The sequence below is a fragment of the Chelonia mydas genome, chromosome 12, assembly GCF_015237465.2.
Source record: "Chelonia mydas isolate rCheMyd1 chromosome 12, rCheMyd1.pri.v2, whole genome shotgun sequence".
In the NCBI taxonomy this organism is placed as follows: Eukaryota; Metazoa; Chordata; order Testudines; family Cheloniidae; genus Chelonia; species Chelonia mydas.
The window spans coordinates 19,498,540-19,570,628 of NC_051252.2; positions in this window are offsets into that span (position 1 = coordinate 19,498,540).

Genomic DNA, 72,089 nt, shown 5'->3' on the forward strand with positions numbered 1-72,089 from the left:
TGATAGCTACACAGATGAGGTTATCTAACAAAGTCCACAGTCTAGTTCCTAGTGGACAGGTGGATTTCCTAGTGGACACAAAAGCTTACACCCAGAATTGGCCCTCATGTTGGCAGTCACTGTAGAGAGGCTATGGATTTGAATAGGCATAGAGGCTGACCTTGTCCCCTCCTAATCAGGGTTTAGGGGAGGTAGGTGGGGGAGTGGATAGAAATAGTGGTTTTCAGTTCTGGGCTGTCAAACCAGGAGCTTTCACAAACACAGAGTTTGCAAACAGTGTCACCCATGTATTATACTAACCACTAAGGTAAAGAAGAATAATTGGGGTGGAGGCAAAGTGGAAAGAGAGAGATCAGTCTTTAGGGTAGTACCTTCTTCTGGTCTCCCAGTGCCCTTGATGTTGGTGCGATGGAGTATTCAAACCCCTCACTGGACAACAAAGTGTTAAGAACCTGCTTTGGGCTCAGCCAGCTTTATTCTGCCACACCTGCAAGGCATGTATAGGCTAGAGGAGGAAGAGCTTGAAGGGAGAACAAAACAGCTCACTTGCGGGCAGACCAGGGTGACCAGATGTCCTGATTTTATAGGGACAGTCCTGATTTTTCGGTCTCTTTCTTATATAGGTTCCTATTACCCCCCACCCCATCCCGATTTTTTACATTTGCTGTATGGTCACCCTACCAGGGAAGAGAACGGATCTTTAACCCTCACCTCTTGAGGAAAGGGCTGACTGAAGGCAGGAGCTTCCCAGACAACCACTGCCTCAAGGCCCACCCTGAAGGAAGGGAAGACCAGATCCTGATGCATTCTGAAAGCGATTCATTCCCCTCTCTCCCTTATTAATTCGGTTTATTTACATTCATTCATTCTTGCTTTTTTTTCAGCCACAGACTACTACAGAAGGGGAGAGACTTTGCAGTGACCTGGCCAGAAGGCCAAGTTACAGGAAGAGGCAGCCCCTGCAGAGACTAAGCAACCACCGGCAGTGGACCCTCAACAAAGAGAGTTGCTACACCACACCCAGCCACAAGGAGGCACCAGCAGTGAGTTGTCCCTTTCACAGTTGGCCATAGAGTGTATTTAGATTGCAAACGTTTCTGGGGAGGGGCCATGTCTCTATTGTTTAGTACAGTTCTATCGGTAACAACCAACACCATTTGTGCAGTGTTTTTGAAAGAAGATATTAAGGGTTGGTTCTCATTTCGTGCTTGTCTAAACCAGAAACAACCAATTTAGCTCAGTGGAGTCATGCAGGTATAAAAATAGTGTCTATAACAAAGAAATGGCCCACGCATCCTAGGTCTCTGATACCACTGGCAAAATAAGGGTTTAATGCCTCATACCCTCTGCTTTCCAGTATCTTTGTTTATAAAGGTTTTGGTGACAAGGAGTGGCCTTCCTTTTACTGACACAAAGATTGTTCTGTTGAGTGTGACTTCAGAGGTGAAAGCTCTTTCCCAGACTAGAGAAGCTTGATTCTCATGGTGTGGATACAGCCAGCGTGTGATTCATTATAGGAGCTAAGTCAATAGCATGTCTCTGAAAGGCTAGTTGCAGTCTTGCTTCATTTGAGCACAGCTTTCAAAAGCAAGAGAAAACGTCTTTTCCAAAAGCAAGTGTAGCAGGCTGATAAATAACTCTGCCGCGGGGAGGGGGAGGAAGGAAAAGAAAAGGGCCATTTCATTTAAATAAGAACTAAACATTTAGAAACTAATCTGAACTTTTTTTTCTGAACACTCTGAAATTTTTGAGTCTGTAAAACTCAGGAGCCTGGTCTGAACCAGAATAATAGCTCCAAGTGCCTCCAGACTCTGGGCATGTTCAAATCTGGAGGCTGACCCAAACTTTGCAGCTTGGCCCATTTTCTATAATGGGTTGAACCAAAGCCACAGATCTCAAATCCCCAAACAATGGAAAATTTGGATCCAGATCTGGATTCAGAGCAGAACTTTGTGGCTTGGGCCCATCTCTAATGACAACAGATTTTCTCATTAGATGTCAGGGCCTTTTCGCTTTTACTCAGACAAACTTTACTAATGGAGAGGACTCACTTCGTTGAGGTATTTTGGCATTCGTACTTCCGCTTCTGGCTGGAACCTAGAAGTGCCTGCTGCAGTTAAATCAACCTTTTTCAAACTTCAGAAAACTTTTTTGGTCTGAATTCAGGATGAAAGTTTGACAGAGGGCTCAGATTTTATCCAACGTTGTCTCTAGTGAGTGCAGAGACATTATTATTGGAGTAGCTTTTTACATTTTATTTTTTTTTTTTTAGGTTAGGTATAGCCAGGGTCCAAAGCTACATGAAGTTATATGTAAAGTAATCTTAGATTAAAACAGATTATGTCAGAAATATGAAAATGAAAGGTACTGTAGGCAAGGAAAATGCAAAGAGCTCCTTCTGGCTGTATATGATTTCTTTCCAATTCCAGAATCATTTGAAATGCACATGATAATTTATTATATACAAAGAAAAACACATCTCATTGACATGTATATTTCTGCAAGCTGTTTACTTAATCAGTGTTTTTCTTCAGGTCTACTTTCTGTTGAATAAAGATAAACAGAAAATTTGCTAAACTGTCAAGAAGTAGAGTAGTTGGGAGAGTTGGGAACAGTGTGTACTTGTCGTTAGTTTGGGATTCATTCAATAGTTGCTTCTCAGATGACTCAGAAGACCTGGAGCACAGGAACCCATATCTCTATTTCCATATCCCCTTTTTGAGAAGGTCAGTGTCATTAGCATCCATGCTCCTGTGGGAGGATTAATGAAGGGCTGTTCTCACAGCCAATCTCATTTGGCACACAAATAAGCAGTACAGTGAATATGTCAGGACTGTGAGTTTTAGGTCCTCATTCTCCACTGCCATGTACCCTTCACTAGCCCTTTATACCTATGCAAAGGGAGTGCAAACCCTATCAAATAAGAATGGTGGCATTTTGCATGCATTTGGCACTAGTGTGTCTGATTACTGAAGAGGCAAGACTGCAGGGCTTGAGTGTCTGGGTTTGTTTTCCATGGTTTTTATGGCTATTTAAAAAATATCACAGAGAAGAATAAAAATCTGAGCCCTTTAAAATATCTGTATGGTTCCTACTGTATGTGACAGGTAGACAAGACATTACATTGTGGAGCCATATTCTAACTTTAGATACGTGCTTGACGTCTGTAGGTGTTATGCATGTTTACTGGAAGGCAGAAATTTGTCCATTTTATTTATTGATCATTAATACCCTAGCAGAGTACAAGGTACGTAGTCATCAGTTTCCAGAGGAAAGAAACATACCCTGGAAACCCTTGCAGAGCCCTAGAATTGCTGGTGTTCCATCCTTGTGAAACCTTACTCTTCTCTAGTATATCCTCATCAGTGCAAGGAAGCATGATATGGTCAGAAATGTACAATAAAAGGTGTCCAGTCCCCTAGAGCTGTGCAGATTTGAAGATGATGTTACCAGGTAAATAAGGAAAGCTGGTGGGTGATGAATATGCTACAAAAGCTTACACAAATATTGCCAAGGATGACAGTCACCGATGGGAATCATAGGCGCCGACTCCGTGGGTGCTCTGGGGCTGGAGCACCCAAGGGAAAAATTAGCGGGTGCTTGGTACCCACCTAACAGCTGTTGGGTGGTGCTTAGGACTTTCCCGGAGGGAGGGGGAGGAGCGGGGATGTGTCGCGTTCAGGGGAGGAGGCAGAAAAGGGGCAGGGATTTTGGGAAAGGGATGGAATGGGGGCAGTGCGAGGGCCGTGCAGGAGCAGGAAGAGGCAGGCCAGGGGCGGGACGGGGTTGAGCACCCACCGGGCAGAGGGGAAGTCAGTGCCTATGATGGGAATGGAATGTATCCATAGAACTGGCCCAACAGTGAACAAGGAGCACAAGTTAATCCCATCTACCCCCTTTGAGCACTACTGTGGCTGTAAAGAGAAGTAGGGCTAAGCTACAATGCCCCATCATACCAAGGTACCACAAGAGCATACGTATGTTCTGCGTACAAAAGACATTCGCTCTCGGGACTGTGGTTACTGGCAGTGACAAAAAGTGATGTGTAATTATATCGCACTGTTGAGGTTGCTATAGGACTGATTAATTACCAGAGAGCTAGGCCACAGACCACATTCCAAGATGCACACATTCCATTGTGGAGGACACGGCTTTGTAATCAATATCACCACTCATTGGCTGTCTCCTGCACAGGAATCTGCCTTCATGATTGATATTTCCATGATCAATGTGCTTCACGTTCTTCTAGCAGTATATGGTAGAGCTGCCAGGGGCTGCTTTAACATATGCTCTTGTATACTCTTCCTAAGGCATGCTTACTTGGGGGAAACAGAGCACTGGCACCCCTTGTTCTTGCAGCCATGCCCTCTTTCTTGGTGTATGGGTCTGACAATACAGTTAGTTGCAAACAGCAGGGCATTGTAGTGATGAAATGGATTTGCCATAGGTTGTACCCGTTTTGCTTTTCCCTAGCACATGTTGTGCCTTTTTGCTCTTGGGTGCCATATGTGATAGGCTGACAGAGAACTATGACTTTAATTCAATCTCTCAGAGCTACGTTGTGACATTTAGCCATAGCTCTGCAGTAGAGATGTTGTGGAGACACATCAATCTAGGAGGTGCCTCAGAGGTCACTGCCTCCCAGAGCTCCCAGTTATGTTGAGAGCGCAGTCTGCAGTACACTGCAAGGAGTGCAGTAAACCCCCTGTTCCCCCACATACAGCAATCCAGCTCTGCTGATTGATTGGTGCATGGCGTGAGTGGAGCAGAGCCCTAGTTCCCTCTACTCTTTGCCTATCTTGACCCACTGTCAGGGGCAAGCAGCACCATTTCTGGCAATTCTGGTTATTCCTTAGCCCTCCTGTGCAGCTGCATGAAAGAGAAAGCAGAATCTGGCCCTAATTAGTATGGAGTGTTCTGGAAGCCCTAGGGTCTCATTCTGATCTCACATCAGTTACACTGACATAGTTCTAGGGGCTTCAATGAAAGACTCTAATTTACAGGGCTGTGAGAGTGGAATCGGGCCCTTTTCTCTTAGCAAATAATTCAAATATGGGTATTTTTCAATAAATAGTGTTACAATCCTGCCTTCTCCCTTGCATGAAGTCAAGCAGAACAGAAGCTAGAAACCTGAAGGAAGGGAGAGAAGCAGAAAGAATGGTGGTAATTGTGTATCACCGTAAAAGTACACCTAGTATCACTTGCTTTACACATAAATGTGATCTGATTGTGCGAGAAATGGAGGATTCAAGAGTTTATATATTAACAAGATGTGGGGAGGAGTTCTTCAAATGGGATTTTAAATGTGCAAAATTAAGATCGAAAGGGGTGCGTTCTGACATCAGTGCATAGTTATCCTCCATTAACATTAATAATTGTTACGCCAGTGAATCAAGGATAAATTTTACCCTCAAGAATATAGTAGGATATCCCAAGAACATTACAAATACTATTCAACTAATTAATCCATTAAGTGAAAACTAATTAATATTTAGCCAAATAAAGCACTAATGATAAGGGAAATGCAGCAAAATGCACCTTTCAACAACTAAGTCAAATGGAACATGCCTGTATTTGAATATGTTGCATTGTATTTTCTTGTTCTTATTATAACAACATTAGCTTTTCAACTTCCACTTTAAAAAACAACAGGGAAATTATAAAATTCAAGTACCAGCTACTTGTATAGGAAATTCACTGTTGTTTTTTTTTTATGGCAGCAAATATCTTAGTTACATAGCACATTTTGCTAATTAGAACATATAAATAACTTGGGATTTGTAAATCTGCCAACTTTGCACACCAACAATGAATTCTTTTGCACTTGCATTGAAATATCAGCCAGGATGAGAACATATGATTCATCTGTTTCATCTACAATCACTAAATGATTCCATGAATAATAATAACACTAATAATAAAAAAGATGACCAATGCACAGAATTTGTTATACCTGTATTTGTTACGTGGAGATACTCAAAAATAGCCAAGTGCGGTAGAAATGCCTGTTTTTTCAGTGCTGTTGCTTTTCCTTAGTAGGAAATCCATTGCTAATTATTGTATCCATTTGGGATGTATGCAGAATGATTCTGAAACATTCAGAACCAAAGCTAAGTCCCCAGATGCATAAGCAGGTAGCATTCTTATGCTGCTGACATACTAAACACATACCCTGAATATTATCCAAACTGACTGCTTTCTTGAGGTTGTAATTCTTAACTTAAATAATGAGAAATATAGTTCTCAACCTGAACTTCCTTCTGAGCTTGTCTATTTTCACCATTTCGCCCTACATTTAAGTCCCTCATCTTTTAGACTCTCACAACTTTTTTAACACTTAATTTGGAGCTAAGAGGATCCACCTGCCCTGGCTTCCAGAGTGAATCAGAAAAATAGCTATGCACAGCTGTAGAACCTGGCACCCTCTCACAGTCCTCTTTCCACTTCTCATGAGTCTTCTCCTTAGTCTATGTGTGCCGTGCCTCGTGTGGCACGTGACCAGGATTCATCGATGAATGTTTACTTGCCCGGCCCAGGTACTGACGGGGAGTGTGACGTGAATGTTGATCCATGCCCCCCTTCTCATGAATAAAAATCAGCTACACACACTGCATGGGTGGTAAGGTCACAAGAACTGATGCAGATTAATGCAGTCTCCCATGCATCATTGTTCATGATTCTCCTAATAGTCTCTCCTATACTTGGGGCCAAGCAGCCAATGGAAATTACTATAGCTCTAGGGCTGCAGTTAATTTCCTGCATGGCTAAGAGAGATTAGCTGTGAACCTCTCCTGTGTTTTGTTGAGCTAACAAAAACTATCCCTGGGAGTGTAAATACGCAGAAAGGAGCACCTTTCCCATCCACGTCTCCCCACAATTCATGGTTTGCTATTGGCAATGCTCTTCCATCATTGGACTCCTCATCTAGTACAGTAGCACTCTTTCTTTTCCACTGACTCTACTCAGTGTTTTTGATTGTAGGAGTGGAGTCTTCAGCCAATGAGTCCTTTTCTTTCTGTCTTTGGCTGACCGCTGTGATGGAGCTGTCAGATAGAGCACAATAACTTTGCCCAATTCCTTAAAACTCTTGCATTGCCTGGTTGACTGAAGGGAATAGTTGAGAGAGGAGATATGACTAAAAACTGACACAATACATGTAAAAATTGATGGTATAGAAAAGGTTAAATGCCCGTTCCTGTTTGCTCTCTCAGAATTTATCAAATGAAATTGAAAAGCAACACTGTGTAAAAAAAGTATTTCATTCTATTTTAAAAATGAATAATTAACCAATGGAACTCTCTGCCACAATATATCATTGAGGTAAATTGCTTAGTAGAATTCAAAAAAGAATTTGACATAGAGAAGAATAGTATATTCTCCAGGTACACAAGCTAAAATACAAATGTATAAGGGATGTCAGTGTCAAAAACTACAAATCTGACCACCTTCATGACAAAATGTAAAGCCCAGATTTTTACTGTCTTTCTGTGATAAATAGGAAACACACAAAAGAGAGAACAAAACACCTAAACAAATACTTGTTATAAGATGAGAGGAAGCCATCTGTTTTACCTCTTTTATTTTGTTAGCTTTGGCATAAATAACTAAATAGATAAGCTAAACTCACCATTAACAGCCTATGATTAGGAAGAAACTTCCTCCCTATTCATTTTGCTGAATATAATACCCCTTTCTAAGAGCTTGGCTAGACTTGCGAGTTAGAGCCATTAAAGGAGCCCCGGGCGCACTAGCTCACTACCCCTCCACACTTGCAAGGCACGTAGAGTGCTCTGACTCCGCGGCTACAGCGCTGCTGGTACTCCACCTTGGCGAGTGGAATAACTTTTGCTGCGCCCCCGCTGGAGTGCCGCAGCACCAGTGTGGATGCCCTGGTCTGTTAGTGCACTCTGATCATCCTCCAGAAGTGTCCCACAATGCCTGTTCTAGCCACTCTGGTCATCACTTTGAACTCTACTGCCCTGCCCTCAGGTGACCAACCGTCAGACCCGCCCTTTAAATTCTCTGGGAATTTTGAAAATCCCCTTCCTGTTTGCTCAGCCAGGCATGGAGTGCTCTCAGCGAATCTTTCCTGGCGACCATCCTCCACACGCCAGGTGAGCCCCAGTATGAAGCAATGGTGAGGTGCTGGACGTCATCAGTGTTTGGGGGGAGGAAGCTGTCCAGTCCCAGCTGCACTCCAGCCATAGGAATTACGATATGTTTGGGCAGATATCAAGGGACATGATGGAAAGGGGCCAGGACCGGGATGTACTGCAGTGCAGGGTTAAAGTGAAGGAGCTGCGGAGTGCCTACTGCAAAGCCCGCAAGGCAAACATCTGCTCCGGTGCTGCTCCTGTGACTTGCCATTTCTATAAAGAGCCGGACGCGATACTTGGGGGCGACCCCACCTCCACTCTGAAGACCGCCATGGACACTTCAGAGCCCAGCTCAACAAGGCGGGAGGAGGAGGAGCAGCAGCAAAGCGGGAGCGAGGGTGCTGAGGCGGAAGAAGACACCCCGGAATCCCTAGATCCATGCAGCCAGGAGCTGTTCTCAAGCCAGGAGGAAGGTAGCCAGTCGCGGTGGCCGGTGCTTGGGGAAGGACAAACACCAGAGGAGGTGCCCGGTAAGCGGCTTTTATTTTGGGAAGGAAGTTATTCGGTGCGGGCTCTTGGGGCGAGGAGGGTTAGGGCTGCATGCATGCCTAGATGCGGAATAGGGCATTGATGTGCTCTCTCACATCATGATAATAGGCCTCAGTGATCTCTTCAAAGGTCTCAGCCAGAACTTGAGCAATGCGCTTGCGCAGGTTCCTCGGGAGAGCCACTGTGGTCCTTGTCCCACTAAGGCTAACATGTCAGCGCCACTGTGCCGTGAGGGGCGGGGGAACCATTGCTGCACAAAGGCAAGCTGCATATCCAGGGCGGAATCCGCATTGCAGTAGAAGACCCTCCTTTGCTTCCCAGGTCCCCTCAGCAGCGAGATGTCTTCCAGGACAAACTCCTGTGGAAAATGTGGGAACAGTGTTCAGTATAGGGGCCCCTTGCCGCTGTTGTCTCTCCCCAAGGCACAGAAACCCAGAGGACAGTACAGCCGTGAAACAATCAGTCACGCTTGACCCTGTGCTTACTCACCATTTTGGGGCTCCCGTGGGTTATGTGCGCTTGCTTTGGGATGGGAAAATTATGCTATTGTGTAGACTGTACTTGCCCTTAAGTACAGGGGAATCATTGCTCTGTCTGGTGTGAACAATGCTGCCTCTGTTAAGTGTTGCATTTTGCCTTTACAGATGCAACCTTGGGATCTCAGCGGTCCATGTTATCACCAGCTGAAAGACTCCAAAGAATTGGAAAGAGGCCACATAGAAGCAAGGAAGACATGTTGCATGAAGTAATGCAGCATGCAAGTAATGAAAATCGAAGAAGTGGCGGCACAGTGAAAGGAAGATCTGCCAGCAGAATGAGGAGCACCGGCACAAAAGCACGGTGCTCCAGCAGCAAAGCACAGATTGGCTGATAAGCATAATGGAGTGCCAAGCGGACTCGATCCAGGTGCTCGTAGCCATGCAGGCGAAGCACTATCGTGCCCAACCCCCCCTACAGCCCTTGTTCCAAAACTCTTTCCCTTGTGCCCCCATGTCACCTCCAACCCACTTTCCCCAACATCCAGGTTCTTACCGCCACCAGCTGCCTCCAACACCTGTAGCTTCACCACCCAGCCCTGAAAACTACGACCCTTACCCACTGCTCTCAACCCCCATCACCATGCAGTGTAGCCATCCTGAAGTGCAGCACTCATGGCACAGCACTCCAGACAGGAAGGCTGAGTATGAGAACAGGACATACGCAAATCTGTGATTGTACCATTCCCCACCCCACCCCACCCCCTTGCCCAAGCAGTTGTTTCTTTTCAATAAATGGGGGTTTTTTTGGCTTTGAAAACGTTCTTTATTATTGTATAAGGTAAAAGATACCTCCGTCCAGGAAAGAAACAGGCACTGCAAGTCAGCGTAGCAAATACAGATTCCTACTAACATTGGAACCTCTGCACTTCACTCTCGTGCAGGGCATGAGACATTACTGGTGGCTTTCAGCCTCAAATTGCTCCGTCAAGGCATTCCTAATCCTTGCAGCTCCGCGCTGGGCCCCTCTAGTAGCCCTGCTCTCTGGCTGTTCAAATTCAGCCTCCAGGTGTTGAACCTCCGAGTTCCATGCCTGAGTGAATCGTTCACCCTTCCCTTCACAAATGTCATGGAGGGTACAGCACTCGGATATAACCACGGGGATGCTGTCATTGGCCAGGTCCAGCTTCCCATACAGAGAGCACCAGCAGCCCTTTAAACAGCCAAAAGCACACTGCACAGCCATTCTGCACCAGCTCAGCCTGTTGTTGAACCGCTCCTTACTGCTGTCAAGGCTCCCTGTGTAGAGTTTCCTGAGCCACGGCATTAAAGGGTAAGCGGGGTCTCAAGGATCACAATGGGCATTTCAACTTCCCCTATGGTGATCTTCTGGTCTGGGAAAAAAGTCCCAGCTTGCAGCTTCGTGAACAGGCCAGTGTTCCAAAAGATGCGTGCGTCATGCACCTTTCCGGGCCAGCCTGCGTTAATGTCAATGAAACACCCACGGTGATCCACAAGTGCCTGGAGAACCATAGAGAAATACCCCTTCCGATTAACGTACTCGGAGGTTAAGTGGGCAGGTGCCAGAATTGCAATATGTGTACCATCTATCACCCCTCCGCACTTAGGAAAACCCATTTGTGCAAAGCCATCCACAATGTCATGCATGTTACCTGGAGTCACAGTTCTTCTGAGCAGGATGTGATTAATGGCCCTGCAAACTTGCATCAACACGATTCTAACAGTCGACTTCCCCACTCCAAACTGGATAGCGACCGATCGGTCGCTGTCTGGAGTTGCCAGCTTCCAGATTGCAATAGCCACCCGCTTCTCCACCGTCAGGACAGCTCTCAATCTCGTGTCCTTGCACCGCAGGGTGGGGGCGAGCTGCTCACACAGTCCCATGAAAGTGGCTTTTCTCATCCGAAAGTTCTGCAGCCACTGCTAGTCATCCCAGACTTGGATGACGATGTGATCCCACCGCTCAGTGCTTGTTTCCCGAGCCCAAAAGCAGTGTTCCACGGTGGTGAGCATGTCCGTAAATGTCACAAGCAAACTTGTGTCATATGTGTTAATCGAGTTGATATCATCATCATCGGAGCCCTCATTGTCACTTTGGATCATAAGAAATAACTGGACTGTTAAACGTGACGTGCTGGCAAGACTCGTCCGCATACTCCTCAGCAGTTTGGGCTCCATTCCCGCAGACTGAAAGGGAAGACAGAGCGTGCGCCATTGAAAGATGGCGCCAAATGTGGATGGAAGCACAGGGATTGCTGGGATGCAAACCGATGCATCACGGGGCTTTGGGACAGGACCCAGAACGCCCCCCTTCGCACAAGCCACAATGCCAGAATGGGAAGAGGTGCTCTGTGGGATAGCTGCCCATAATGCACCGCTCCCAATGCCGCTGCAAGTGCTGCAAATGTGGCCACACCAGCGCGCTTGTTCCTGTCAGTGTGGACAGACTGCAGCGCTTTACCTACTGCGCTCTCCGAAGGCGGGTTTAACTCAAAGCGCTCTACATCTGCAAGTGTGGCCATGCCCTAGGCTTCCTTTCAAGCATCGGATATAGGCTACTGTCAGAGACAGGATCCTGGATAGATGGACCACTGATCTGGCATGGTAATACCTATATTCCTATATCATTAAAATATTTTAAGATGTCTTGGTAGTAAAGAGCCAGATCCTTGAGCCTGATATCATCTCTGCACTGATGCAGCCATGCAAAGGGGCAGTGAAGTTGGGGTAACAGGTTTCCCAGACTGGAGGCATGTCTGGAGCATTGCTGCAATGTGGTGATCTAAGGCTGGCACAGCCCAGAGCAACACTGAGGCTGCTTTAAGCTGTGCTGGGGACCAGATCAGCTCCTGGCAAAACCTAGCCTGGGGCCTATACAGGTGGTAGAGAGCCACAGCTAAGGATTGAGCCCACTGTTTGATGGAAGTGCTATGCTAATTTAGGACTCTATTCCTTTTAAAAGCAGACACAAATTGATTCTTAAAAAAACTCAATTTCCTGTACTGTGCCTGAGCACATTGACATGCCAGGTCAGCATAGATGATTGAAGGATTTGCACAAAGATCCCTGAATTTAGGACTGGGTGTCAAACTCCATACAAGAAGTGATCTCATTAACAGCAGCTGGAGTTATGTGGCTTCTCATTTAATTATGTGTTAGTAGCCATCCCCTGTTGCATTTTGTTAACCACTCCAAATGGTGGCTTACAGCAAAACTGTCACAAGAGATCATTCTACATGAGACACAGCAACCCTCTCTAGTAATTAACAGAATTTTAGCAGACCCTAAAGTTGTCAAAGTCTTCACAAAGTTAATCTGAAAGTAAGGATCTCATCAGACAGCCAGTGTCTCATGCCACAGACTTATGTTCTCCCTGAAAGCATTGATGATTCAAGTGTATTCACTGACTTCCATGATTATTTGAAGGAACTGGCTGTCAGTAACATCCAGCACTGCATTTGCTGTAAGCCAAACTCAAGGTGGAAGGAAAGGCTTAGTGACTTATTTTTAGAGTTATGTGGTTATTCAGAATATGCATTGGGAACAAAATATCATAAGCAATTGCTGGACTCTCAAGATCTACAGAATCACTCTGATCCTGGGACAGGTAAAATTCCAACTAAGCTCCTGCACAATGGGATTGCACTCTGAAGACTCTTTGCATGTCTCAAGACACCCCAACATCCTGTTCGGTGCAGAAAATCTCAAAATTATAACAGAAAAGTCAGCAGCACCAATATTTTGCTTTCTAAAGGTCTAAATCCAGACACAGACTGCCTTGTCTCATTTACTTGTTTCTCATTGTGGGGATTGACTCTAATGGGTGTAATCTTACCTGAGAATCGGGGTGAATTGTGAATTATCTCCAACTGTTAAATAGGGGTCATCTATCATCCAATATGTTGGATTGGAAACACCAATCTGAGGTAAAATCCGAATGAAGAAAAGACAGGTTGTAGTTTTCATCAGTTAGCAGGTCAAGGTAAACGCTATGAGGGAGTCTAGGGATTACCTTGACTTGCTGACACATGTTAATACTGCAACTGCTTGTCTTCACCAGGATTTTATCATGTGTTTGCTGACACAAGGTAAGAACACGCCGTTTTTCCTAGTGAAGACAAGGCCCAAAGGTGTTAGGCACCCAAATCCCATTGAAAACTGCTTACAAATCACTTTTGAAAATCCCAGCCTGGATGTTTGTTTGACTTACCTTTAAGGGCTTATCTTCACTACCATGCTAAATCAGTGCCACTGCCAGCGATGCTGGTTTAGTGTGTCTGGTTAAGACGTATTACGTCAACATAGCATCTCCTGCCGACGTAGCGCGGTGTAGACACTGCTTTAAGTTTATGTCACTTACGTTGCTCAGGGGGATGGTTTTTCACACCCCTGAGCAATGTAACTTACATTGACTTAAGTGGTAGTGTAGACAAGGCCTTATAAAACATGATGCCTTCACACTTCTTTTTCTCCCCATACAATTCACTCAGCCTTTTATCAAGTAGATTATCAAGAAGTGACTAGTTAGTTACTGAACCAATCATTTTATGTGTGACAGATTACCATGGAGTTTTGGGGCAAGTGTTTTTACATCAGTGCACCGCATTTTAGCGCTTCATGGCTTACTGAAAAAGGAGCTGCTCCTACACGTTAACTGGAGCTATGCCACCTGATCATATCAAAATCACTAGTGTTGGGTTTTTTAAAGCCACTTGTAGCTACCAAAAGTCAGTCATGTGTGAAATCAGCAATTCTTAGCGCCAGATTCTGAACCAAGGAAGCCAAAAGCCCACAGACAAAGATGCAAGTGGAATTGCATGGTGTACATTTTACTGCAATTGTTCATGCAATTGCTACTGTTGCACATGGGTATATAGATGTCCTATTTGCATGTGAACCAGTGACTATTACATGTGCAGTTTTGGTAAAACATGCACACAATTGCTCATACATTTTGCAAATGGGGTTCTTTGGACTAAAAATATGACCCTTGTTGTCGACTCTAAAATCTATATCCTCCAGGTAGAACTGCTGAGGTGCTTCTGATCCCCAGAAGCTTGACTGGATTTGTATATTCTGGCCAATTTTTCATCAAGGAAAATTAATAAGTAGAAAATTTATTAGAAATTCAGTATTTTTTTAAATACCCAATGGACTTATTTTGTGTTTTTTCACTTACAGCACAATCTTTTCTAAGTGCTGTTATCTATTGTCTGGGGTTTGATCATTTAGCTTAAGTGCTCCCAAATGATAGCAAAGAAAATACATAATGATCTCTCTCTAAACATTGGTTTAGAGTTCTGCAACTCTTTCTCTCTCTGCTTCCTCAAAAGTAGCGCACACATTAAAGGCATCTTCAGCTGTACTGGGGAAGAGACATATATTTTTTACAACTATACATATTTTTCATATAATATATTCTTAACCACAAGACTGCTTGCATAGGTTACAACAAGCAATGTGTATTTTCTGTGAATAGTCTTGTGTAATATGGGCCAGACTGTCCTCTCATTTATACCATGTTGAGCCAGTAAGCATAATTCCATAGATTTCAGTACAGTTGATCATGATTTACACCTTCTAAGTCTCATGGACCAGATTTTCTCCTGCACCAAGAACCATTCAGTTCATGGGGAAAATGGGAAGGTTCTGTTAAGGAGCTGATCCTGATTTGCTGAGTCTCTGTCTGATTTTTGTCTAGGGATTGCTTTAACCTATGGCTGCCTGAATCCTCCAATGCAGAACAGTAGCACTATAATGGAGATTAATTGAGAATGGATAAATGGAAGGGGCTACCACATATAAAGGAAATGGAGTGTATGGCAAAGCATTCGATAGAGAGCTCCTTGTCTTGGAAAGAACTTGCACCTGTACCAACTCAGTTACTTCCAGTTCTTCTTTAATGCTACAACCAGGTTGACTACTTAGACCTACTCTTTGACCCAGCTTGTAAAGCGGTTGCCAACCCACCATCATTGGGGGTGCTTTAGAGATTTTCCATTTGACCAGGACATTGTTGGCCCATGACATAGAGGTCTCTATATGTTTGCATAGAGAAAACCAAGTTTTTAGCAACTATGATATTCTTGAACAATAATACTATCAGCCTTTGGAGACTTCCCCTTCCCCCTCCACCTCCCATGATTCTTGCACAGATGCTGTCCTCTGTGACATACTGTCATTCTGTTTGGAGAAAATGTAATGCATGATCAGTTTAACCAAGCAGCTCATCTGCACAGCACTTCACAAGGGTTCATTTGGAACACGTCTCCAGCACTGCTGATTGCTAACTTGGTAATTAACTATAGGACACACTTGGAGAAACAGAATTCTGAACACTATTTCATTTCTAAACTAAACTGAGCAACACTTCAGGACTACGTATATTTGTTTTCAATCATTTTTGACATGCTAACAGACAATGAGAATGTCTGGTATGTTAATGACGCTCTGGAGCAATGCCTAAATAAAACAGCTAGTGAAGCTGATGCTTAATTGAAAGCTTAACGGTATTGGTTGGTTAGTGTAGTAAGTAGGTCACTATATTTTTAGCTTTAACCTTAAGTAAAACAAAGTAAAGTGAAATAAAAAAGTAAAGTATATATAGATAATACAAATACTATCTTCACAGTGTTCTAATTACAGTGAATCATATTTTCATTATGAAGTCTTTTTCCCCTAGGGGCTGTTAAATTCAATATATAGGTATTCTCAAAGTATTGCATCAATATTTAATTCAGCTTCTGTTATGGGCCAGATTCTACTTTCAGATGTGCAAGGGCAGCCCACTGAGACATCAGTGGGAACCAAAAGCACACAAACTTCACTATGGAAACATCCATAATTATGTGCCATGATTAGTAGTGACTCTGTGGGGAAGCCCTAATTACACTTATGCATTCCAGTTCATCCTGGCTTAGAATTTTACTGGGCCAAATGCAGCACCACTTACACACAATGCTACGTTTCTAAAGTCAGTGGGGCTGTGCTGAAATTGGACCATAAACTATAAACCTTCATAAAAACGTATGCATAAAAATACCACTGGAAAAAATTTTGAGATTGTGACATAATCTGACCAAGTTCATGAGGTGCCCCGTTAAGTGAAAACGTACCATATGTTCTCAAATACCTAGACACAATGGGGTGCCATCTTAATGACTTTTTAGTGAGCTCCATTCTTCCCTGGCACTGGAGGACATATGGTGTATTTGTTGCTTAAAAGTGTATACCATGCTTTGCTGCTTTTGGTAACAACCTGTACTGTCTGTCAGTATAACTTCTAGGTGTGAATATTAAGACTTTTTAAATCAGCATCAGTTAATTATCAAAGAAAAAAGAAATGGACTAAATTAACTGTAGAAGTCCCATTGCCAGTAATGATTGATCCAGTCAATTGATGAGATCTAGACCACATCTTGGACACAAGTAAAATCAGTGGGTTTGCAAGATATGACTGAGGGCAGAATTTGGCCCCTTAGCAGTAATTTTCACTCTGTGAAAGTACACAATGGCGGACATGCCTCCACAACCCTTGGTAAATTGTTGCACATTTGCTTTCTGTAGAGATCGTTTGAAAAAATAATAAATGTCTACATACTCCTGGAGGTACCCTGGTATCTTCTTTTCTAGATATAGCAAATTCCAGTAATCAAGCCTAGAGGTTACAAATGTGTGGATCACCATGGTCAAGTCTGTATCTGATAGAATAGGGAGCAGATGTTACTTAGTTTTTTGCTATTATTGCTAATTTGGTCATCCAGTTGTGCTGAGGAGTCCAAAGATTGAGCATCAAATTAGAAATCTGAGGACAGATGTCATAAACAGTTATAGAGATGGCAGGCTATTCACAGTATTTGCCACGTTCTACCAACAACACATCAATCTTACCTGGAGACAGCTGCTCCTCATCCTGGTGATATTTTGGCTATGTACTGAGAGAGTTGGGAGATGCTTCAGCTTACATTTGACATAAAGGAGATGGAGAGCTGAATGTTGTCTACTGGCCTTTCTGCCTGTGTTGTATCACCAGCTCCCCCAATGGCTTAATTATAGGTTTTGAATAATGAGCAAAGGATTGAACCTTCTGGGATGCTACAAGTGAGCGTTTTGATAGTGGAGGGACAGTTTCTCATTATGTTCCTCAAGGTTGAGTCTGACAAGTAGGACCCTGAGCCATTTGAGTTTTTCTGTTCACCACTGAAAGTTATTGGAGGTGGAACAGGAATATCTGGCAATCAGTAGTGTCAAATGCCACAGTGTGGCCCATTGGGGGAGCACAAATGTCCTTCCCTTTGGACAGGAGGAAGTCATCCAGGAGAACAAGAAGTGCTAGGTCTGTACATGCCCCAACTTGAAGGCTGACTCAGAGGGATCCAGGATATAGGGAAATGATAGGTGGTTTGGGGAGCTTTTTTTCCTAGCTTAATGGTTGGTTTGTTTAGAGAAGGAAGACTAGATACTGGGTGGTAGTTTTATGAGGGCTCTAGCATGGAGCAATGGTTTGTTTTGTATTGATAAGATTACTGAATATTTTAGCAGGAATGGGAGATTCTTTCATCATCAATCTCTTTTAGGACTCCCATGTGTTCTTTTTTTACCATCCAGGAAGGGAAGGGGTCAGACCCATATATAGTAGTTCTTCTCATCATCAGTTTGTCCATGACTACATTCAGTGTGTATACGCTGAATTCTTGGAAGGAGGGTAGTATATTCATGGCTCTCTTCTTGGCTTGTTGCTCTTGGTGGCCTAAAAGATTAGGACCTCCTTTGAATTAACCTTCATCAACAGTTTGTTACATTTTGTCACTGTTTTGGGGCATCTAGTTTTCTAGGAGAACTTATTTGTAAATGGCAACAAACTATCTATTAGATTATTATCAACCTTACGTGCATTATCAACACACTTATTATTTTCCCAGGAAACAAAACAGGATGGCAGTCTACAAGAGTGAGTTTTGCCCAGGGCAAATTATTTTTCAACTATACAAAATATCCATGAATCCTAGTCCATCTATAGCTGAGGACTTCCATTTCTATTATTAAACATCTTCGACTAGGTTCATAGATTCCACAGCCAGAGGGACAATTCTGATAATCCAGTCTGACCTCCTGTATAACTCAGGTGACAGGACTTCCCCAAAATAATGCCCACAGCAGATCTGTTAGTAAAATATCCAGCCTTGATTTTAAAAATTGTCAGCTGTGGAGATACCGCCATGACCCTTGGTAAATTGTTCCAGAGGGTAATTTCTCTCTCAGTTAAAAAGTTGGGAGATTGCATGATGGAATCAGACGGAACACATTCTCACCTGGGGTAAGTCAATGTTGTTCCATTGACTTCAATGGAGCTGGTCCAGTGTACCCCAACTGAGAATCTAGCCATATTTATTTTATCTTTTATGCTTAATATAAGCAAAACTAATGAATATTTTTCTTTTGTATATCAAAAGCCTTTCTGGAATTTGAAAATAATAAACACTCAAACTAATAATCCTTTGGTGTTCTTATTTATTATCAGTGAAAATTTCTCACAGTGTGAATTACTTGCTCCCTGTTCTGACAAGAATAAACTATTCTTGAACAATTTCTCTGATCATGCTGGCTCCATGCTATTTTGTTGACAACTCTTTTATTCTTAATCAGTTACATTTATGGTATCCATTGCAAGGAAAAGATGTCTGTTAATTTTTTTTCTATACCCCACATATGGTATTTTACTGTACACACAAGGCCAGGAAAGACGGTTTCATGGTTAAAGTATCATGAGAACTGGATTTTATTTCTGGCTCTGCTACAGCCATCTTCAGATGCCTTGGGCAGGTTGCTTAATCACTATAGGACTCAGTTAACCTATCCGTAAACTGGGTAATAATACTAATCTACTCTACTTCAAAGGTCTTGTGTTTTGTGGCTTAGTTCATTAATGTTTACAAAGTACACAGACCCTCAGGCTGAACGCTCTGTAGACATCAAAGTATTATTATATCATTGTTATCATTAGAATGCTTTTCAAGATTCCAAAGTGATAATTATTAGTCATTTTTTGCAATCTATTGGGCTAAATTCAGGGGGTGATAAAAACAGTATTATTATGATGGAGGTTGGCTAAAACATCATTGAAGCTGGTGGGCATGGTAGCCACCTTTCATTTGGGACAAATACAAGAAATAGCTAAGTTCATTTTTTGAGTAACATAGTGAAACAATAGGAGCCATCAATCAAAATATTGTCCACATGCAAGGCCAGTCAGAAAATGAGTATGTGATGAGAGGTGTTTTGCTGAGTAATTGTTGATGGAGAGGTCTGTGCGTCTGGTAGAAGAGCAGCCAAAAACCTAAGCAGACAGAAAGAGAAGGGCTGAAAAATATGACTTTGAGAGAAAGCAAAGCAAAGGAGCTGTTTTGGTAGAACGCTGCCTAGAAAGAGGCTTGGAACTGTGAACAAAGTAACTGCTTTCCTACTGTGTTCAGGGAAACAGAACTCTGGGTACAGTCTTTGTAAGTGGACCAGATTGCATCCCAGCCTGACTCCACCAGTTTCTGCTCCTAACAGAAACAACCTGCAAGATCCTGAATATCGGCTAACCGCTTGGCCAAAAGGGGTAACAGTATTATATTGCAAGTTACATATTGCCACATGCATGTAAGGGGGCCTGTGCTGGTGTGATGGACAAACCAAAAGGCTGGAAGAAGGTATAGAAAGTGTGAGTTAAAGTGCAGGGGCAACGATAAATTAAACATTTCTATACTGCCATTTTAGTTGCTATTCCATCTCCTCTGGGACTTTGGCATGCAAGACTCCCACCCAGTCACTTAGACTTACATGCACTTACCTGCATGTAACTTATATCACCTCAGAATTTGGGCCTGTTGTTCTGTCTAATGCGAAGCCACTGAACATGTAAACCAAGGGAGTGCACAATTGACTATCAATAGATGATGCACAGGCAGCATTCAGAGCCTGAGAGCAGATGGTCTGAAGTTATTTCCCCCTGAATAGTATAAAACCATGTTTTTTAATGAATAGTGTGCAGTGAATTCACCTGTCCTCCCACACCAATAATTCAAAACAAATTGAAGATACACCCACACAGTTCAAATATTAAATTAGTTTCTTCTGGTTTCTACCTTTTTAATCCTGCTTTGAATAAATAGCAGCCGATCTCTTTCCTTGCCTAATTTGACAGTTTCCCCATACAGCTGAAGCAAGATGCTGAAGTGTTTACTACCTGTCAGTTGCTTGACATTAAAATGTCCACTTGTGACAGAACTTCCTCCAAATCAATTTATAGAGTTTTGCATGAAATGCTACAAACATCAGAGATGTGTGTCTTCAGTTGCTTACACTTCTGATTCATACACTCTGACTAGCAGCTTGTTCTTCCATCTGCTTTATGTTAGGTTTCTCCCCTTGATATTCCCCCTCATAGCTGGCAGTGCAAGTCAAAAACTGTTTAACTCTATAACATTGTTGTGGTGGTTGTTATATCACCAGTCTAATTAGTCAAGGACACCTAATGCACAGCAGAGTTTCACTGCATTTTTGGATCTCTTGTGTTATCTGCAGTGAAGTGCAGTTTGCTAAACAGAAGTTTGAGTTCATTTGGGTCTGTCAGTTTCAGTATACTAAAGTCTTTCATTTTCTCTGTAATGAGTGTCTGAAAAAGAACAGCTATAAATTGTAGTGATGTGCAGCACATTGTTCAGAAGGATCCAAAGCACTTTCAAATGTAATTTTTCAGGAAAGTTTGGAACTCCAGCACAAACATTCTCACCTAACTCTCCTGGCTGACCTTGCCCCAACTGAAACTGAACTGAGTGGTTTGGCTATGCAGGATGAAAATATGTTTAAAATAGCCAGTGCTGTCTAAGTTTAAAAGCTTTGTATAAGCATAATTTATCTTAAATATCAATATTGAGTTATGACTAATTGGTTTTATGTTGTTTTAAAGGTGGCATGGGTTTACATTCCTCATATGATTTACTGCAAATGATGATAGATTTATGCAGATGTAATAGTACATGGGTCAGTATAGGCAAGTCTGGATTTATGACACAATTAAGGAAGGTCATGGCAAACCTTTATTTAATCATAAAATGATTTATTATTTGATTAGCACATGGACTTTAAATAGGCATTACTTTACATTACAATTATTAAGTATCTGTATTATTCTTTTAGTATCGTTCCAAGAGAGCAAAGCAATGGCTCAAGATAAGAACCAGCCACCTTTCACCATCTTCCTCAAATATTTTGTTTTAATCTTGCCTTTTAAGGCTTGATCCTGCAAGATGGTGAGAGCTTTGGGCCCAATCCAGCATGACCCTTAATCGTGTGCTTAACTTGAGGCATGTGGGTCATCCCATTAAATCATGTTTTGCTTAGAGAGGGGACCTCTGGCTGGATTGAACCATTGTGTTATATATATTTTAAAAAAGCCTGGGGCACACAGTTCAGATACAGATCTGTGTCTGATCATCCCCATGCATTTGTGGGGTTTAGATGTTTCATTTCAGGTCATGCCACACTTAAGTCAAGAATAGATTGAAAAACTCAGAATGGTGTGGATGTCTGAAAACATGGAGAAAGCCATCACATCATGGATATTTTATTCTAAAAAATCCCCGCATATATCTGGTCCTTGTTGGGAGGGGGGCGGGGCGGCGGGGGGGGAGAGAAGGAAAAGGGGCTTGTAACCATCCACCCTAAGTAGCTGGGAAGTGACTTTATTCAGGGAGAAGTCTACAAAAGCTTTCATGTTACTTTTAGTTTGATGGGTTAAGCTGTGACTCCAGGTTCTTTCTGGGTTCATAGGTTTACACAATAAATAAATAAAAATTAAAAAAATTAAAATCAGTTGGTCTCCAAACCAGAAACAGTCTCCCATAGTACTTGATGGAAAAATAACCAAGAACACAATCTCAAGGCCATTTAAAAAAAAATCACGTGCTAAAAGTTAAATCCATATTTTAAAAAAGAAACTAATGCTGGTGTTCTTAGTAAGGTGTTATGGGCCCCTTTCTGCCCATAGAACATGCGATTTGCTTGGCGTGGGACACACTGCAGAGGGTCTTTGTTGAGGGATCTAGAGCCACTGGATTTTGCTTCTGAAAAATGTCAACTTTTCCCCTTTTCAATTATTTCCTACCGCTTATAAACCACACTTGATAGATCTCCTCTTTCTCTTGGGCATCCAATATTTTTATGAGGCCAATGACTCCTTTTACAAATGGCTCTAATAGCAAGAATTGTATATATGATTTCTCTCTTTTGCAAGTAGAAATAGATGACTCCAAAAGGTCTGAGAGTTAGAAGGTTTGAGAAATATCACATTACCATTTTAAATCCATATTGATCGTTGCTTATCGAGCCATTTTAGCTAGCTATTTGCTGATTTATTTAAAATAATGATGGATTGTTTGAAGGTGTGTCAAACTTCTAATTTAAATTTAATAATACTGTTTTTATGAGCTGGGCCATTTTGTCAGATGGTACCATTCAAGCTACCCAATAAGCAGAATTCAGTCATTTTATTTATTTTAGGCCACTGGAGCAGGAACATAAAACTCAGAGAGCTAAATGCTTAATGCTTCTACCAAAACACTATAGAGCACAATTCCACAATAGCTTCTGTAGCTGCTGTTTATATCCGCCCCTGACCAGCAAGGCACATAAGCATGGGATTAACTTTAAGGAGAGGAGCAGTCCTACTGAAGTCAAGGAAGATGTCCCATTCTGTCAGGTGGTATCACGCAAATCTGCCAATAAGTAGAATTCTGTCTCTGGACAACTCACATGGCTGGCTAAAGTTAAACGTGTTAAACTGCTTTGCTGGATAAGGGCTGCTTTGCTGGATAAGGGCTGTAGCATCTTTTAACAAGTCAAGGTAGGGACATAGAACCACAGTGCAGGAAGCTTAAACTTATGGGCATTCCTTTTCAAAGCATTAATAACATTTTCTGTAACTTCAGTTGCTTTGTATGGATCTGGACTTTGTGGAACATTTCCCTGACTGATGTGTGAATTTGTTTTGGAATTTACACAGGTCAGAAAATGTAAACACCTCACTTGTGTAAATTTGGGGGGAATGAAAAGCACATATATGCTTCTCGTATTGTATCTAACAGAAAAACTAGGGCCTTGGGATTCAGTAATATATTGGTAGGCTTTTTAAAAAGGTGTTTACCTGTGAGAGAAAATTGTCTAAACTATTGACATTTTTTTCAACACTTTCTAAAACTAAACCAGACATTAACAGTCTGATGCCCTGTTTGCCTTGACAAAAAGTAATTATTCCATATTAAAGATAATTTGATTGTTATAGGAGCACTAATTGAGTTTAAGTGTGTAAGAGATAAATCTAATTGTCATGTAAGTGACTAAAGTTAAAGAGCGAGGAATGTTTGCAGAGGATTAAAAAGATTGTCCGGGCAAGTTAATTCAAGATCAATTACTTTCTAAATATACTACTTCCTATGTAGTAAGAAAAAATTATGCTTACAAATGGTAATAAGAATATAATTATGGTATGCATTATTAAAAATGACAAATAAGTATTTTGCATTTTATATTTAGATTAGGTTCTTAACTTGGTGCCTTTTTAAAAGTAGATTATGACAGTGACTTTAGGACTGAGAACAGGGGAAACTTTATTTTTGTTCTTTTCAGTCCCACAATCTCCTTTGTTTGAAAGCAAACATTAATTTAAACTGAATTTTCTTGCAGTTTCTTTTAGAAGGTAGTACAGTAAATATTCACATGTTTATACCACGTTATAATGATTCAGGGGGCAATTTTTTATAGTTAATGGAGCTAAACCAGGGATAATTCTGACCCATATTTTCAAATACAACCCCTGATGAATCTGTCATGATTAGTATTTCTGTATGACTTTGTGATACCTTAGCTGGATTTAACTATTCTGAGTAAGTTTGTATCTTCTGCAAACTTTGCCACCTCACTGTTCACCCCTTTTTCCAGATCATTTATGAATATGTTGAATAGCCCTGGTCCCAGTACAGATCCCTGGGGGCCACCACTATTTACTTCTCTCCATTTTGAAAACTGACTATTCCTACCCTTTGTTTCCTGTCTTTTTAATCAGTTACTAATCCATTAGAGGATCTTCCCTCTTATCCCATGACTGCTTACTTTGCGTAAGAGCCTTTAATGAGGGACCTTGTCAAAGGCTTTCTGAAAGTCCAAGTACGCCATATCCACTGGATCACCCTTGTCCACACGCTTGTTGACCCCCTCAAAGAATTCTAATAGATTGGTGAGGCAGGATTCCCTTTACAAAAGCCATGTTGAGTTTTCCCCCAACAAATCATGATAATTCTGTTTTTTACTATAGTTTCAAGCAATTTTGCCTGGTACTGAAATTAGGTTTGCCAGCCTGCAATTGCCAGGATTACCTCTGGGGCCTCTTCCGCCCCCCCACCCCCACCCCAACTTGGCATTACATTAGCTATCCTCCAGTAATTGCGTACAGACTACTCAGCTGCTGTGCAATTTCATATTTGAGTTCCTTCAGAATTCTTGGGTGAATATGATCTTGTCCTGTTGATTTATTACTGTTTGATTTATTTACTTTGTTCTAAAACCTGCTTTATTGATACCTCAATCTGGGACAGTTCCTCAGATTTGTCACCTAAAAAGAATGGCTCCAGTGTGGGAATTGTTGTAGGAAGATAGCCTGAGACATAAGCCCTTGTATCAGAGGCCTGGTATGAGGCTTGCAGCCTGAACTAAAGTAATGGTCAAAACGTAGTGTGGTCCGATGTTTGTTTGGCTGCGTGCGTGTTTTCCCGTCTGCTGTCCCAGCTCTGCGCAGACAGCTGGTACAGCAGACCTTGAGCGAACCACCCAATAAATCCACAGACTTGGCTCATAGCAAAGGCACTTGGTCAGGTTTATTGCAGACGAAGCCCAGTGCTAATGCCCCAGCTCATTGGTTACAGGTACACTAACACATGTATGCCCGTGACAATGAACCAGGTCAGCGAATGGCGGGACTTTCCATTCTCCCCTCGGCCAGACAAAGACACTCCCTCTGAGATACATATTTGTACACCAATACAAACAAGTTACACGTCACCCTTGACGTATCAGGGTGCCACCCATTGCCTTGTACCTGTTGGTTTGATCAAAACATCTCTATTCATCATGCTGTCATCATGTTCCTGTTCTCTCTGGGTTGTTTATTGGGTTGTTCTGGTACCACGCTTCTGAAATGGGTTTACGTGAGTGTTTTGTGCCTAGCACCTCTTAGGACTTTGTGTTTTTGCAATATTAGCCCTATACTTGCCAAATTCTGTGAGCAGGGCCTGCCTCTTGCTCACAACTTAACTTTGCTTTATATTAGCAAGTTTTGACCATTACTTTAGTTCAGGCCTCAGGCTTCATACCGGGCCTCTGATACAAGGGCTTATGTCTCAGGCTCTCTTCCTACTACATCCCCCTATTTTTTGTCTTTTTATGGGGAGGATGTTTACCCATCGTCCCTGAAAAGCATAGTGCATGGACTGAAAATGACCCAGTGGGCTAAACACTATTATGTGGCCACTTTACTTTACCATCCACACATTCCCTTAGTCTGCACATTCCCTCGTACGACTGATGGACAGATTTTTTTATTTTCCAATTGGTTTTAGTCCCTTATGGTGGGCCTGGAAATGGTAGGCCTGGGACCATGACTGATGTGGGGTCTAGAGTTGTGCTTTGTTAACCTTTGATAACCATGAAGAGGCCTTTATACTTTGTTGGTTTTTGATGAGAAGGGCTTTTGTTTGGATTACAAATATATTGTGCTTACCTTAGAAAATAATGTAGATGTGTATATATACTGACATATATGATGGATTATATGATCATTTCCTTGAATAGTTAAATACCAAATAAGTTTTTTGAGTACCTTGTGATGAATAATGTGGATAATTGACACACACATGCATATTATCTACACACATATATCAATTATTCACAAGCAGTGAGGGGAAAGAGGTTGTAGATTATTACAACAGTCTCTTCCACCTTGTATTTAGCTGTGAAACTCTGACTACATTTCCCAGACTTGAAGAAGAGCTCTGTGTAAGCTTGAAAGCTTGTCTCTCTCACCAACAAAAGTTGGTCCAATAAAAGATATTCTCACCCGCCTTGTTTCTCTAATATCCTGGGACCAACATGGCTACCACAACACTACATACCATAAATTCTGTCCAGCAGTGAGGAAGGCCTATTCAGTGACCAAAAAATGTATTTTTGGTTGTAAATTGTTAGTGAATTGTGATAATTGCATCATTATAATTAAATGTTTTTTGACTCATTACAGATCATAGAGACAAGGTGGGTAAGGTAATATCCTTTATTGGACCAATTTCTGGTGGTGAAAGAGACAAGATCATAAGAACAGCCATACAGAGGTCAGACCAAAGATCCATCTAGCCCAGTATCCTGTCCTCTGATAGCAGCCAGTGCCAGATGCCCCAGGGGGAATGAGAAGAACAGGTAATCATCAAGTGATCCATCCCCTGTCACCCATTCCCAGCTTCTGACAAAGCTTTAGAACTACAAGAGCTCTTCTTCAGGTCCTATTACAGATCACTTCATTACATTCGTCCAAGGCAATCCCAGATCAGGACTAGTTGAGGTAATTGTTAATGCTGTCCTTCTGCTAGTTGAACATAAAGCCAATCCTACTCAATCCAGCCTCATGGTATCTTCTGACTTGATTTAACATTACTATGAGGCTTGCTGGGGAAATGGTGTTTTGCTGTCTCTGGTTATGTGATGCACCAACAACAGATAAATGATGTAGTTGTTCTCCCTCCCTTACCCAACTCGTGATTTTGGAAGATCATCTTTGTATTGCATTGTATATAACGTCAACAATCAAGAGGCAGAAGTGAGGGAGTTAAAAATTTCAATTCAGCATGAGATCAGGAGCTGTAAACCATTTCTGCAACAGTGCAGTGTAAATCTTAAACCCTCACCCTTCCCCTTTCCTATACTGAGAATTTTCAGGGAAGATTTCTCCCTTATGAAACACACTGAAAAAAATTAACTAGATACATGTCAGAAGAGCATATGACAGTCTATTCTTTATAAAGCGACTTACTGCTGTATAAAAGAACTCTTTGCAACTACAAAGCTCACCATCTATGTTATGAATCTGAACCTCAATGAATTGAACTCATGTCTGTATCTTTATTGCTTGCGTTCCTATGCTGCTGATCGGAGAACTTTTGGTAGCAGTGTCCATTAGGCCCACACATGCCCCACCACGATGTTAGCCAGTGCGTGCAGGCTAATTCACCTGAATGCCTTCTCAACCACCCCTGTCTAGAAACAGAGCTATTAGCAGCCCATTATATCATTGCCTTTGCTTACATTATGGCTGTCAAGTGATTTTAAAAAATTAATCCCAATTAATTGTGAGATTAAAAAAATTAATCGCGATTAATTGCAGCAACTCAGGCCCTGGCCTGGCGAGGACAGGGAGTTGAGACAGAAGATCACCTTCATGGAGGTGGCCCTCTGACCCTCCCTGGACCCATGTCGAGAGTCAGCTGGTGGATGTGGCTATTTCCCACAGCCCTCAACATCCAAGAACTGTGGGCTGAAAAAAATCAGCCACTGATCCCTCTCATAAGTCATCAAAAAAGAGAGCAGGAAGTCCCCAGAGTGAGCCCAGAGCCAGCCATAAAAAATCTCTGGCATGCTCAGTATCCTCTACTGTCTGTACCAAAACAATCTCAGCGCACGGCTCACAAAGATCTGCAACAGCAGGTGCTGTTGACACGCCTAAGAACCCAATGGACACAGGCCCCAAGTCAATGGCACTGAAGGACAAGGACAGCAGCCAGAACTTCACTAAGAAGATGTTTCCAGTACGTGCTACTCCATCAGGACCATCATCAATGCCCCATTCAGCACCAGAGCTGTCGGTGTGGGCAAGATCCCCAACCCCCTTGGTACTGCCAGTGGCACTGAGTCTGTTGGTACCACTGGAATTCTGGTACTTGAGAGACCTCTGTGTATCCGAGGTACTGCAGTCTCATCTTCTCAGTATCGGGACGTCCACACTGAGTCTTCTTCTGGCATGGAAGTCTTCCCCGCTGTCCTGCCACGCTCCTCCACTCTCTAGTGCCGACTCAGACAGTGAACCAGAGGAGGATATGTCACAATACTCCTTCTAGGCTCCCTATGGTGCCCAATACCAACAGGGCCCCCAAACATACCCTCAGATATATCACCATAAACATACCACCTTGGTATGGCCAACCATGGGCACCACTACCCCAGTGGCCAGGATGCTTGGGCTGCATATCACCCCCATGCCTCTTGGGCTTCTTACCCCACCCAAGAGCCTTCAAGATGCTCACCCCTTGGCCACAGTATCCAGAGCTTTGGATCCTCTAGAACAGATTGTGGAGGAACAGGAAGGCAGTAGTGAGGAAGAGGTGACCCCAAGGAGGAAGATATCCTCTTCCTCCCCAGATGAGGCCTCATACCTCTGCCACCGTCCCTGGCTGATGGCTTCTGCCATTTCCCAGGACCTAGCAAAGAGAAGGCAGACACTTTCTAAAAATACCATTAGAAGGAGTCAAGGACACCTATCACAAGGTCCTTGACATACTTCACTCCTTCCCATCCTCTAAAATAGACCTCCCTATCAATGAGGCTCTCCTGGACCTCTCAAAAACTATATGGCAGACCCCAGCATCAACCATATGGCAGACCTCAGCATCAGTGGTGCCTACCTGCAAGCAGGCTGACAAAAACTGTTATGTCCCAGCAAGGAATATAAAATTCTTCTTCTCCCATGCTCCACCCAACTCTATCATAGTGGACACTGTCAGCTCTCGTGGCTGTCAACATCAAATGAGATCCACTCCTTACAATACGGACTGGAAGCATTTGGACTTCTTTGGGGGGAAAGCCTACTCCTTGGCCATGTTATAGTTTCAAATAGCTAATTACCAGACCCTAATAACAAAATGCAACTATGTTATCTATTTGAAACTTAACAGTTTTATTGATAAGCTGCCTGAGACACACTATGACCAATTCAAAGCCATCATTCAGGAGGAATAGTTAGTGGTTAAGACATCGCTACAGTCTGCTCTCAACACAGTGGCCAGGACCATCTCCACAGTGGTGGTTATGCGATATGCATTATGGCTACACCTGTCTGATTTCCCTAAGGAGGTGCAGTCAACCATTTAAGACCTTCTCTTTGAAGGCACCAAGCTCTTTGTGGAGAAGATTCATGCCTCTCTTCACATCATAAAAGATTCTAGGGCCACTTTCTGTTCACTGGGCATCTACATGCCAGGACAGAAGAGAAAATTTACTCCACAGGCCCAGCACAAACCACATACCTCCCAATACCTGACTCAGTGCCAATTTTGACATGTTGGTTGAGGTTCCCCCAGCTGGTACAGCTGAGCACTGCTTCCCACCCATTTGGCTACCATGTTGCAATGTTCCTCAGCACCTGGGAATGCATGACATCAAACCGATGGGTTCTGGAAATTGTTCACACTGGGTATTCCATTCATTTTACCTCTCTATGCTCTCTACAACACCCTTCCCCATCCCTCTTCAGGGTCCCTTCTCACAAGAGTGTACTATGACAAGAGATAGATCATCTGCTCCAGTTAAGAGCCATAGAACCAGTACCTCAATATCTACGAGATTGTTTTTCAGCCCTCGACCTTCACAACACCTACTTCCATGTCTCAATCATACCGTCTAACAGATTTACCCTAGGATAAGACCATTACCAGTACAGAGTACTCCCCTTCAGGCTATCATCTGCTCCGAGAGTATTCTCCAAGGTTCTCTCAGTAGTGGCTTTGCACTTACGCTCCCAAGAGATCATGATTTACCCCTACCTGGATGATTGCCTCCTCAGAGCCCAGTCCCTCCAAGAAGCTCTTGAAGTCACCAGATCTGCAATAGACTTGTTCATGGAAATGAACCCTCACTCCAGTGCAGCACCCAGAATTAATAGGTGCTGACCTCAACTCGTTACAGGCCATAGCTCTCCTACCTCAACACAGTTTCCTCTCCTGGGCCACACTCATAGAGATATTTCAAAACAGACCACAAATATCATCCAGACACTGCCTTCAACTCTTGGGGTATATGGCAGCAGGCACGGCAGTAATACCACATGCCAGGCTTCACATGTGATGCCTCCAGATGTGGTTCAACTCAGTTTACAGACCAAACAGACAGACTAGACAAACCTCTTTCACTACCCACCAGGATCAAAAACTCCTTAGATTTGTGGAAAGACCCAGAAAACATTTGCAAGGGGATCCCCTTTTCAGAAGCCTCACCATCCTTTCTTCTTACCACCAACACATCACTCATAGGGTCGGGCGGACACCCAAACAACCTCACAACAAAAGGCAGGTGGTCATCCACAGAGGTATCCCTTCGCATCAGCTTCCTCGAACCCAGAGTGGTCAGGAGTGCCTGCGCCCATTTCCTTCCGCTGATCAAGGGAACATACACGAGAGTCCTAACAGACAACATGTCGATTTATGTAGCGCATATATGTTATGTGGGAATCACCTTCCCTCTGTGTGGAAGCAAAGAGACTATGGAACTGGTGCTTCTCCCACAATGTCACACTATCAGCGGCTTACCCTCTGGGCACACAAAACTCAATAGTGGACAATCTCAGTCGCAAATTTCCACACAACCATGAGTGGGAAATAAACCCAACAGTACTTCACAACCTATTCAGGCAGTGGGAGATGCTGACCATAGACCTGTTCACCATGTTACCTGAACAAGAAACGCCCATGCTGCTGCTCCAGAGCAGGAATAGGACAACAATCCCTGGGCGATGCTCTCCTTCTCCCCTAGGGCAGGTACCTTCTCTATGCCTTCCCTCCATTTCCTCTGTTGTCAAAAATCCTGTTAAAAATAAAAAGAGAGGGAGCACATGTCATGCTGATTACTCCTACTTGACTGAGACGGACCTGGTACCCTTACCTGTCACAAATCGGCGATGTGCCCACCAATCTCTCTCCAATCCACTCTGTACCTCCTCTTGCAGAACAAAGGATGCACCTTACATCCCAGCCTGGAGATTCTTCACCTCAAGGTGTGGCTCCTTCATGGTTCCAACACATAGAGAGCTCCTGCTCAAAGGAGTTACAAGAGGTATTACAACATGCTAGAAAGTCGTCAACATACCTTACTTATCGGAAAAAATGGTCCAGTTTCCAGATTTGGTGTACTTCCCAACAAATCTGCCCAGCATCCATGACTCTTCCAAAAGTCCTAGACTATGTACTGACTCTAAAAAGATCAGGACTCTCTCTCAGAGTCCACCTAGCAGCTAGAGCAGCCTTTCACCATCAAGTAGGTGTTTACTCAGTGCTGTCACATCCAGCCACTAAAAGATTCCTCAGGAGTATAGTAAACCTTTTCCCACCACCCCAACCTCCTACTCCTACATGGGACCTAAACGTGGTACTGAAAGGACTGACTAGGCCTTTGAACCCATGGCCACCTATTTGCTTACATGCCTCTCAGTGAGAACAGCCTTCTTGATAGCAATCACCTTGGATAGGAGAATAAGAGTAATAGTGGCTCTGATGGCACATCCCCTCTACACAGTATTCTTTTGGGACAAGGTTATGCTCAGGCCACATCTCTACGGTAACCCTTCCACATGTACCAATTGATTCACCTTCCAACCTTCTAACCCAAGCCTCACCGCGACAACAGGGAAGCTATATTACACATAGTAGATATCTGGGGAGCCCTAGCCTTTCACCTGGACAGGAAGAAGGCTTTCAGGAAGTCTCCTAAGCTTTTCCTCTCTATTGCAGAAAGGTCCAACGGCTCAGCAATATCAGCCCAGAGAACCTCCAAATGGGTCTCAAACTACATTAAACAATGTTATCAGGTTCGCAACATGACACCTTCAGATACTATTCATACACACTCCACAAGGTCAATCTCCTCATCCATCACCCCATCTCGGAAATCTGTAGAGTGGTGACATGGGTGTCAGTCCACACTTTCGCAGAACACTATGTGATCACTGAGAACTCCCCTCTGATGCCACCTTCAGCTCCACAGTGCTGTTATCAGTAACCAATCTGACTCCAAAGCCCCAGCCTCCCATTGGGGATACTGCATCGGAGTCACCTACGTAGGGACACTACTCAAAGAAGAAGTTCCTCACCTTGTGCAGTAACAATGGTTCTTTGAGCTGTGTCCCCCTATGGGTGCTGATAACGGGGTACCCACTGCACCTTTACTTAGGATTCACAGTTGTGACCCCTCTCCTGGAACTAGGTGCCTAAGGTGTTCTTTTGTGAGAACCACTGAAGGATCAGCAGCCCTGGGACACAAGCAAACCTACAGTGGAGCACCCAGAGGGGGATACATCTTGAAGAACCATTATTACTGCACAAAATGAGTCTTTTTAAGGACAGGTTAGACAAACACCTATCCGGTATACTTGATCCTGTCCCAGTGCAGGGGCCTGGACTAGATGACGTCTTGAGGTCCCTTCCAGCCCTTCATTTCTGTGATTTTATGTGCAATGAAAAATGCTTTCAAAGTTGGAGATTCAGAGGATTTATAGCATCTATAAACAATTAGAATAAATCAAATAGATTCTCCTTTTGGTTTGTTTTAGGTTACTTTATAATTAACTCATGTGCTTTCCTGAAATCAGTTTTATGTTATCCTAATGGCTACATAATGAGATCACCAACTAAATGACTGCATAACCACAGGGAATGTTAATGAACTTTTAGGAAGTGTTACATTACCTCAGGCTGAAAAATGTTCATGCAGTAAATATAATAAATTACTGAAATATTAATTAATGAAGGCTTTACATAAATATTGAACGAGCATACATAATAAATGAAACACATCAATATCCTGAAATACCATTAATAAATATTTATTTTTATGCTGTTAATGCTGTAAATGTCGGGAATCAAACATTGATTTATTTATTTATTTTTATTTTTTTATTCTTTCAAGCCCCTGAGCAGTCTTTCAGGTCCCAATCCAGCAGTCCATCTCTATTCAGCAAAGCACTTAACCACATGTTTATGCATTACTGGAGCAGTCGTCATAGCTATAACTATTTACACCAGCTCAGGATCTCCCCATGGGACTTAAGCACATGCTTAAATGCTTTGCTAAACTGGAGCCTCAGGGAGTTAAATGCAACTTGTTAAGTGACTTGAGAGTATGATATTGCAAGGATGTTCTAGTGATGTTATTGTAGTGATGTTATTGTTTGTTCCTGCTAATTTGGGAAAAAAATACAATGCACAAAAGTACACAAACAGATGTTGCCTTAGGAGATAGAACCCTTTAATTATTAAATTTACTAATGATCTAAAATGTCTCATGTGCTAAATCTCGTCTTTCACTTTCCAAAAATCAATGGTTTATAAAGTAACTACAGCTCTGAACTATCAGTCCATTTAGTAGACCATAGCATGTTGGTTTTTCTTGGACAATGTAATTATAATTAATCATGTAGGACATTATTGCTTTTGTTATTTATGATAATCGAAAAGATTGGGCCACTCAACTGTAATGTGTTTCTTTTAAATATAGTTACACTGTATTGCTACTTTCACTAAAACTGTATCCTGACAGCAATGCATTTAGAATATTTACACTGCTGATCGATAAACTTCCTGTGGCAGATGATAATCTGAAAACTGTTTTTCAGGAACAGCTTCAGAATTGCCAAATATTTGACACAATATTTACAGCAACAAAATGTTTCCTTTTTTTAATTGATCAGAATTTACAGGGACATTTTAGTAGATCTTTATAATGTTAGAAGTGAAAACTCATTACAAAACAAAACAATTTGTGCCAAACGGCCTGTTTGTGTTTTTAACAATGTGTCTTGGTCAACTGGTCAGTCCATCTAAGGCAGAGGTGGCCAACCTGAGTCTGAGAAGGAGCCAGAATTTACCAATGTACATTGCCAAAGAGCCACAGTAATACTTCAGCAGGCCCCCATCAGCCCCCCCATTCCCAGGGCCTCTGGCTCACTGGCAACCCCTCCAATCAGCGCCTCCCCCTCCCTCCCCACACCTCCCAATCAGCTGTTTCATGATGTGCAGGAGGCTCAGGGTCGGGGGGAGGAGCGAGGGCACTGCAGGCTCAGGGGAGGGGGCGGGAAGGGGTGGAATGGGGGCAGGGCCTGTGGCAGAGCCAGGGGTTGAGCAGTGAGCACCCCCCGGTACACTGGAAATTTGGCGCCTGTAGCTCCAGCCCCAGAGTCGGTGACTATACAAGGAGCCGCATATAAACTTCTGAAGAGCCGCATGTGGCTCCAGAGCCACAGGTTGGCCACCCCGATCTAAGGAATGAAAGGCACGTTGGGCCACAACTTCAGGTGATCAGTCATTGTAGCTTCATTGAAGTCAATAAAGCTATGCTGATTGGTACCAGATGCCTGATCCAAAGCCCACTGAACTCAACGGGAGTCAATTTTGTTGACTCCAATAGAATCTGGATCAAACCTCAGGTGACAATCTGACACATTGCATCTTGGACACAAAGATTTGGGGAGGGGAAATCTGTGCTTCAGCTATCTTACAAGTAATTTGCAACTAAAATTTGGAAATGATGTTTATAAATGTCTCAGCCCACGTTCGTTTTGCACCCAAATTTGGGGGCTGTTTGGATGTGTAGAGAACGCAGGGTCATGCATAAGGGGATGTTAAACTAAATGTAAGTGTCTAGAACTCCTTTTTTAGAGAGTTTTTTTCTCTGGGTCACTTGGTATGAACTCTGATATTAATTGTTTCTTAGAGTCTAAAGTACATTTATTTGTATAAAAATAATGAACCGTCAGAGGATCTGGCACTGAAAATGCTTTTAAGGTTACAGTGCCGTAAGAATTCGCAACGTGTTCTTGGAGCAATATATTGTTTTTCATGACTATTGAGCAGCAGCAGCAATGTGTCTGTATGATTTATAGGGTAATTGACAGTTCTAGGATAGTTAGCTGGTTGTAGACATTGTCTTACTGTTTCATGAATGTATTATTGATGAGTTATGTGTTGGGCACTCTTATTCTTTGGTTGAAGTGTAATGGAATTTTCTATATAAGTTTAAGTGGGGGTGGGAGGGTAGAGAGAAAGGTATCTTAAGAGTATCTTACAGGGTCAAATTTTCAAAAACACTTACGTGATTTGGGAGCCTAAGTGCCATTTTCAAAAGCGAGTTAAGACTAGAGTCACGAAGGAACTGAGCATTGCAATGCCTAACTTTTAAGCACCTTTCTGCCAAGTGGAATCCACTGATTTAGGCACCTAATACAATGCATGGGGAGAGTTAGGCACTTAAAAATGGGATTCACCAAAACCAGCACACTGAGTGGGGAGCTGTCTAGCCAGTAGGAGATTGCAAGGAGAGGGCTGTGGCTTAATCCCTGCTCCTCAAAGGGTGCCTAACTTTACTTAGGATTCACAGTTGTGACCTCTCTCCTGGAACTAGGTGCCTAAGGTGTTCTTTTGTGAGAACCACTGAAGGAGGAGGTGGTGGCAGCCGCACAAGCTGCATGCCCCCTCCCCCTATTATAACCTTTAACCTAATGGCTGGGGTACTCATTCAGGATGTGGGAGACCCACATTCAGTTCCCTCTCTGCTTGATATAGAGAAGGGATTTGCACTTGGATCTCTCACCGCTCAGGAAAATGCCCTGACCACTGGGTATGGGACATTGTGGGGCAGGGCACTCACAGTCTCTCCTGTTGAAGCTTTTCCACTATGTATAAGTAATTAAATATGCATTGGACCAGCGAGGGAGAGTGAGAATGACAGTCTAGCCCAGTGGTAAGGGCGCTGCACATGGAAGATGAGACACCCTGCTCCCATAGAATGGGCTGGAACTACCCTCTCAGCTTATCAATGAGGGGCAAGGCTAGCTCATTGTAGTTCCCACATTACCTGTTTCTGAGATTCAGGTGATAAGAACTTCTGGGAAATGTAGTCCCCCTCCCTCCCCCTCAAGTAGCTATGTTATAGTCCTGTCTTGGGGCATGGTAATCTGGGAGGTGAGAAAATTATCCAACCCCTGCCCTTTTCCCAAGTGGAGAAGAGATGTAGACATTGTCAGTGGAGCTATGACCACTTGCACCTGTTGATCTACCCCATGGAAGGAATCAAGTCTTAGGCAAGTAGACCCATTTTCTTTTGTTTGTATAATCCATTATTTATTGATCGATTGATTAATAAAGGGATTCTAAGTCAGACACGTCTGTCGACACTGCACACCAACATCTGAGGGACCCTGGGTACATTTTACTGCCGTTTGGGTTTTATCAAATTCAGATAAAGCCCTGGGCAGGGGAAAGCTGTTTGTTTGTTTGTTTGTTTGATCTTCCCACAACTGGAATAATGCTAAATTGCAGAATATTATTTGAAAATACTTCAGCTATACTCTGACTATATCAAATGCAGGCTATTCCGGAACTTTGGAAGATTCCATTCCAGGCTAAGCCAATGATTTGAAAGGTGAACCTTTGAATAACAGCAGCAGGGAACATTTCCTCCTTGTTTTGTTGCTGTTATAACACTGCCTTGCTCTTGCTATTATTAATGTGTCCCTTCATGTGAGTGCAGGCTTTATGTGCTGCCAGTTGCTTGAGTAAAAGGAATAGTGTAGCAGCAGCACAGCGCTATTTAAAGATCTTTTATCACTAAAGAGATAAAATACTGCATTTCAGTCATGCCATTAAGTTTCAGCCTCAGTTTTAAACCTTTCAGTTGACATCAAACCTTGGGGTGGTTCTCAATGACTTAAAGAAAAACGTTTATACTTTAATAAGTGTTTCAAAGAGTGTATCCAAATAGCCTTATTGTCCTGGTGGGGGAAATGGGTGGAGGACTGTGCAGTCTCCAAACTGCAACTGTATGAATCGTAATACTACTAAAACAAGCACTAAACTCTCAGAAAATGCAGTGGGAGCACATTCTAACAAGAGAGCAGTCAGTGCTGAATTTAAGGGAAAACTAATCTCTTTTTATTGCCATATAAAACTGTACAGAGCAGGACCTCCATTTTGACCTAATCATGGACTTCTTCAAGGAAAATAAAAGTATCTTTACTTTAAATTCTGTGCTACTTTCTCCCTTGTTAGAGAGTGCCCTTGTTACATTTTCTGAGAATTTAGTGTTTCCCTGGCTTCTCTGGGGGGAAAAATGAGGTTTTCAGATGCACCTTATTACCCATATGTATATAATTACCCATACAGATGATTCCAATTTAAAATGCAAGCTTATATATTTTTTGATCCACATAAAAGCAAACAAGACCCATTTTTCATCTTCAGAAATGAGAGGAATGCCAGTCAAGATGCTGCCAGATGTAGGAAAAATTGCAAGGGAGTAGCAGTGATATAGTGCGTTTGACTTTTACAATGAAAGAAATAATTGTGGGCACAGAGTTTTGAATCCATAAATCCATATATTTGTTAAAGCAACAAATACATTAGGGACAAATTCATCTCTGGTGTAACCCCAGTATCCCATAATATGTAAAATGTAAAAAGTAGAGAACAAATATTACAGCTTGTTTCTAACAAAACACACAAATGAAGTCAAACATGGATATTGCAAAACATTTTTGGTACCTTCGTGCATTTCCCAAGTCAGAGGGGATCCCTCAAAATCCTCAAAGGAAAATCAAGGAACTTTCTTACCCCAATTAGAGGATATCACTAGTAAATCAAAGCAATATACTATTCTTGGGAATTTTCTATGATGAAAATAAAATATGGATCAATAATACAATGGGGGTTTGGTGGACAACATGAATACAACAGTTTTACCATCTGTTGGGTTGTGGAGTAGCCCATTCACAAAATACAGTTTGACACACTGTGCATCTCCATCACATGCTCTTCTGAATAAGTGGATTGGAGAAGTTTCTGCATAGAATTGAGTGAATAACAAACAATTTATTTGAGTTTAGCTTTTTAAAAAAAATCATAATTTGTCCATGAACAGATTGTCAAATTCTCAGCAGTTTATCTGACATTATTCACGCTTTTCCTTTGCAAATAATTCTTGTTCTGTAGACTGTTGTGGACAGTTTGTCAATATTCAAATGTAATAATTCCCAGTGTGATGTTTATGCAAGTAATGTAGTATTGGTTTTGTTCCCTGATTGGATGACTTACATAAGTAACTCATCTAGCACAAGTGGCAATATAATATATTATTCAAAATTAACTTTTAATGAACACGTGGGTTTAAAATTAATTTTTCAGCGTATTCTTGCTGGCAAAGCCTAATCATTCAAATATTTACAGGAAGTGTACAAAGAAGAGTCAGACAGATTCAAATAAAATTTGCTTTTGAATTGTAACCAATATTGGTGGTAAATATTTTCCCTTATTTGCTAAATTCTACTTTTAGATGTGGTGGTCTCCTCTACTGATTAGCATAGTGCCTTGCTTTTTTCTAGAATGTCCGAATGGTTTTCATTAGTTCTAATATTGTGGTGTTTCTGCTAGGAATGGATTGCTGCAGTACATGCCAGTCCAACTCTATCAATATCAAACGAAGGAATCTGAAGTAAGGCAATCAATGTACAGCACAGTCATCAAGCTGAACTATGCTGGAAATGTTGTGGTTCATTGTATTGTACTTTAAAAAAGAATTACCTACGTGAATAGGACGTACATATAAGTGAGATATTGCTTATGAAAGAGAGGGCCCTAGCCAGAGGAATCAGAAGTAATGTGGGTATTTTAAATGATTGTGCTCAATCCCTATCCTGTGTAAATCTGAAGCAACTCCACTGAATTCAGTAATTTATTATTTGTACTACAGGAGTGCCTATGTGCTGTTGTCATGGACCATGGCACAGCACACAAACATAGAACAAAAAGACAATCCCTGCCCCAAAGAGCTTCTCGGCCTTTTGACTAAGATCAAGTAGTTCAGTTACTTTATCCCATTGATACTGTGGTCAGAATGTGGCCCATTCCTTTTGCTTGGGGACACCCTAGAGGAAACAAACCAGAGCAGACTAGGAGATTACATAGCTCCAGCTCTGACTCCTTTCAGTTCTGAAGATACTGTTTCCAATCCTTGCTTGGTTTAAAAGTTAAGTTGATTGTTGGTTTCATATTACTCTCCATTTGCACGCAGCACAAAACCATTGAACAATTCTGCTCGGTAAGGGCCCACCATTTGAATAGCAGGAGTAAGAACTGAGTTTATTCTGGGAACTGGTCTATCCGTTGTATAATGCATTGTCATCTAGGGGACTACAAATCCATAGCTCAGTCTTTTGCTTCTGAACCATCAGGGCCTTGTATTTCTGCAGCAGCTCTTGAGCTTTGCTTTGCAATGATCTGGCTCTGCTGACTTGTGAAGCATCAGTGATGGACTTAGGAAGGAGCTTGTCTAGTCAGTGTACTTGGAAAAATAAGGAAGTCCCTGGGACTGAAATAACTAGAAGAGCTGTGTGGGGACGGCTGCATGGAGCCGGTGCCTGTTCACTCTGGACCAGAATCACTGTGGGCTGTTACACCAGTGCAAAGTGATGGTAAATGTTACTAAATCAGAATGTCACTGTTTTGCACTCACTTTGCACTGGGATTAATGACTACACATGCTGCAGAGTAATAGTGACTCAGGCCTGTGGTGTCTGGCTCCAGCAGTTTCATGAACACTAAGGCAAAAGGCTGTGATGTTAAGTAAATTATACCATCCTGGTTCAGTGTGTGTCCATCCGTCGATCCCTTGGAGTTCAAGCAGGTCACAAGACCAACATACTTGCCATATAGACAAAGAGTGAGGTTTGCTCATTACTCCAGTAGGTATATCTCAAAGCACCACTGACACAGTGACTTCTGAAGAGACTATTCACCTTCCTGTCAAGGGAGAATGCATTGATTATGGCTATAGGAAGAGGAGCAAGCGGTGATATGGTGACAATTCTTGACTCTTTTTTTTCCTGAAAATTCATCCAGTGTTCCATCAACATAGGCAGAAAAGAGCTTCCAATCCACGTCTGAGAGTCCAAACCAGTGCTTTGATAAATGCAATGAAGATCAGACTTGACATTCTTAGTATTTCTAAGTAATCAGTAAATAAAACCGCAAGCAGAAAAAAAATCCTTAAACACAATTCAGCTCTTTTTTTAAATAATTAAAATAAACAAAGAATGCAACCCCAATTTTCAACATTTCCCCTTGTAGATCTTCTTTAAATCTGGAGATGATAGATCAGTCCTTTTGGGCCAATAGAAGGTGGTTGTTTTAAAACAGTGTTTTCATTCCTTAATGATAGAAAATGCTAGGCAAATTAAGATCAAAAGAAGCTTTTCTGTAGGGAAAGAGGCAAATCTGTAAGAATTGGCGCTAGCAGAAAAGAATTGTATGTAGGGTTTAATGCAGTTGGGAGCTAATGTCTAGCTTATATCTTATGTTCTTATGGTTTTAAATATGCATAGAATGTACTCTTCTAGGCACCAGTGTTCCTCCTTGGTCTGTACAGCCTCCTAAGACTGCAATGGGAATGTGAAGACCTGCTCATGGGCGGAAAAGAAAGCTCATAAGAATAAAAAGGACTTCATTGATTCTGTATTTATTTCATAGAATCATAGAATATCAGGGTTGGAAGGGACCTCAGGAGGTCATCTAGTCCAACCCCCTGCTCAAAGCAGGACCAATCCCCAATTAAAGCATCCCAGCCAGGGATTTGTCAAGCCTGACCTTAAAAACTTCTAAGGAAGGAGATTCTACCACCTCCCTAGGTAACGCATTCCAGTGTTTCACCACCCTCCTAGTGAAAAAGCTTTTCCTAATATCCAACCTAAACCTCCCCCACTGCAACTTGAGACCATTACTCCTTGTCCTGTCCTCTTCATTTGTGATGAAAGAGCAGAGGACAGCCATATAGAGCAGTTCATTAGTGTGGCCATGCAAATGTAATGGAGGGAAGGGACAAGAAGTGGCTTCGAAGAAGTCATGGGGGAGATAAGAATAATATTAGACTGACTGAAATAGAGTGGGGCTGTGAGGGATGAATGACAGTCTATTCGAGGGGTGGCCAAACTTACCGCCTCTCAGAAGTTTGAGAGCCGGGTGCACCTGCCAGGGCTTGGGGCTTCTGAAGCCTCTAGCCCCAGCAGGCACCTCCCACTGGACAGAAGCTCCTAGATGCTCTCCCTGCTGGGAATAAGCCCCTAACCCTACCAACCTGCCACAGGGCAGAAGACCCAAGATCCGCCCCCCACCCACCCCCAAGTCTGGTAGGCAGAGAATGGGGGGGCATGAGGGGCTCTGCGAGCTGCATTTTAACTGTAGCTCAAGAGCCACGGTTTGGCCACCTCATCTATTTATTCAGATCTTGAACTTCCCAGGGCTTTCCTGGGTGAGGATATTGTTATATGCTGTAATCAGGACAGTTTATTCCAGGCACTGACTAACAGTTTCCCATTGCTGGATCAAGGCCAAACTGCTCAGAAATTTGTGGGATTTAGCCCTAACATCCTAAATAGAGATTTCCAGATCTTCTGAATGCTCAAGATGAATTTAATCAAAGGTAGGAGACTATCTGAGGTACAAGGTACCTCTTAACCTAAGTAAAGCATTCAGACTTGATATGAGTTTGGGATTTGGACTGAGGTTCTGGCCAGTCCTTATTTTGTTCCATAGAGTTTGCCCATTCCTAGTACAGATGCCTGGGAAGGACTGACTGGTGAGCCCATGGACTCTTCAAACCCAATAGGCCTGAGATTAATCATCTATAACTAACTGTTTGAAGAGAGCAAGCTGTTAAATTGTTCTATCATTTAGTGTTAAGTCAAGTAAAAGTAATTATATTGAGCATAATGGAAGCAGTTAGAGGCCAAGGAAAAAAGCATTAAAGTTTTTCAAAGTTATAAAATTAGACTGTGAAAGTAAAAGATTAAGTCAAAATTAAGATATAAAAGAGTGACAGATGATCATTGAGTCAGAACTTGAATATAAAAAGGATGACAGATGATCTGTAGATTAATTTAATGCAAATCCAACTCTGCAAGCTGAATCCATAGTCATCTGAGTGTTTTGGTGCCCGAGTAAACTTAGATAGCTATGCAAATATATTATTGTATTTGTTTTTTATAACAGAAATAGAAAACTAGTAGGCAAAGGAAGTAAGAAGTCATGACTGTGGGGTTATCAGAAGGCTATATTTCTTGGATGTGCAATCGTAATCATGAAATGCAAGTTTATACACATGGAATCAAAACAAACTCTCCAAGCCTCATACAATATGTTAACCAATAACTGCAGGTATTGATGGCATGCTGATTTAAAATATTGGTTGCCAGTCTCTACTAGAGCTTTCACCATTATTAGTGCCATGATAGGAATGGTGGGAAATTTTAAGAGAAGGAGTGTAGCATAGACATAGCCAATGTTTGCAAAGCAGTCTGAGATCCTGGGAGGACAGATTTATTGATCTATAAACAGGCTTGATAATGCAAGGTTCCAAGCAGGAACTTAGGGATGATAAACATCTCACATGAGTTCTCAGCACACTGCAGGAACAAGCCCTAAATACAGAGAATGTATTTATTATTATTATTATTATTTGATTTTATTGTGCAAGTTCCCTCTAGTGTCACAATGTCACTTAGGAGCAGAAGAACCCAGAAGAAATCTCAAGCTGTCAGGAGTGGAAGAGACCTCTCACTCCCGGGCATTGGACTGAATCTATTTTCGTGCAACTCCACCAATTACAATAGCCCTGTGCCAGCAAAACTTTAGGCTCATTTCATTTTGTTTTTAAAATGTCAGGCCCCAGACTGATCCTGAGTCGTCATATTCCTCACTTGCTGCCAGGGGGCCAAATACTGATACTCTCATACTGTGCCCCTCAAATAGTCCTACTGAAGTCAAGGGGACTGCTTCCTGAGTAAAATACTACTCAAGGTGAATAAGGCTATCTGAATCTGGCACGTGCAGGGGTGTTACCGCTGCTGCAGGGGTGTTACCGCTGCTCTAGGGGTGATGAACAGTATCTCCATCAAGCTACAGATGAGGGGGCTCTGACTTCCCTGAGACTTGTATGCAGTGTTATTGTAGCCGTGTTGATCCCAGGATATGAGAAAGACATGGTCAGTGAGGTAATAGCTTTTATTGGACCAACTTCTGTTGGTGAGAGAGACGAGCTCTGGGTGGCTTGAAAGGTTCTCTCTCACCAACAGAAGTTGGTCCAATAAAGGATATTACCTCACCCGCCTTGTCTTCCCAGAGACTTGGCATGAGCAATGGAAGTGAAATGGGGTGGCTGAGATTTGGCTTAGAAGATAGGAGGAATGTTCTTTGGGTTACAGCAGTTATCCACAGACTTACCTGGGCTTGCACCATTCAAATATTTGGCACTGAATCAGGTACTATATGTTTAGCTGGCTGTAATTATTTGAAGCTTTCAACATTTTTTAGCCTGCCCTCAGATACAAATGAGCAACTCTCTCTATTGCATTGTGATTAGCCCATTCTAGGATCTAACTAACATGTAAATTTCAGTGATTTCAATTTGTGTAAATTTTTAACGTAAACCTGGTAATGTATGAAACATTACACCTCCGCTGTCGCAATGTTCCCAGGTTATAAATATTCTTTACCCATTGGGTTTATCATTTGACACTCCTCTTCTCACCTAAAATATCCCAGCTGTTAAAGCCAAGCTATCTGGTTTTCATTCACTTTTCTTGCTCATCATCACCATTTACGACATTCATTTGGAATAGCACATTAAGTTTATTGACAGCATTCTCCTTTACCATGTTTGACGTGTCTCATGACAAATGCTGTTTTAGTCTCTTTAGATTAAATAGATTTATAGCCTTTAGCTTTTCCAAGGCATACTAAAAGGAGAAATAAGTAGGAAATAAATAAAACGAGACAGTGAATAAGGAAGTTTTAGAATAGTTTGGCAAATCATCTCAACTGTAGCCTTTCAGGCACAGTGAACTTTAGGACTGGGTAGTAGAAAATTCATGCCCTATGTAGCTGTCTTGTCCTGTTTGAAACCATGTCTGTCTTTTAAAAAGGACATTTTAAAACCAAAGATTATTTGCTCCACTTCAAAGGTTGATATCTTGCAGTCTTTCCTGAGCTAAAGTTCCCACTGCCCTCAGAAGAGTTTCATCTGAGTAAGGCTGGCAGGATTGACTCTATAGTGACTTGATTTCTCTTCCCTTTATAGTGAGGAAAAGTCTTAGCTGCCTAACAGTTGCATTCTGCTGAAAACTGGACCATCACTTACAAACTAAATGTACTGTTAATATTAAAGAAATGGTTCTGGTTTTTTAGCAGCACAGCTCTTTTTAAGGTTATTAAACTAGCAGTATAGACTTTCATTCTCTTGCTGTCCCAGATGAAGGATAGTTGCCACCAGTTAGGAGGTGAGGCTTACAAATGCCCATTTAAATATTTTTATTTCACCTAGTTTTCAGTTTGTCAGTGTTAGGGCGGGGAGGGGGGTTGCACCACAGGGACTTGCAGAACACTCTGCATTTTGTAGCTTTTAAAACATCATTTCACAGAATTGTTTCTAGCACCTAGTACTAGAGACTCTAAGGATGATGACACCTCAAGCCTTAACTGATTCCCATTGTTATTACAGTAGCACCTGGAGCCCCTAATTGAGCTTGGGGCCCCATTGCACTTGTATTAGGCACTGTACATACCTATAGTAAAAGACAGTCTCTGTACCTAAGAGCTTACAATCTAAATAGACAAAAGTTGTGTGAAACAGAGCATTATTACAAGGGTTTCCATATAAGTATATTACATAGCTCATAGGAGGGCATTTGCGAATTCCCCTCCACCTGGAGGAAAGCTGCCTGAGACAGATTCTGCAATTGTTACTTAAACAAAACTTGCACTAACTGAAATAGAAATTTTGCCTGCATGAGACTCACAGGATATGATCTAGTATTTATATTATTTATTATTATGACTTATCAATGAGGCTACCCACATGTTCAAAATTATACACTGCTTAAGAGCTTTGCTGCATCAGAGCCCAAGAATGTGACTTTCTAGTATGAGGTGCTGAATATACACATAAAGCCCAGTCCCTGCCCCAAAGACCATGAACATATGAAGACAATGAATATACGAAGGGTAGGCGAGGAAAATAAAATCAAAATAGGAACCAATATAGACATAATCTGAATTTGTAGGTTTTTGATTTTACGGTGTATGGGTGTTTATAATATATATCAACTATACCCTACTGCTGCTCAATATATCCTTAATTACTTTGGTAGTAATGCTAGTCAACATTGCTTAAAAGCCTGCTCATCACCAGAACAACAAATCAGCATTAAATGCAGGTACAGTAGCATGTGCCACCCTGAGCAATTGAACATGAGTAGAAGTGATAAAGTGGAAGTAACCTATCAGATGTCTAGATGCCATTTAAATTCAATACAAATGGATGCAATGAAAATTAAGGTGTGTTTGCAGGGTGGAGAGGGAAGAAAACCTATCATGGTTTCTGATTTCACCAGTTAGCCAGTCTCTCTCCTTCTACAGATGTGACAAATGTTTCTTATAGCAAAACTAGTTAGAATAACCTGTTCATCAATCATATGTAAAGGGGATGGAGGTAAATCACCTTCTGCTGTTAGATTTTAACCCAACAGTGAAAATGGTTATTTCCAGTGTTTCCAGTGAAGGTCTCAATACCTCTTTGTTTATTATTTCATTTTAAAGTCACAAGGCAATGAATAGGTGCTATTTTCTGTGATCTGAGTATTCCTCGGAATTTGGATCTCTTGAATTCATCACTAAAAGCACATCCAGTATCATGCATGCTTTAAAACATAGTCTTTAAGTGATGTATTCCATGAAAACAGATTTAAATGTCTCCCATTGTGAAATAAGGATTCTATCCTACATGATGACACCCTAATTAAATCTATTTATTTGAATAGATTAGACTTGGAAACTCTCACTTAAGAAATATGCAGTTTCTATTTAGAACCAAACGGGAAAGGAATTTGTCTCCAACAAAAGTGAAAATGTTTCAAAAATGCTCAGATTAGCAGCTGCAGCATTTGCAAAAATCTAAGGTAGCTGGATGAAATGTCACTAAACCCTCACTTCATAAGTACAAAGTAGTTTAAGCATCAGTAGTATAGATTAAACAAGTAGTAGTTTAAATGTGACCCATTCCATTGAAGTCTCTCATGTTAAAATGGTGTAAATTAGGGAAGCCTCAGGCCCATAACTTTGTAGAATAAATGATGAAACTTCTTGAGTGAACTAAACAGACATCCTTTAATCATATGTCAACAATGTAGGGTAACATTTTCCATGAAGTTTCACACTGGCCTCGATAAAATAGCGCACTCAAGGTTTCTGAAGTCCGCCATTTTCACACACGAACTTCACATTTGTGCACTGAAATCTCCTGGTTTAGTCTTATTTGATTATGTACACTTGGAGTTTTGCATTGACACATTTTACACATGCAAAACTTGCAGGCACAATTTTTACAGGTCGGTTTTGAAAATTTCACCCAACCGGCACAGGAAGTGGATATGAGATTTTGCTTGCTCCTGTTGACACTAAACCTACAGGCTTTTTCATTAAGAATCTGAATCAGCTTTCTGCATGATGTTGCCCTGACCTAGTAAGAGACAAACAAAGTAGTATCAGATCAAATCAGCAGGTGGCCCTCGATGGAGAGAGAGGAGAAAAATAGCTAGCTGTACTGGGAACTGAACAAAACGGGAGGATTGAACAAACTGACACTTACCAACAACTCCCTAATGATGGGTGTCCACCTAATGTTACCGCCTGTAAATCACAGTGAAACAGGGCTTTGAAAGAAGTAATGTAGCAGCAGCATGCTGCTGGCAGCTGCTGATTTGTTTTCCTATATTTTAACTATTCTACTTTTCTATGAATAAGGATACTAGGTGCTACAGTAATACAAACAATGTGTAATAATACTAGTAACACACCCCCAAAGGTATGTAACTAATAATTACTAATTTATGGTAGCCAACTTAAGCAGAGACTCTCCTAGACAGCCTATTAGAACAATATCTTTAAAAATGCAACTTATCTTACTATCAAAGCATCTCAAGGCTCTCTGTAAACGTTAATGGATTAATCTCTGGTAATGGAGGGGAAAAGGTGGTATACTTATTTTACAGAGTGGTAAATTGAGGTACAGAGAGGTTTGCCCACAGTTACACAAGAGGACAGTGGCTAGGACAGCATCAGAGCCCGCGACTCTGGCTCCTAATTCCTGTGCTCTAACAATTAGATAAAAATACTTCTTGATAAAGACCTCATGTTCCATATGCCATTAGTCAAGTCATATGTACTGGAGTAAACATGACAATATGTTAATTTGGGTAGGTATTGCATTTGTCTCCCATTTTAGATTTATGAAGTATATATTATAGGTATATTAAATATTACCACAGGGACTAGTGTCCTATTGGAGTCAAGAATACCAAGACCAAGATAACTTTTTTTTGTGGTGGCAGGTAAAAATTTCCCTTGCTTCAAACTTCAGCATAATTCTACACAGAATCCACAGTATTCTTGTCAACAAGTTAAAGAAGTATGGGCTGGATGAATGCACTATAAGGTGGGTAGAAAGTTGGCTAGATTGTCGGGCTCAATGGGTAGTGATCAATGGCTCCATGTCTAGTTGGCAGCCGGTATCAAGTGGAGTGCCCCAGGGGTCGGTCCTGGGGCCAGTTTTGTTCAATATCTTCATAAATGATCTGGAGGATGGTGTGGATTGCACCCTCAGCAAATTTGCGGATGATACTAAACTAGGAGGAGTGGTAGATACGTTGGAGGGCAGGGATAGGATACAGAGGGACCTAGACAAATTGGAGGATTGGGCCAAAAGAAATCTGATGTGGTTCAATAAGGATAAGTGCAGGGTCCTGCACTTAGGACAGAAGAACCCAATGCACCGCTACAGACTAGGGACCGAATGGCTAGGCAGCAGTTCTGCGGAAAAGGACCTAGGGGTGACAGTGGACGAGAAGCTGGATATGAGTCAGCAGTGTGCCCTTGTTGCCAAGAAGGCCAATGGCATTTTGGGATGTATAAGTAGGGGCATAGCGAGCAGATCGAGGGACGTGATCGTTCCCCTCTATTCGACATTGGTGAGGCCTCATCTGGAGTACTGTGTCCAGGTTTGGGCCTCACACTACAAGAAGGAATGTGGATAAATTGGAGAGAGTCCAGCGAAGGGCAACAAAAATGATTAGGGGTCTGGAACACATGACTTATGAGGAGAGGCTGAGGGAACTGGGATTGTTTAGTCTGCAGAAGAGAAGAATGAGGGGGGATTTGATAGCTACTTTCAACTACCTGAGAGGTGGTTCCAGAGAGGATGGTTCTAGACTATTCTCAGTGGTAGAAGAGGACAGGACAAGGAGTAATGGTCTCAAGTTGCAGTGGGGGAGGTTTAAGTTGGATATTAGGAAAAACTTTTTCACCAAGAGGGTGGTGAAACACTGGAATGTGTTACCTAGGGAGGTGGTAGAATCTCCTTCCTTAGAAGTTTTTAAGGTCAGGCTTGACAAAGCCCTGGCTGGGATGCTTTAATTGGGGATTGGTCCTGCTTTGAGCAGGGGGTTGGACTAGATGACCTCCTGAGGTCCCTCCCAACCCTGATATTCTATGATTCTATCCCATTTAGAAATGTGGTAATATCCCTCTGGTTTAGTTTTAGCCTGTTGGTCCCAAACTTGAAATTATAGTGGAAGTATTATACAGATTATGGCTTTAGCTGCTAGAGCTGTGATTTCTGCTGAACATATTCCTCCTGCTTCTGTGGCTTTTGCTATAGTTGTTTGCCTGCAAACAATTTTGAATCTGGGCCTTTACCCAAAACAAAAGAATGCAAACCACTTTTTAGCCTATGAAAGATAAAAGCCTTTGCTTCTAGGCTCACCACCTCATTTATATTCTGCTAGAGTACAAAGAAGTATTTTTTCTCTGGTAAACACATTGTGTAGAGAAGGAGACCTGGAAAACACTCGCAAAGGTGTTTCAGGTCTGGTTAATTAGCGTGTACCGCCACCAAGTTAACACAGCAACATGTGGGCAGCAATGTGTGGCAGAAAGGCATTCAGCCATTATAAAAACGGATGAAGAGAGAAGATGGTCCTAGGAAAATGGAGCGGAGACTTAATTTTAAAAAAAGAAAAATGACAGTGAAGCTTCATGGCTGCCAACAAGGGACCACTTAATAGAATGTGATAAAGGCTCTATCTGGACTTAGAGTAGCCAGGCCACTTCCAGTTAGGTTTGAGTACCAGAAGTTTGAAAAGAAAGGTAATGGGCAGTGATGAGCTGCCAAAATCTTAACAGCTGGTTCCCTCCTCACCCCACGAGGGGGTTGTTGCCCACCCCCGCCCCCTGGGACTCCTGCCCTATCCAACCCCTCGCATTACTTGACGCCCCCCCCAGAACCCCTGCCCCATCCACCCCCATCCCCGTCCCCTGACTGCCCCCAGAATAGGCCAGGAGGGTCTCGTGGGCCACTGTAGTGGGTGTCCACCCCACCCCTAAGAGCCAGAGGGACCTGCTGGGGGGCAAGGTGGGGAGTCCCGGTGGTGCTTACCTGAGGCAGCTCCCAGGAAGCATCTGGCAGGTCCGTCTGGTTCCTAGGGGTGGGGGAGCATAGCTGGGGGGGAGCAAGGGGAGCGACCACTCCCCTCACTAATCACATCAAAAGTGGCGCCTTAGGCGCCGACTCCATGGGTGCTCTGGGGCTGGAGCACCCACGGGAAAATTTGATGGGTGCAGAGCACCCACCAGCAGCTCCCCGCCCCGCGCCCGGCCCCAGCTCACCTCACCTCCGCTCTGCCTCCTCCCCTGAACGCACCGCCCCGCTCTGCTTCTCTGCGCCCCCCCCACCCACACACCTACACCCCGGCTTCCCGTGAATCAGCTGTTCGGCGGGAAGCCTGGGAGGGCTGAGAAGCAGGCGGTGGCTTTGCACTCAGGCCGAGGGAAGCAGAGGTGAGCTGGGGCGGGGAGCGGTTCCCCTGGGGCTCCCCCCCGCCGGGTTACCTGCTGCAGCACGGGCAGCCCTCCTCACGCCCTCACGCCCCAGCTCGTCTCCGCCTGCTTCTCAGCCTGCCCCGGCTTCCTGCACAAACAGCTGATTCGCGGGAAGCCTGGGGGGGGGGGGCGGAGAAGCAGAACAGGGTGGCGCGTTCAGGGGAGGAGGCAGAGGCGGAGCAGAGGTGAGCTGAGGCTGGGGGTGGGGCGGGGAGCTGCCGGTGGATGCTCAGCACCCACCAAATTTTCCCCTTGGGTGCTCCAGTGGTGAAAGCTTGTGCTCAGATAAATTTGTTAGTCTCTAAGGTGCCACAAGTACTCCTTTTCTTTTTACTGAGTACACCGAATACTACAACAGATTCAGCTGTTCATTGCAAACAATTCACCTGACAAATGTGCATGAAAAGCAAATACAAAAGACTGCAGGTATGGCAAATTTGAATTTGGTTCTCATTTGCCTAAATGTTGGCAAATAGCTTCTTCTCACTATTTGCTCAATAACAGCAAATATGTACAAAGGCCCAGAACCTATTCAGCAGTAGCCTTGGTCCAGAGCTGCTTGTATCTCTGTTACTTCTTTCTTTCTCTATTTCAGCCTGCTAACAACAGAAAACCCTCTTCAGTATCTAGAGCTTTTCAGACACCCCTGGAACCCCGACCTGGGATATTCTATCTACTACCCAAGATCCATAAACCTGGAAATCTTGGGCGCCCCATCATCTCAGGCATTGGCACCCTGACAGCAGGATTGTCTGGCTATGTAGACTCCCTCCTCAGGCCCTACGCTACCAGCACTCCCAGCTACCTTCGAGACACCACTGACTTCCTGAGGAAACTACAATCCATCGGAGATCTTCCTGATAACACCATCCTGGCCACTATGGATGTAGAAGCCCTCTACACCAACATTCCACACAAAGATGGACTACAAGCCGTCAAGAACACTATCCCCGATAATGTCACAGCTAACCTGGTGGCTGAACTTTGTGACTTTGTCCTTACCCATAACTATTTTACATTTGGGGACAATGTATACCTTCAGATCAGTGGCACTGCTATGGGTACCCGCATGGCCCCACAGTATGCCAACATTTTTATGGCTGACTTAGAACAACGCTTCCTCAGCTCTCGTCCCCTAATGCCCCTACTCTACTTGCGCTATATTGATGACATCTTCATCATCTGGACCCATGGAAAAGAAGCCCTTGAGGAATTCCACCATGATTTCAACAATTTCCATCCCACCATCAACTTCAGCCTGGTCCAGTCCACACAAGAGATCCACTTCCTGGACACTACAGTGCTAATAAGCGATGGTCACATAAACACCACCCTTTACCGGAAACCTACTGACCGCTATTCCTTCCTACATGCCTCCAGCTTTCACCCTGACCACACCATCGTCTACAGCCAAGCTCTGCGATACAACCGCATTTGCTCCAACCCCTCAGACAGAGACAAACACCTACAAGATCTCTATCAAGCATTCTTACAACTACAATACCCACCTGCGGAAGTGAAAAAACAGATTGATAGAGCCAGAAGAGTTCCCAGAAGTCACCTACTACAGGACAAGCCTAACAAAGAAAATAACAGAACGCCACTAGCCATGACCTTCAGCCCCCAACTAAAACCCCTCCAACGCATTATTAAGGATCTACAACCTATCCTGAAGGATGACCCAACACTCTCACAAATCTTGGGAGAAAGGCCAGTCCTTGCCTACAGACAGCCCCCCCAACCTGAAGCAAATACTCACCAGCAACCACATACCACACAACAGAATCACTAACCCAGGAACCTATCCTTGCAACAAAGCCCGTTGCCAACTGTGCCCACATATCTATTCAGGGGACACCATCACAGGGCCTAATAACATCAGCCACACTATCAGAGGCTCGTTCACCTGCACATCCACCAATGTGATATATGCCATCATGTGCCAGCAATGCCCCTCTGCCATGTACATTGGTCAAACTGGACAGTCTCTACGTAAAAGAATAAATGGACACAAATCAGATGTCAAGAATTATAACATTCATAAACCAGTCGTAGAACACTTCAATCTCTCTGGTCGCGCGATTACAGACATGAAAGTTGCGATATTACAACAAAAAAAACTTCAAATCCAGACTCCAGCGAGAAACTGTTGAATTGGAATTCATTTGCAAATTGGATACAATTAACTTAGGCTTGAATAGAGACTGGGAGTGGCTAAGTCATTATGCAAGGTAACCTATTTCCCCTTGTTTTTTCCTACCCTCCCCCCCCCCCCCCCCCAGACGTTCTTGTTAAACCCTGGATTTGTGCTGGAAATGGCCCACCTTGATTATCATACACATTGTAAGGAAAATGGTCACTTTAGATAAGCTATTGCCAGCAGGAGAGTGGGTTTGTGGGGGGGGGGGTGAGAAAACCTGGATTTGTGCTGGAAATGGCCCAATTTGATTATCATACATATTGTAAGGAAAGTGATCACTTTAGATAAGCTATTAGCAGCAGGAAAGTGGGGTGGGGGAGGTATTTTTTCATGCCTTGTGTGTATAAAAAGATCTTCTACACTTTCCACAGTATGCATCCGATGAAATGAGCTGTAGCTCACGAAAGCTTATGCTCAAATAAATTGGTTAGTCTCTAAGGTGCCACAAGTACTCCTTTTCTTATTGCAGACATTGATCACCTAAGTTTTAACACTCACTTCGTTCTCTCTTTCTGAATACAAGGAGTCCCAGTCATCTTAACAAGCTAACACATTCTGCTCTGTGAAGGTGTGAAATCATCTGCTCTGTTAACAGCACTGTGTTTATTAACATCACTGAGGAGGACTTAGGACTAAAATACAGGCACCGAACCTTCACCAAGCTTGTTGGGTAGTACGCCAAGTGCAGAGCGCCATGAACATTCATCTGGGTCTAGGATGCCTTCTTTCATACCAAAATGTTACTAAGTCAATGCTTGTGTTATATATGTATAGCCGCACAGCCAATTTAGTCAGAGTAATTAAACGAGCATTGATCATATTTATAAAAATACTTCTTTTTAGGGTTTTTTATGCAAGATTGTATTATGAAAAACATTGTTTTGTTATACAGCAGAATATGAGTTACAAACACCTCAGGAATGGAGGTTGTTCATAACTCTGAAATGTTCGTAACTCTGCACAAAACATTATGGTGGTCTTTTCAAAAATTTAGAACTGAACATTGACTTAATACAGCTTTGAAACTTCACTATGTGGAAGGAAAATAATGTTTTTAACCATCTTAATCTAAATGAAACAAGCACAGAGTTTCCTTACCTTGTGAAATTTTTCTTCAACTTTTCCTTTTTTTTATTAGTTTACATTTAACACCATATTGTATTGTATTTACTTCTTGTTTTTATTTATTTATTTATTTTTGGTCTCTGCTGCCTCCTGATTGCATACTTCCGGCTCCAAATGAGGTGTGTAGTTGACCAGTGTTTGTAAAACTGAGGTTCAACTGTAACTCACTGCTCAGCATGTGTTACACATCCCCTCTATGCTCAATCCACAAAGCATATGGGTTTGTTACAGCTCTGAATAGGAAGGATTTGCCTTTTCAGCTAGAATTGTAGAGATTCTTGCTTTCAGCTCTTGAGGGCCTCAGGTCAATCCCTTTTGTTGGCCAAAATGTAACATTTGCAGTTGTATTAATTTACAGAAATGATCCAGTGGTTAGGATGGTAGCCTGGGAGTCAGGAGATCAGGGTTTAATTCTCTGCTCTGCAATAGACTTTTTATATGACCTTGCAAAGCCATTTTAAGTTCAGATTTTTAACGATATCTAAGTGCCTAAAGATGCAGATAGGCACCTAGTGGGATTTTCAAAAGCAGTTAGGGGCCTGACTGTCACTGAAATCATTGCCTTAGGCTCTCTTTGTGCCTCACTTCCCCATATGTAAAATGGGCACAATAGAACTTTCCTACTTCACAGGATGGGTGGCTAAATACATGGTCCTCAAAAGCTAAGGTGTTGGAGGGCCATCTAAGTAGCTTAGATAGACAGATTTACAAATTTACTAGTATTACATAGTTTATTAATGTACTGCATGATTTACCTGCAAATTTTTTTTAAAATTTTGATTGAAATTTGCACCCAGGAAAATACCACTTATATTACTGAAGTTCAATAACAGCAAAAAAGTCTCATCAGTATGTAAGGTAAAGAAATTATGTTTTCCTGCTATGTTGGTGCTTAGATGGCAAAGTGTTCTTTTAATTCAGTTCCAGAAAGTTGCATACTTTAAATTAACACAAAAACATTAAGATTCAAATTATTTTTCTTAGAACAGCTCTTGCCTAGGAGAAGCCAGAAATTCTGTATGGTGCAAAGGGGCTATTATGTTCAATTCATGACCAACATGAGCATTTTTCTCAAAGGCAACTTGCTGAGTACAATTCCCCTTTGTTTACAAAACTGCTATTGTGAGACCTTGATTTTTCAAATTTAAATGTACAGTTAAGCAGCCCATTTTGATTAAATAATTATTCCTGCTGAGAGCATTTTTATTAGTGTTATTTTGTGAAGGATTTAAATGTCTTTAACCTGCTAACGTGGAATTATCACATTTATCATGCTAACAAATCTGTGCTAGCTGGAGATATGTATTTGGTAGTCACTCATCAACTCTTATGAGATCACCTTCATAACTCACGTGCGGGTTTGCCACTCACAAGTTACTCAGCCTTCACGAACTCATGTCAATGAATTTATTCCAAACCCTTTATTCTACACTGTACCATATTCTTTATGAAGCATAAGGGGACTATTTAGGGTAACAATAATAAGATCATGTGGTTACATAGGCTAACTAGTGCACAACTGGATGGTTCTGAGTTATTTGGAAGTTTTATATAAATTTGGCGATGCTAGACCTTTCTTTTATTTTCAAGAGCTCTTAATGGTTTACATTTTGCGTGTGTGTGTACGTGTACACATACACATTGATGTATGAATTACCCTTATTATGTGGGATTTATAATGGGACAACTGACATAATTAATTTCTGTGTTTTCATTGAACTTGAAATTGGATACATTTATCTTTATGGACACTGAATTCAGGCAGTTTTCAACATTGACCTTTCAATTAAATGTCATCAAAGCTTTTCCTTACTGGATTTTAACCATGTAAGTGCCCTTTTGAGCTGAAGTCTGGTATTTTGGGTCATGCATTAATCATTAACTGCCAATTATAGGGAAAAATTGAATTTTGCTATTTGTATCGTAGATTGTCAGAGTAAAAATTTACAGAAATTAAATTAATTCCTTATGTGAGGGAGGTCATGTCAGGTAGGAGGCATCCAGTGAGGATAAATTAGTTATCCTAATTCTATTTAAGAGATTTTAGCAGACAAAAAAGTTGAAGGTGAGGAAGTGCACTGTAGGTGATGCTGTTGATAGCTCGCCCAAAGAGAAGACCACTACTAGCGCGTGTGTGTGTGCGTGTGTGTGTGTGAAAAATATGGTTGGTAATGGCATTTTCACCCATATGTTTTTCCTAAAATATGATTTCATAGTCTCTTCTTCTTTTGCTCCTCCCTTTTTCATGACCTCACTCCATTTTGTATTAAGACCTTAATTCCCCACACAGTTCCTGCTCTTTTCCCTTATGGCAACAACATGAGACCACAGGCTCCAATCTGGTATTCTTTCATGGTTTTAGCGATTGTTTTCAGCCTAACGTTTCCTAATTCCCTTAGTTTTCTCTCACTAAACATTGATGCTCTAATCAGATGGCCCTAGGAATGAACTATAGACAATTGCCCTGTCCTCTACCCCTCTTTGCTTTCAACATTGCCATTTATAAATACCTGAATAATTAATAAATACCATATTTTTACATTCTTCTAATTTCTTCTCCTTCTCTTTATTTAGAAACTCACCTTTGTGTGTCTAGAATTCTCAGATTTTCCTTGCTTCAAGACTTCTTTTTGATAATGTACCAGCGTTTGATATGTATATGACCATTTTCATTAAAATGCTTTTTGTCTATGTTCGGATTTTACTTTCTTCCCACCAGAAGTTTAAATCTTGTATTCTTTTTTGTGCTCTTCTGCACGATAAAGCTTATTACCTGGATATGCTGGATTTTATAGATTTTTATGCAAAAACCTTGGCAAATCTGTCTGGTCTGCAGGTTTCAGCTCCTTGCTATTTGGCAGATACAGCATTTTCTTTGTATTCTTTGCTATCAGATTTATTATTCTATATATAGAATACTTTCAATTAATATGATTGGATTGCTTGTTCTTGTGTTTCTCACAATCCCAAAGATTTTCCCTATCCATCGCACTGTCTAAATGCTCAAAAGCTGGGTATCTCAGCCTAATGCCTTTGCACCTGCTGCTGCCAGGTGGGAATAAATGCAAATTAAGGGCCTGCTCCTGTTGAAGTCCATAGTGAAATGCCCGTTGGTTTCACTGTGAGCAAGAGCAGTGCCAGTCCTACGAAAGCTTGAAGCTTCTCAGGACTTGCCATGAGGTTTTAGAGTATGACAGTTATCTGGTCCCAAGCTGCCATTTGAGGCGATCCCCATCCGACCTTGGAAATAGCTGTCAGAAAGAAAAGGATTCTGGGTATGCATCCATATTCAAATAAGCATATGGTAACCAATCTGTGGCCACCTAGGATTTCATGGTTTTCATTACACTGTACGCCATGGCCACTTGGAATGATTCAGTGACAGTGGGCATAAAACTCCTACTCCAGAGCCTCCCACTCTGAAAGCACAGGTGCCTATTCCATCAGCTAAAGGACAATTCCCTTACATACTAGGTGGCATTGCTCCTCTCTCCATTCAGCTGCAGTTTCCCTTTGGACTCAGAGCGTACGCAACATTTCAAAGAAAAGTTCAGTTTCAGTCAAAAAAAAGTTTTGCCTGGCTCGGTGTCAAAATCAAATAAGACGCATGGAGCGAAATGTGGTCCCTGTTCAAGTCAGTGGGAGGTTCTGCCATTGGCTTCAGTGGAGCAGGATTTCACCCATGGATTTCATGGGACTGTAGTGTGGGCAGAGGTATCCGCAAAAGCTCCCTCCATGAGATTTAGAGAAAGTTTTCACTCACCTATTCTGAGCTCTACCGCTGCAATATAATAACCAAAAACTAGGCAAGGTTCACATGGCTTCAGGTTTTCTGTGTATCCTTCTCATAAGTGTATTCATGGAGCCTGAGAAACCTATCTTAAGGGACAAGTTTCTGGGTTGTACGTTAGAGGCTTGAGCCTGCAAGGTGCTAAGCACTCTGTCCCCTCTCAAGGTTTAAATATCTGCTTATCTTTAAGCACTTGAGCAGTCTCATTGATTGATCCTCACTGCTACACTGCAAGACAGGAAAAAACCTACTCTGGGGGCTATTACTCCAGTCTAATAGCTGTTTTACTGTGACATTAGCATGAATAGTCTGACCATCCCTTTTCTGTGTGGGATGGGTGGCAGGAGGGAAGGACAAAGGATCCACCTTCTGGCCCTGCCCCTTTCCCAGTCCACTCCTGCCCCATTCTTAATATCCTAGCATGTCTGAAGTCTGCATGACGCAGCTTGTGTGCACTTCTTGTGCTCTTTGCAGATTTTCTTCCCTCAACTTGAGCACTGGACCCACACCAATTCCAGTGACAGAGGGCCGTCTGCACCCATAGACCACAGGATAGACCACAAATGAGAAGCTTGGGGGTGGGATGGGGGGGAGAGGCAAATTGTACAGAATAAATTATTTGTTACACATTGTTCCTCCCGCTTGTTGAAAACCACATGAGCATGGACAATAAAACAGACTTATTACAGGCCTTAATTGAACAAACTGGTGAACATTCAGGTTTTTTTGTTTGTTTGTTTGTTCTTCCTAATCTAAATTGAATCTGTGAGGGAAAGGATTACATGATGTGAGAGAAAACAGTAACACAATTTTGAATGTAAGCATGGCTTCAGGGAATCTTACTGGTCAGAATAACACATCCAATGGACTGTTTGGTGTTCTTTTAAATGGAAGAGGAATAATACTGTTACCAGTGCTTCATGTCCCAGGTGACTGACTAGATCTAATTTATGCAGCAGGATCTTTGAATTGTGAGGCCCTTCCTCTTGTCAAGTCTCTCCCCACCATCTCATTCCCCTAGGCCAGTACAATCAGTGCAGTACTCTTTATTGTTTGTGTATACTATGCTGCTCCCAAATTTTCATCATGTTGTTTGTGTTTGTATTGAAAATGAATAACTACATCTTAGAAGTTGTCAGTTGAACCGCTCATTGATGTCTGGCATGAAATGAGTATTTTACATATAGAAATGTGCGCCTTATGTGACTGCCACCATCTTGGCCCACATACCCGGAACTGAACAAGAGAACTCCAAAGCTGCTATAGCCAAGGCTCACTAACTGGAGCTGTAACAGACTCATATCTTGTGTGAATCAGGCACAGTGGGGGGACTATAACACACACTGACTGGGAAGGACTACAGGAAGTTAAGTGTAAGGAAAATTTACCAACCATACTTGGTATTTGTTCTGTTTAACATAAAATTACACTGCATTCCATAAGTTAGAATTAACTGTACCTCATGTGTTCACTCTCCTTAAAATTCATTGTAAGGGAAATCCTTCTTGACTTGTACTAAATGAATACGAATAAGATGCCCTAATTATTAGATGTTGTCTGAAATCTGGCTAACTCTCTGTACCATTTTGTTTTGCTAATCTAAATTAAATCTGTGAGCAAAAAGACTACATGATGAGAGTAGGGAAAAAATCACCTCCTATTAATCAGACACAGTGATATGAACTCAACTTGATCAGGATCAAAGTTTGTTTTGTGTATAAACTGTTGGGACGGAGGGAACCTCTTGCTTTTCTACAAGGGCAGAATCACTGTTCAGTTGCTTAGATACATGGCAAGATAAATTCTATACACTGTACAGGACTGGAGGCTTGTTCCGGAGTGAGGCAGAGCTGCACTGTTTATGGGGTTCTCAGGGAGGGATTGTGCCTCCAGGAAGCATAATCCCACTCTTAGAGAGCAGGTGGGCAACAGTTGCATGTTAGCTGCCGCATCCTGCTCATCCCAGTGATTGGCCAGTGCAGAAGGGCTAGTACCACATCCTCATTCCTGCCAACCCATTTGGGAATTTCTGCAAACCTGGGTGCATGCACAAGAAGCAGAGACCAAGCACAGGGGCTCTGACTGGCCCAAGTGTGTAAAACATGGAGGTGGAGCATGACTCCAGATGCCAATCCACACCCTCTGATTCATGTACGGGCCAGATTCAATCTGGCCTTTATTAGTTTGCTTACTTTGGCTGCTGCTTTTAGTTGGCTGAGTAGTACCCTGCTATTTTATATATTGGATTAATATCTATTGTCGTTTCAGGCATGGTAAGTGTCTCTAATGAACACACTGCTCTATATTTTTGAGAGGAAACAATCAGAACAAACACTGGTTTTTATCATGCAAAAAGCCCACAAGCACAATTATTATTAATTTATTTTTAATAGAGCAAATTGATCAATCATGCTTTTCCCTTTGACGTTGTGGGGTATGTTTTCAAAGCTGTAGCTGGGAGATGGGGGAGTCCATGAGCATAAAAGGGCATATCAGATGCACAGAGTGTTGAGGAGAAGTGTGTGGGTGAAAAAAGTAAAGTTGGTTGGAGAACTTTGAGGGAACCATTTTCCATTGGAATATGCAGTTCTGTCAAAATCAAAACAAAATTGGGTCAGTTTTGCTAGAATTTCATTTATGAAGAAAAGGGGGATGGGGGGAAAGCTTCCAACAAAATGGCCCATTTTGACCTGCATAAAATGAGATGTTTGAAATTATCAAAAAAAGTCAGGTATTGACCCAGCTGACTGAGCTGGTGGACCACTCTCTTAAAGAGAGAGAGAGAGAGATTCAGAGCTTGAAGGAATTTGAGTAATAAGAAGTTGATTTAATTTAAGCTTTTGAGGTTTTGGTTAAAAAATGTTTAGATCCACCGATTTTAGCTTGTTCACTATTCAGAACTTGTTTTTTCAGATTTACGGTAGGCTGTTTTGGAATAATTGGACTGATAAACAACAAATCCTGTACAGCCTTGTAAAATGAGTAAAACAAAACACACTTTTGGGTAAGGCACAGTGACATGAAAAATATAATTTTTTCTTCGGCCTGACTTAAGGTAATTTTTCCCTTAAAGAAGTTTAGATCAGCTGCTTGGTACCATGCAAATATTGTGACAGGAATTAAAATTCCAGATACACATTTCATGCACCTAGAGAAAGACTAATTCTTTTTCATTTTAATGCTGTCACTGTATTAGATTCCCTTCCTTGCAAATTCCCTACAATTACCCAATGAATGTATTATAGATGAAGACAATTGATATTTCTGATAGTGGCAGACACATGCAAAGTTTTTTGCACCTCGAGTCAAAATATGCAAATATGTTCATGTGCCCCTCTGGTAAAATAGATTGAATAGAATCTAATATATTCTTTGATGACATGGACATAACAAGATTGATTACCTAGGCTAAAATTTTCAAAAACAGCCTTAGATTTTGGGTCTCAGTTTTTGAATACCCAACTTCAGAACTGCTCACATGTATAAAGAATTTTCACAAAATAGGGTTTGAAGGATTGGGTTCTTTTCTCAAACTCAAAATGCTGAACTCTTAAAGTATTATATGTTCACTGTCCAAGTATTAATTGCGAAAGATGAGGTGGGTGAGGTAATATCTTCTATTGAACTAACAGGTCCTGAAGAAGAGATCTGTGGAGCTCAAAAGCTCTTTCACCAATAGAAGTTAGTTCAATAGAAGATATTACCTCACCAACCCCCACCCCTCAAATCCTGGCACCAGCACAGCTACAACACTGCAAACAAGTATTCATTAGCATTTAATCTCACCCCAAGAACAAAAAACATCATATAAAAAACAAAATGGCAAAAAACAAAATATACAACTTGAAGATAGAATTCAGAGTTACACTTGACACCTTTGCTACATAGCAGTCCTTCCAACAAAGATAGGCCTTGATTTTGCACATTTTTAACTTTTCACATGTGGGTAGTGCCATTGAGTTCACATGTATAAAGTTAAGCACTTGCATAAGCATTTGCAGGTTTGGGGCCATAGTACCCAGTCTTGCAATCTTTGCCACACCAGTAAAATGAAATCAGTTAAATCTACTGATGTGAGTAAAAATTGAAAGATGTGGTCTTATTACACCTTTTCATATACTAATAGACAACCCTTCAACATAGTCTATACATGGATTCAAATAAATCTCTCTTCTAAATTTTATAAATGGTTCACTCAAGGGATGCAGTGTGAACAAGGTTTGTAACATACATTTTTATAAAACTGTTGGGGAAGGAGCAATGGTGATATTGAACTAGCTCAGTTTGGATACGTTTGTTTTAAAATATACCGTATGATGCTTTGTAGCTAAATGGGGAGTTAAAATACTAGTAAAACAGAAATAGTTGTGAGATACCTGTAAGCCACCCCTCGAGAGAAAACGTAATTCTAACAGTTGATCTGAATAGGAAATCGAACGAGCATCTGTTGTGTGTCACTTTCTATTCTGTGCTACCTCTGACTAGTGCAAATTACCTGTTTAAAATTCAGGGTTTTCGCTAGTAAACCAGCTTTAAAAAACAACTTCTCTAGTGACAATATACGATGTTATATATATTTGTATTACATAAGTACATTATTTTACCAATATGTATGATGGTAAATTATAATACCCTGGCTGTTAGTCCAGTATATTATTTTATTGTACGTTTTGATTTGGTTGTAATGGAATCATTACCTGACATTCAGGTTCATATGAACTAGCTATAAAAAATAACTCTTACATTTCCAAGTAGAAGTCATTTTGCTCTAAAGTGGTTTTAAGTGAATTTAGCTCTCATGAAAAGTTCAGAAGCCTGAGGACAGAAGTCCTGTGTTTAGACACAGAATAGGTACAGCCTGGTTAGCAGCAGTACAAGGTTCCCCTTCCAGCCCGTATTGTAAAATCCTCACAGAGAGGATCATTTTTAATAGTGAGAAAATTATTTGTCTCCAGGGCCATCCACTCTTTGGCTTTTCCAGTGAAACTGCCACAGTTAGTTCTAACTTTAGTGGTGCTGTTCATTAGGAACTAGGGCTGGGATTTTAAAAGAACCAGTGGGAGTTAGGTGCCCAACTCCCATCTGGCTCCTTTGGAAATCCTAGTCCAGAATGAGATTTGACTTCCACCCAGGCCATCAGAGAACAATCACCAAAATTGGATTGGAACCAGTGAATCGGAGGATTTAAACAGGCCTTATTAGCAGGCATCCAGTCTCCCACAGTAGCTCTGATCCTGTGATGATAAGTACTTATAACCCACTGGTGAGTGTATGTTACAGATCTGCATCCATTGCCCAATTTGCAGAGCACATGAGTCTGCTACCGGCTAAGTAGGGAGACTTGGCTCTTCAGGTCAATCTGTAGCAGTTTATTTTTATCTCTGGAGGTTCCTGGTTCAATCTGCAGTGTGTCAGCCAAGATGGTGACCATCATATCCCCACAACTCCTGCTTACCTGGGAGTTGAGGGAATTCAGCGCCCTACAGCATCAAGGGTTTTTGTTTTGTTTTTACCTTGCATAAGAACAGTCATTTTTAAATTCTCCTGGTGCTTGTATAGGTAAATTTATCAGAACCCTTCCCAAACATCATATGATTTGAATGTGGCTGTCTCTGTATCAGAGGTCTTTACAGTTTATAGCCCCTCTTTTGGACAGTTTTTTTATATTATTTATTAATTATTATTTTTATTAGAGATTTCACTGGTAAAAATATGAGGTTTATTAACCTTATGTTTAATTTCCTCCTTGAGATGTCTTATGTGGATAGTGAATTACAGAAAAAGAAATGTGCTGCTTAATCTGTGAAGAGGCTACCATCAAATGTAGTCAAGTGTTTAGCTTCATCTGTGGTAATTACCCAGCCCATATACTACAATATATACTTGTTTTTCAAGTTCAAAACAAATTAAGGGCTCCCTTTTGCAAATCCTTACTCACCTGAAAATCCTTCCTCAAAGGCGTAGTTCCACTGAAATCAAGAGGACTAATCCTATGAATACGGACACTCCCAAGACTAAGTGTTTGTAGGAAGCAGCCCAAAATGAGATGACTCTTGGACAGCTCTAGGAGGCTTCTGACAAGAAAATCGTAAAATATGTGTCATAGTGTGCTGCAGTTTCTCTATAGATTTTCTGGGCTTGTGGATAGTATTGGGTTTATATTTCTGTGTTCCCCTCACCTCAGTTGCAGAACATATATACTTGACATCAGCAGGATTGTATTGTATTTTGTTGTGATCCAATAATAGCAAAAGTGTGAAAGTTTGCTAAGGCTTGTTTTCTCTTTTCACAATGTAATTTATAGATTTGATGTGAACTTGAAAACCTTTCCTTGAAGTAAGATTTATTTTAAATGTATACAATGGCTGCCAGAGTTTTGTAGCCCTTTCTTTGATACTGTAAATGAAGAATTGCGGTATGAAGAAAAAAAGGGATTGTTTTGTTACCACTTTAGCTTTGTTAGATATCTTGTTTGTTCAGCTGTAAAATAAAATCTGCTGAAGGAATCTCATTTTATGGACAGAAATGCTAGGAAAAGTATTTATTGAAGTATTCAGATTGTTGAGCTGACAGTCTTACATCTCTAGTTAATAAAGACCTGCTTCTGGTATGGAAAGTCATCTTCTGGTTTAATCAATAAAAGATATATAAAAATACTATGGAATTATATCCAGTAATAGAGTATTTACACATTCTGGACACAAAGATAAGGAAAAGAGCTACAGCACAGGAAATCGTGAGGGAAAGGGGCTGGTTTTCTTGCTTTTGTGCCTTCTATTTACATCTCTTCATAGCCTTAATTTGTATCTCCGGGGGGGATTCTATTCTGGAATGGAAGAAATTGTGAAGCTCCCCCTGAAATGAAGAATCTGGCTCCCACACTGCTCTGTATAATACAATAATTCTCTCTGTGGCCTTGCGTAGGGTATTTAAGCCTTGATCCTGCACTGAATATAATGGGACTCTGAGGGTATGTCTATACTAGAGAAGGAATCTACAATTTCCAACTCTGGTAGCATTGCTGGGGGAATTCTGCACCAAAAATTAAAAATTCTGCTCACAGTATTTTAAAATTCTGCGTATTCCATTTGTCAAACTAACGCAATGTAATCACGTCAGTTTCAATTATGTTGGTAATTTATTTAAACTACAGTACAATGGATGGAGAATGGGAGTGGGGAGCATGGGAGGAAATTCCCAAACCCCCTTTGTCTAATAGAAATGTAGCTAGGTTTGACACCTTACTTCTAATGATTAGTCAGCACAAATATTTGCAGCCATATGCTCAGTGTTACATTATAGGCAACTGAAGAGCAAGTGAAGGCTGGGGAATCACAACTCACAATTTATACTGGCTACTGACCATCTCCAAAAACGTAAGCAGCAAACAGTTCATGGAGCACATTTTGATAGGAAATTTCTTCAGTCCAAAAGTTTAGACCAGTTCTAATCACTAAAGCACCATGAGCATTAATAAGGCCACACTGTCCTTTACAATAAGGCTCCTTTAGACCACTCTGTCAATGTAAAAAAGCCTTAAAACTTTTACATCTGTTTTATACTCATGGGGGAATTCACAAAGAACAATGGGTACAATTCACTAAGCAGGCAGGCTGCTACATTCTGCTTTGCCTGAGGGGATAGAGCTTGCCCCGTGCCTACCTGCCCCATGCCTGCCCCTCCACACCGAGTGTGCTAAAATAGCAAGCGAGAGAGACAGAATATGTCTCTCTCTCACACACACACACGACTGCCCAGCCTCCCTCCCCCCGGCGGTGATTTACATCTCTACTGGCTGCTTTGGGCACCTGAACTAATGTGTCTGCACTGCTGGGCAAGGGCCTATGACTACTGTTGCAGCGTCCCTTTGCTTCCCTGTCAGAAGTCATTTTTCTGTGGGGAAGCAAAAAAAATCTGAGGAGGTCATGAATTCTGTGCATGTGCAGTGGTGTAGAATTCCCCCAAAAGTAGCTAGCATACTCAAAATAGAAGTCTAGCTGCACTAACATGAGTGGTGTGAAGGGTTAGCTGCCCAAGTTTGTACCTTGGATCTCAGATGGGATCATACTCAGGATGGCTCGCCCCTCCTGCTGCTTCTACCGCCACAGCTACACTTCCATTTTTAGTACTGATTTGATCAGATCTGTGGCAGGTATGTCTACATGAGCTGGAAATGGCACCAGCCCCACTATAGACATACCCTGAATGGCTGTAAGGATCTGTCCATATGTATCCCTTTGTAGGATTGGAGTCATGGGGGCAACTTCTGTGCACCCCAGTAATAGGAGGGCCAAATGTAGCTTTATCATATTTGTACTGTCTGGATTGTGGGCTGCTGCAGGACCAAAGTGGTGGCTGGTGCAAGTTAACTCAGACCTGGGATATGTGAGATGTTTACAAAAAAATAATGTTAATAGAATCACCATACTGTTATTTTCAATTGTGTATGGAATGATGTCAGTTATATCTATTTAGATTTTGAACATAGTACATTACAATAAAAAAGGGGAATAACATTTCTGTGGGTTACACTGGGCAATGTGGTCTTCTTGAATAATGCCATTACACAAATTATTGCTGTAACTACTTCCATCTGTCTTTCATACACACCTATCCCTGCAGTGTGTAACTAAGTGCCTTCCTCCCAGCAACCTTGCACTGGCCAATCATTATCTGATGTAGAGACAGCATTCAGTATTGCTGCATAATTGGGGGAGGCTTCCCTGAGTGGTGCTTTCATTAAAGCCATCATCCAAACTGTCACTTTACACTGACTCACTAGGTAGACAGGTAATAACACAGAGTATAAACCTGCAGACTTCCAGACTCCCAGAGCATTTCCAAACTCTGCAGTATGAACATGTAGCCCTGGAAAATGCAAATTTTTCTTATTTGTATTACAGGAGTGCCCAAATGCCCCGGATGGAAACCATTACAATCCTGAGTTGAGGTCACATGCTAAGGTGAGAGAGGGAGCCAACTATGCAGGAGTAAAGGAGCTTGGACAACAAGCCTGATGGCTCTCCACAGCCCCAAAAGGGCATGACTCTCTAGCTTGGGAGATGGTCAGGCCCACAATGTAAAATGCTTATGTAGCATACACATGCTGCATTTGGCCATAGGGCTTAAGTGGGTTTCAGGGGGCTCCATTTTTCAGCAGCAGAATGGTGTGTTGCTGAGCTATCTTGTGTTATCCTGCTATCTGCTGTCAGGATGGTTCATGGACTTTCTGCTGTGCCAGTCCTGCTCCATTCCACTCCCCTCCCCTACCCCAGTGCATCTTGGGAAACTTAAGATGGAATTTTGTCTTAGGCAAATGAAAACATTGCATAGTGTTAATCCTGTTGTGGATAACCAAGATAATAGTAGTACAAGCATATATCCACTGTGATTCAACAAGTAATTGACATGCCATTACTTTAAAATATTGCCTCCATATAACTCTGTCATGATTTAAAGTCACCGAGACCGATGCATGTTTTGGTTACTAGTCTAAAACGATTAACGAATTTAGAAAGTTCATTCAAAATAAAGGAAATGCATGCTTTAAAGATTTGGAAAATCTGAGGGTTACGTTCAGGAAACAGAGAAAGGCCATCTGTACCGTGAACACTGCAGCTATAGTGAAGAATGCAGAAAATGACAACTTTAGTCTTTTTATTTTACAAAATCAATCAAGCCTTTAGTGAACAGAGATATATTTAAGTACAGTAGATAGACGGCTTAGTAGAAAAAACACAGTCCATTCATCTGTGGGACAAGAGTATTAGTGCTAATGAGGCCATCACTCACCTAGCAACATCACTAAAAAAAATACATCATTTAGATATTGGGGAAAACTGACAGTTTTCAGAGGTGGCATAGTGGTAAACGTGGGATAAGCATGCAAACTGAATTTAATCTCCAATGCTTAGGTCAGAGTTCATGTCAGTAGTAGAAAAGGGATAGTAGCAAGCACAAATTATGTAGCTCTATAATCAACACCATTCCAGAAGGAACCATTCATGTGCTTAGCTTTCCTGGTTCACAAAGACAGTCCATGTTTATTTTTTCTGTTTTCTTGAGACTAAGCCCTTCTGATGGGGTATTTAAGCCAGTGACATAGGTGGCTAGATAGATGGAATAGTCAGCAGCTGAATTTCTCCAATAATCTCATTGCAATTTCAAGTGCACAAAACATTAACTACTGAGGCATCTTGTGAAGTATTAAACATTAGACTCAGAGAATTTTCTTTACAGTGTATTCATTAGAGCTCAGAGAACCCATAAATATTGTTAGCCTTATGTCACAGCATGTTTGATTTGGACAGCTTCTGAAAGAAACAAAAGCTTTGGCAATAAAGGAGTACAAAAATATACTAAACAAATAGCCTTCATCTAGCTCATCAGCTTGCAAGTTACATTATTTTAGTACTTTATGCATTGCTTAAGTGGGTGTAAGCAGGTGTAAAGGAGACTTAGTGGGTGTTTTTCACCTTCCTTTGCAGCATAGGGCATGGGTTACTTGCAGGTTTAAATTAGTGTAAATGGTGGATTCCCTTGAACTTGAAGTTTTTAATTCATGATTTGAGGACTTCAGTAACTCAGCCAGATGTTAGGGGTCTATTTACAGGAGTGTGTTGGTGAGGTTTTATGGCTTACAAATGTGCAGGAGGTCAGACTAGATGATCATGATGGTCTCTTTTGACCTTAAAGCCTATGTGTATAATGGTTCTAACACTATTCCAGATATTTGCTGCCCACCTTCTTGGCATACCATGTAGTATGAAGATGCCCTGCTGGAAGGGAATAGCAGAAAGTTCAGACCACTGTTGCCTAGAGAGGCCTCCCATGATAAACTGCAGGCAGAACCAGCGAGAGTTGGCCCCTGGCACCTAAAAGGCTGGGAGCAGGAAGAGGCCAATCAGAACTCAGCAAGTCAGATTAAAGGAGGTGATTGCTTTTACTAGCTGCCAGTCCTGGATGATGCCAGGAGAGGAACTGGATTTAACCTTGACTGGCCTGGGATCTTTAGGTAGGTCTAGTGTTTATAATCTGGACTATAATGTCTAGATGGCAATTTTGAGTTAAGACTTTGTTTTCTGTTAACCCTGGAAGGGGACTGGACTGACAGTTGACCTAGCTGGAGCAATAGGCCATGGAGATGGCAGACTGTTGCAGAACCAAGACACAATAGGGTACTACAGAGTTAGAGTCCTTGCATTGCCAGGTCCTGACACAAGGGAGTGCTGTGGTAGTGGGTAACAAAGCCTCATTCTTCACTTCTGAATAGAGCTGATTGAAATTTTCTAAAGTTGGATTTTTTAAAGAAAAAAACTAAATGAATTATTTAATGAAAATTTTCATGACAAATCATTCCCATTTTTCAACCAACTTTTTGCTGATTGAAAAATTCCAAAATTTGAAATGTCAACCTAAATATGGGGCCATTTTGTAAAAATTTTGTGTTTTCCTGATTTTTTTAAACCAGTTCTATTTCTGTCTGTGGCCCCCATGTGAATAAAGCAGGCAAAATCAGAATTATGGTCTTCAAATCTGATCCAAATAGACTTTCATACAACATTTCACGTACTTCTTGCTTCCTGTCAGGCTGGAAACAGGAAGTGCAAAGGTATAAACAAACAAAAAATAGTTTTTAAAAAATTACTTGGGGAAGTAGTATGTGAATTGGGGATACCTTGTGAATTAGTAATACCATATATGGATGTGAATTAAGTTTTTATTTGGGAATACTTCACAAATTTTAAACAATGGAAAAACATAATATATCTTAGTTAAGGTGAAAAATCAGTGGCAGAAACTCACTGAAGTGTCAATTTGTAAATCATATTAATTTATACATTCTAAAACAATTAAATTACCTACATAGGTGACTTTTTTAGGGACAAATTGAATAAGTTTCTCTGTTACATGAATTGCAACTCATAAAGATGAATTTAAATATGTAATTTAGATCAATTAGAAGTCTCTTCTCAAGTTTAAATAGTGATGATAGAATTTTAAAAAACAAATTTTGGAGTGGTTAGAATTAATTAAGAGTGAATAAATCTGGGAAAATTAAATTAGTGCCATAATTTTTAAATGTAAATGAGGTAAAAGAAAAGGTTACGCTAATGTGCATGTGTATAAATACTAGTAGTACCTAAATAAAGAAAAAGCTAACTAATGAAAAAGATTTAGAATACTTCCAGAGCCATATGTAGTGAAACACTGATAAATAATAATTTGTTTTGTATGCCAAGTAGAGGAACAATGGTAAAATGCAACTATAGCTTTGAAAAGAAGATTAAACTGACACTAATTGAATTTGAAAACTTGCACAGGGTCCAGTCCTCCCTTCCTTTTGTTCCCCAAACTCCCGCTAAACTCTACAGACCTAGTTCTTGTCCATAAGTGGAGTTATTCTGGATTTACACCCAAATAAAATAATCAAGTGCATCTCCCTCCAATTCTCCTCAAGTTTCATGTTAGCTGTGTAATTTTCTGATACAAAGTTGTAAGGTCACCTCTTTGGCTAACATCTTCAGCCTCTTGACATATCTCTTCTAGCACACCTTTTTACTTCTCTCTCTAGAGCACTGTATTCTTCTTGTCACTTGCTTGTCTCTTCACGTGTCGTAGTATTCATGAGTTTTTGCTTTACTTTTCCATGACTGCTGAAGGAGCATCACTAATCCATTTCCTTTTTATTAGAACTGTCTTTGCGCTTTCTAGATAGCACACACTGATGTTTTCCAACAGAGTATCGATGTTTTGTTTTTCTTCGTTTAACTTCTTTAGAACACTGAACATGTTCTTCAGTTCAAGTTGAAAAGCACTTTTTATGTTTGGATCTTTTAGTTGTGTGCTGTTGGTGCACACTTGTCTTTTAACCTTCTTCATTCTTTCACTAGATCTTCAATTCAACAAAGGTTATGATCCCTGCCCACATCAGCTCCCCTGTATGCATGTACATCTGCCAATGAGCTACAAAACGTTTTAGGGAAGGGGTCTATCCGGTTCTTTGCAGTGCCATCTCGGGAGTTTCAGGTCACTTTATGGGTATTTTATGAGGAAATATTCTTCCACTTATCAATAGGTTCTTCAGACTGCAAATTTCTACTAATTGTTCATGTCATTTTGGTCCAAACTCCTGCTCCACTTGCCCAAAACTTCATCCAACCCATCATTGTTCCTTCCAACCTTTGCATTATATCCTATAACAAATCATAAAAAGCATCTCTTTCTCATATGGCTTTTGTTTGTTTGGTGCATAGCATTGTAAGACTATTCGTCTGAAGAATTTAGTCTGAATGCGAGCTCTAATGATTCTTTCATTGCCCGAGTCCCACTAAGTCAGGGCCTGCTTGGCTTCATTAGACATTAAAATTGCTACACCAGCTTCGTGTCTGCTATCCATATGCCTGGAGTAGTTGATGGTCTTATTAGTTTCTCTAAAATGTAGTTTGTTTGAACCTGTCCATCTACACCTACTGATTCCAAGGGCATCAAGATCTATCAATTTCTTTAATTATTTGAGTAGTTTGAGTAGCTTCATACTTTGTTCTCACATTCCAAAATCTGATTTTCATTACTGATCTGGTCATGAGCAAGGGCCTGGGCTTAGACATGGGCTTCTTTATGGGTTTGACTAATGCCCACCATGTTGTCCGCATGAAGTTGATCGCTTGTTGCATACTGATATGGCTCCTGGCTATGATTTCTGCAGAAAGCTTATTTTTACATGGTGAGGTTTCCAGCCCCGTGAACATTATGTCCACATCTCTTTATTCATTATTTAGAGCTGTCCAAATGTGGAGAGTCCCCCACCCACCACCACCCGAGGGACACACTTGGTACTCGGGATGTGTGTTAGCATGATCCACATGGCCAATTAGCAGATGGCATGCTAGTATGCTGTAGATCTACACCCCAGCTTGCCACATACTAACTTTCTATCTAAACAAGCCCTCGGGCTCAAAAGAGTGCTTTTTTTTCCAGAAATTCTCTCATGGCTCAAATTGGTTTTTTGTTTTTACTGTCTAGATTGTTATCTGATGTGTCCAAAAGCAAGAGCTTTTATGCAGGAAAATAATAGAAAGAAAAGGAGAAAAGTCTCCATATGCATGCACGCACACACATATTCTGAGTTCTTATTGCTTATACTTTTGCATTATCTTTGTATGAGGAACAGTTGCAGCGCTCTTCCTTTACTACCGGTGAATAGGCTAGCAAACCAGCTTATGTTGCTTGGGTTTTTACAGAAAATAAAAGTCATTACATTTAGTGTGAATTACATATATATTGTCCCCTGCTTCAGATAATCCAAATGTACATGTCAAGACCTATTTGTAAGAAACATGGAATGTAAATTAGGCCCAATTCCAATTCTTCATTGGAAGTTGTATGTGTATATTTGAAGGACAGGGTCAAGCCTGGTGTGTGTCTTCCTTAAAATTAAAAAAAAAATCAATAGAACAAGTTAGAATCTGTATAGAAGCTGTATAGAAGAGAACAAGTTAGAATCTATATTTTGAACCAGGATATTTTGCCTGGCAGTTTTATATGCTGCTGTTATGCCATTAGGCGTATTAAAATATAATTATTCAAGTACATTAGTACAAAAGGGTGGCAAACCTACGGAGTTCATTTAAGAAGAGACTAGAATAATTAAAAATACAGATTATCATCTATGGAATTCAGCTTCAGTTAATTTAAATCCACACTAGTTAATACTTACATCCTCTTTTTTCAGAA